This window comes from Dasypus novemcinctus, chromosome 17 (assembly GCF_030445035.2).
Source record: "Dasypus novemcinctus isolate mDasNov1 chromosome 17, mDasNov1.1.hap2, whole genome shotgun sequence".
Classification (NCBI taxonomy): Eukaryota; Metazoa; Chordata; class Mammalia; order Cingulata; family Dasypodidae; genus Dasypus; species Dasypus novemcinctus.
Genome location: NC_080689.1, coordinates 31,143,454 through 31,213,884, shown reverse-complemented (window position 1 = coordinate 31,213,884; position 70,431 = coordinate 31,143,454). Strand labels below are relative to the sequence as shown.

At 54.0% G+C, this 70,431-nt stretch overlaps 1 long non-coding RNA gene across 2 annotated transcripts; it reads left to right on the top strand.

The window, feature by feature from the left end:
• Window positions 1-24,630: 24,630 nt before the first annotated feature.
• Window positions 24,631-48,952, top strand: LOC105746687 (uncharacterized). Of its 2 annotated transcripts, XR_009181125.2 has the most exons (4): window positions 24,631-24,778; window positions 48,015-48,180; window positions 48,302-48,428; window positions 48,576-48,952. It is a non-coding gene; the product is annotated as an uncharacterized lncRNA (long non-coding RNA). The 2 variants fall into 2 exon arrangements; XR_009181124.2 differs by having other exon boundaries at window positions 48,015-48,428.
• Window positions 48,953-70,431: the final 21,479 nt, after the last annotated feature.

Genomic DNA, 70,431 nt, shown 5'->3' with positions numbered 1-70,431 from the left:
GCTCCACCCTCCCAAAGCCACTTCCTCTATCTCTGTCCCGTTTCCTTCTTTCAGGCCCTTGGCCTGCAGACCCGGGGCTCTGGGGTAGGCAGGCTGGGAAGCTCCTTTCCAGCTCAGCATTGGTGAGGAGGGCGGGACCTCACCCTGAGGACGGGATGGTGGAATCTCAGGCACGGAGCAGGCCCCTGTGGAAATACGTTCAGGCAGGGGAGGAGAGTGCTTCTGAAGTCCCTCCAGGTGTTCTGGTGGGGAGAACGAGGCACGGCTGAGCAAGCCTCAGCTCCTCCTGGGGTTTCTCTCGACTGTGTGCTTGGAGGTTTGGGGCTTTTTATTGAATTCTTTGATTCAACTTTTGCTGTCAAGGGATCTCTGGGGAGAAATCTGCTTGCTTTAAACTTTTCCAGGTTTCCACGGTGAGAGGCTGAGCTGGGCAGGGGTGTGGTGTAGGCCACGGGAGTTGTCCTGTGTTTGGGGAGCGAGAGGCCAGAGAGCTTCGGAGTCTGGGCCCTGGAACAGGGGGTCCCACGGTGAGGGGAAAAAATGAAGGGACGGAGGGGTGGGCTGGCGGCCTTTTCTCCGCTGCTCCCTATGGAGAAGATGGAGATCGGGGTGTTCTGGGAAGGAGGGTCTTTTGGGACCACCACAAGTCCTTGAAAAGTTTCCTCTCAGGGCTGCCTCCCAAGATAGACGCTGCCAGGTGGGCCCCTGTGAAGTGGGTCCCCTGCTCGGGCTGGCGGGGACTGGGCCACCACTGCCCCCAGCCACCCCACTGCCCTCTCCCGGGCTGTGGCCCCACAGCCGAGAGCCAAGTATAAAGCAGACAGCCTTTCTCCGCCTCTCTGTTCCCACCCCCACCCTGACTAGAGTCTGGTTTTCATCACCCATTAATCAGTAGGCTTCCCACAGCCTGTCTATCTGTCCATACTCAAGCCTTGCAGCCCCCGGGGGAATGGACAGATAGGCAGGCAGATGGTTTCTGACTTGGGGAAATTTGGGGTCCTATTGGGAGCCACTCCTTGCCCCAAGGCAGGGGAGAGGAGCGCTGCCTGGGCTTGCTAGGCCACCCCCACCCCATCACTGCCCGACGTTTGCCAGCCTGGCCCACCTCCCCCTGGCAGCAGACTGGGGGCCGTTAGCTATCCTGCTCGCCAGGAAGGAAATGGGTTGGAGGGCTGAGGAATTCTAATGAAGCTCGCCCAGCTGGCAGGCTGGCTGGAGGATGAGAGCTGGCACCTCCACCCCGGCCAGAGCTGGTGCCAGCCCCGTCTGGCCCGGCCTGCTTGCAGCCCACCTGCCGCTGGGGAAACGCTAGCTTCAGGCTGCCTGGCAAAGCCCCCCGGTGACCCCAGCCCCTGCCCGCTCAGCCCGATCCCTGCTTGCCACCCCTCTGTGCCCAGCCTCACCCTATCCCTCTCCTTTAGCCGTACCACCCGTGGCTTCCCTGAAGGAGACAGGACCTCCAGGGCTGGGCTGTGTGTGGGACCCATCCCCTCAGGTGGCCGGGAGATCCAAGCACTTGTCTGATTCTGCCCTGACTCGAGGTGTGGCCTGGGGATGTCACAGCTTCTCAGCACCCTTGACTGAGAAATGGGGCATGATCATCCCAGTTCTACCTCCTTCCCTCAGGGTTATCCCACTACCATTACTAACTAGAATAACTAATTAGAGTGGGAAGAACTACTGTTTATCTAGTGTTTGCTGGGTGTAAAATATGATGTGAAATTGCCCGGAAAGAGGAGAAGGTGCCCTGGGGTGGTACGGAGGCTCCTGGTCACCGACGTCACCCTCCAAGGTTCCACCTTTAGCATCACCAAATCCGATTACGGGGCTTGCCTTCTGAGCTCCACTCCCGTGGCCCCCAGGTGCCAGGGCCTCTCTACCGACCTGGATCTCCTCTGCCTTGCAGGACTGGTCTTGTAAAATAGGAGACCGTGGAAAGCAATGCTTGTCCTAAAGGCCTGGTGGCATCACAAACGCCCTTGCAGTCAAGTGGGGGAGATTCTCGGAAGTGGGAGGATATTTCATTGCAGGGGTTGCCAGCTGATTTTGCATGGAGGGGACACTTGATTTTTTTTTTTTTTAAAGATTTATTTATTTATTTCTCTCCCCCTCCCTCTCCCTCCCCCCCCCCCCCCCCCGGGTTGTCTGTTCTCTGTGTCTATTTGCTGCGTCTTCTTTCTTTGTCCACTTTTGTTGTTGTCAGCAGCACGGGAATCTGTCTCTTTTCTTGTTGTGTCATCTTGTTGTGTCAGCTCTCCATGTGGGCGGCGCCATTCCTGGGCAGGCTACACTTCCTTTCGCGCTGGGCGGCTCTCTTTACGGGGCGCACTCCTGGTGCGTGGGGCTCCCCTACGTGGGGACACCCCTGCGTGGCAGGGCACTCCTTGCGCACATCAGCACTGTGCATGGGCCAGCTGCACACAGGTCAGGAGGCCCGGGGTTTGAACTGTGGACCTCCCATGTGGTAGATGGATGCCCTAATCACTGGGCCAAGGGCCAAGTCCACCGCCAGGACACTTGATCTTTACAAAGGAACCTTCCCCCTGCCAGCCCTGGACTTGGCCCATGCCTTGAGTGTCACCCATGGGAGCTGGGCTCACAGTAGGCACTGTGGCATGGGAAAGGAGGGGGACAATTGAGAGGGCCGCTTTTGGCGTTTGACAGACTTGCGGTTGAACCCCAGCTCTGCAGCTTGCAGGTGGGGGATCTTGGCTTTGGCCTCTTCATCTGTAAGAGGGGGATCATGGCAGCGCTTGTCTCCCTGGTAGGGCTGCCACAAGAATTCAGTGATCGACTACGGTGGAAGTGCTTGGCCCAAGTGCCCGGCCCAAAAGGGGTTCCCCTATGTGGTGGCTGAGCACCGGGAAGCACCGAGACCTCTGTGCCCATGGCCACCCACTCCCGGGGGCTGGGGGCTCAGGTCTGGCAGGCAGCACGGCGCGGGGCTGGGTGTGGTAGCGGCAAGGTCCAGGCATGGTCTTTCCTTCCCGGTCCGGAGCGCCGTGCTCCCCCAGGGCTGTGTCTCAGAACCCCTGGGTGGAGGGTGGTCCCCGGCTCCGGCTCCGCTCCCACCCTTTTCCCAGGGCGGGCCTCTGCCTTACAGGCCTCTTTTTATACTGCCTTGGTGGGTGGGAGCAGCTTCACAGAAGATCAGAAGCAGACACTGATCCCCAAATGGTTTCCACCCCGTGCTGGAATGCCTCGCAGGGGTGCTCCCCGCCCCCCCCCCACCCCCACCCTGTACCAGTGCTCCAGCAGGCGTGAGTGCTTGGAGAGCAAAAATCCTGCCTAGAACCAGGACTCTGAGGCCATAGGACTCCTGCCCACAAATCCAGGAAACGTATCTGCATATTGCTGCATAGTGATTTGCATACATTGGCATCCACATCCCTGCTCCCTTCCTTTTTCTACCTCTAACACTAAATATTCAATAAGTAACTCCAAAGCTATAGCATCTACGCTCCAAGCCCAAGTGCATGGGCTCACATGTGTTTTGACGTGTGCACCAGCCTCCATCAGGGGCTGTCAGGGAGCTGGGGATGGGGAAGAGAAGGACCTTGCCCTCGGGGTACTCACTGCCTCTCTGGGCAACTAGAACAGATGGACGAGCTCCGGGGAGACGTATTAGACAGGGTCAGGGGTGGGGGCTCAGGGTGGGCTGGAGGGTGAGCTGGGAGCTGCAGGGTTCTTACACAGGGCTTCGCACAGCCGGACACTGAGGCGTCAGAAAGGTTACGCTTTCTCACTCAGCTGGGGCACTCTTCAGAGCAGGCCCTTGGGAATGCCTGCCTTGCGTTGTACCCCTGACCTGCCCTTGGACGCAGCAGATTGGCCAGAGGCGGTCTTTGGGGAGGCGGCCAGGGCGCGAGCTCTGTGTGGGCAGGAGTCGTTGCCAACCCAACCCAGTCCCCACCAAGATGGCACTACGGGGACTGAGGGAGAGAAGGGTTAGGGAATACACTCAAGTCCACACCAGAAGAGGAGGTGCTAGGACGTGAACCCAGACAGCCCGGCTCCCAGAATGTGCCCTTAACTAACCAGCACCCGCCACAGAGCCCAGGGGAAGGACACGGTCGACTGTGCTTTGGGACAGGAGTTAACTATGGGGGTTGGGAGAGCCAGCTCTGGAGTCAGAACGTCTGGGGTCAAATCCTGGGCTCCAATGACGAACAGGTGTGTGATTTCAGGGAAGCCACTCGATTTCTCAATGGAGATTTCCTCACCTGTGTACCTCACAGGACCATGACTCACTGTGCTCAGTGCCCGTCAGGCACCGCAGTAAATGTGCCATCAAGGCCTGCCATTGGCTCAGGGTGGAGGGAGGAGGAAGGGCCAGGGGGAGCCGTGGGAGGAGGTGAGTCTGGATGGAGCAGGGACTGCCCTGGGAAGGAGACGGAGTGCCAGTGCCAGGGCTGTTGGCCCCTGCTCTCCTCCATCATTCCAGAGAGGACGGGGCTTGTCTAGATGTGTCCAGAGCTGCCCAAGGCTTGGCTTCTCTTCACTGAACTCCTCTGGTCTCTCATCCAGATGCCAGGGCACCAAAGAATCTGTCCCTTGCAGGGGCTTTCAGGGTGGGGGTATACCATGAGCTTCACCTTTTTGGCCCTCAAAATGCCACCGGCGACACAGGGTCAGTCTTCAAAGCCCACAAGATGATGAGATTTTGAGTTGTCTGTCATGACACTTGAAAGGAATGCCTTAAGGTTAAGTTTTGTCTTCTCTGGGTTTCTTAAAAAATACCTGAAAAGGATGGGGACTTAACCTCTTCACATCAGTATGAAAACATAATCAGACCCCTTCATTGAGGCGAGAAGAGTGGGGGTATCCGTGGATGAGAGCAGGGGCTGCTCAAGGGGCAAGAGAGCAGCACGAGGAGGGGCTGAAGGGTGTGAGGCTAAAATCAGAGGCCCCTGTAACAAGGATCCCCAATCTGCACAGGCAGACTCACACCTAGACAAAAGTTCCTGCCCACTCACAGGTCCACAGGACATTATCAAGAGGCCCAGGGGATGCAGGCTGGTATGCAAGTTTCTGGAATGTTCTTTTTTTTATGAGACTCTGTCCGGAAGTCTAGTTTGGGATAAAGCAAGGGAAAATGAATTTGTGGTCTCTCTATACCTTTTATTTAAGCACATTTGGGAAGATTGACAGGCTAGAGAGAGGCTTGCAGGCAGGGAAGAAAGAGGGGAGATAGACTGGGCACATCTGAGAGCTGCCTCCACTTTGGTTCCCCAACATAGCACCCCAATTCACCAATCCTTGCAGGAGACCCCTTAAAGGGTGGCCTGGTCTGGTCTGACACACATGGGGTCAGCCCCCTCAGGGCAACCCTCCTTGGCCAAGTTACTCAGTGTCTCTGGGGAGAATGCTATGGCCCCCCTCTTCTCTTTTCCACTGTTGACTTAACCCTATACCTCTTCCCTGGCCCTCTACCCCAAAACCCTGTGAGTTTCCTTCACAAGTCTCTATTATGGATTGGATCATTTCCTCCATAAAGACATTTTCAAATCTTCAGCCCGGCCCTTTGGGTGTGAACTCATGTGTAAACATGATCTTTGAAAATGGTATTCCTTAAGGTGAGGCCAAACTGAATCAGGGTGGGCCTTAATCCAACATAACTGGAGACCTTACAAGGAGAGGAAATTGGACACAGTAGGAGTAAATGACAAAAGGAGGCAGATACCATGTGACAGAGGCAGAGATTGAGTCATGGATGGCCGGCCAGCCTATCCCCAGAATCCTTTAGGCTTCAGAGAAAGCATGATTGTGCCGACAATTTGACTTTGGACTTCTAGCCTCCAAAACTGGGAGACAATAAGTTCCTGTTAAGTCAATTACTCTGTGGTATTTGTTATAGCAACCCTGGCAAACTAAGACAGTCTCCCGTTCTCCATGGATTAGAACCTTTATGACTAGGAACTCCCCTCTTCTCCAGAATAATTTGCATACAATGTAGTTAGCAGAGATTAAGTTACAGCACAATGAGTTGCTGCACCTGTGTAGATACCCAAGAATGCCCCAGATCAAGATAGCAAACATTTCCAGATCCACAGAAGTTTCTCCAGAGGTTCTGAGTTCTGTCACCCTCAGTTCATTTGGCCTGTTGTTGACCTTCATATAAATTGCATCATATGGTCACTTTGTGCTTGGTTTGTTTTACTCAACATAATGTCTGGGAGATTCCTCAGTGCTATTGCATGTAGCAGAAGTTCTTTTGTTGTTTTAATAGCTGTGTAGTTTTCCATTATACGAATATACCACAATTTGTTAAACCATTCTTCTGTTCATGGATATTTGGGTTTTCACAGTTTAGGGTACAACGAATACAGCTGCTATGATTACTGATGTGCATATCTTTTCATGGATACCTGCATTTATTTCTCTTGGGTATATACCTAGAAGTGGAATTGCTGGGTGACTTGGAGTTTTAAGAATTCAGGCGTTCCCTCACCCTGGCCAAGCTCAGGACATGATGTCGCCTTCTGTCCATGCCTTCCCACCTCCGAGGGGCTTATTTGGGGAAGATCAGAAGCTCTTTCACAACCAGATGACTCATCGTAGAGAGCTCTGTGCCTCAAAGGCCATTTGTTGAGGTCTGAGATGCTGCAGAAGGAGCAGCGGGCCCCCTTCAGGGGCTGGACAGGAGGTCAGGAGAGGGTAGGGCCGAGGGCTGGGGGCAGGTAGGATGTGACTACTGATGGTGTTGGAGGCAGCTGCAGCTCCAGGGTTCACGAGCAGTCCAAAGTCGCCGGGCCACAATGTGGTTGAGGAGGGATGTGAGTCAGGCGCACTTTTCAACCACAAGCAGACTTCCCTCTCTATGGGGGAGGCATTTAGGGACAGTCATGCTCGAGGACCTGCTGGGTGCTCTGCCCTGAGATCAGCCTTCAGGCAGCCCTCTCTTGGACTTCCCACCCCTGCCTGCCCACCAGCCCTGCCCCTGGCCCAGTCCCCTGCCAGGGAGATATTCTTAGGCTTTGGACACCCAGAACCACAGCCATGGGCTGGAGAAGGGAGGCAGGGGCTGGCAGTGCCCAAGACCCCCTGCCAGGACCTGCCAGTGAGCCAGCCATGGATAAGCGGGGTGAGCGCTCAGAGAACATTCCTGGTAAAGAGTTTGCCCTGCATAGCCACCTTGGACTTTCTCAGCCAGAACAGCACCATGATTCTCACTTTGGTGAGGCTGGACTGGCTTTGAGCATCTGGTGGGACCTCAGCAGGTCAGGAGAAGAGCTGCCATGGCCTTCTGGGAACTGGCACCTGGCCACTGGAAGGTTCTGGATGGTGGCTTCCCAACTAATACCAGGTGTAGTTCATGGTGTGAAGACTTCAGACTATGAAATCAGGGATTCTCTGACTTTGCTGTTCTCAGGGAAGGGAGAGGGGCTGGGTGTGCATGCATGCACGTGTGTGTGTGTGTGTGTGTGCAGGGCGTCTGAGTGATGTCTGTGTGTGCATCTATTAGCCATTCATTCTGCAAATATTTACTGGTTGCTTACTATTTGCCACTGGGGATTCCTCAGTGAATGAAACAGACCAGGTTCTGTCCACAGAGGAGCTTATTAGATCTAGAACACATCTCCATGTGCTCGTGTGTGGCTGCGTACCTGAAGGTATGTGCCGCCTCCGCATGCGTGTGCGTGTGTCGGAAGGAGGGGTCTGAATGTCCGAGTCTCCGCATGTGTGTGTGTTTGTGTGTGCCTGAACATGTGTGTCTGAGCATGTGTGTGAAGGGGAGAGAATTACTCATCCACTTGGGACTGCTCAAGACAGGCCTCTCCCAGAGCAGTCACATTTTTTTTTCATAAATAAAAATAATCAGATAATGAGTTCATTTCCGATTTCAAGTTCGATGCCAACATTCCAGTGAAACAAGACCCGCTGTGGGCTGGCGGCTCTCTGTGTGGCTTGGATTGGTTGGGGAAGCTGCAGGGGCGAGACCTGCCGCTGGCTGGCTGCTCGGAGGAGAGGTAGAGTGGGGGGTGGGTGGGAGGGAGGGACCTACAACTGAAGGAGCAGCGGCATGTGCCTGGGACCAAGATGGCCCTCTCCCTCACACAGGCATCAGCAGATGCCCCACAGCCTGCGTAAGGCCCCGGCGTCCTCCCTTCACTCCTTGGGACCGGCGCTGGGCGGGGTGTGCAGCTCTGTAAATGCAGATGGCCCCAGAAGGGGCGACCACTAAGCTGCCAGGAACCGTGCAAGGCCCAGGGAATGAGCCTTCCCTGAATGCCCAGGCCAGGGATCCCCACTGGCTGCCTGCCCCGAAAGCAGACAGCAGGCTGCAGATGGAGCCTCGAGGGGAGAAGGACAGAGGCCACCCCCGGATCACAGCCCCTCCTCCTGCCTGGATGACATCAGGGGGTCAAGTCAACTCCCCAGCTTGAAACCTGTGGCCTCGCCTGATGTCTTCTCCCAACCACTCTCCCCCCTCAGTTCTCCCCTTCCCCCTTGCCCTTGCTAGACAGACTCATTCCCTACTCTGCTCACTCGGTCTTTGCTTAAGCTGTTCCCTCTCCTTGCGATGCTCTCCCTCTCCCTCTCCCTGTAGGAATCCAGCCATCCTTTAAGATCCAGCCTAAATCCCTCCCCCTCCAGGAAGTCTTCTTTAATTCTTTCGGTTAGGAGCACTTTCTTACATTCAGCAATGACCATTTTTAACTGCCTCCTATTTTTCCATCTGGGCTGACCCCAAGTTCCAGGAGGGCAGGGTCTGTACCCCATGCAGTTGATCTCCCTCTACAAGTCCTGACCGGCCTGGGTGTGGGGCTGTTCCCGGAAGCCAGCCAAAAAGTTGCCTGGCACTGGATTGGGGAGCATGCTGGGGACCTGTCCTGGGGCACGGGTACAGCACTGTGCCCTGAGATTTGCCCCTGCTCCGAACTCTAGACCCAACGCCACACAGGAATGCCTTGGCAATAGGATGCGGGCTTGGAGAAGGGCACAGCGGGGAGGATAGGATGAAAAGACAGGGGCTTTTCTTAGGAGTCACGACATGGACTCCACATCCGTGAGAGGTCAGGGACGTGCCACAGTGGGCAATCGATTCAGAGGCAGAGGCTGAGCATCTACAAGTAAGAAAGAACAATTCATGGAGGTCAACTCTCCATCCGTCCATCCATCCGTCCATCCATCTGTCCATGCGTCCATCCATCCATCCATCCATCCATCCATCCATCCATCCATCCATCCATCCATCCACCTATTCATGCATTCAACGAGCAATACTGAGCACCCACTGTGTGCCAAAGCCTGGGTGGTTTTACATGTGTCACTCCATCTACTCCTCACTACAGCTCTTCCGGCGGATTGGTATCTCAGGTGAGGAATCTGAGCCTCAGAGAAGCGAAATTAAATGTTCAGGGTCACACAGCTGGCAGGGGCCAGAACCAGATTTACGCTCAGATGAGGCTTCTTCAGTGTTTGTGCTCTTCCCACGCCAGAGAGAAACAAATGGCTTATTTCTCAGTCTCTCCACGGCTTCAGGCTGAGCTGGATTTGTGACCCGCGGGCAGTATGATTAAGCCTTGTTCTTTGTCTGGGAAGTTCGGCCGGTGGCCCCACCCATGCCCCCACCAAAATTTTGCTACACGCCAGCTGTCTTTATCTTCTAAAATCTTTGCTGACAGCACCATTTGTCGGGGCAGGGTTCTGGAGCAAAACTCCCGTGGTGGAAGTTCTGGCAGTGGAGGAAATTTTCCCAGACAGGAGAACCTCTTCCTTTGGCAGGAGGTAGGACAGTTTAGGCAAGAAGGGTCCAGCATGGACTAAAGAGTTCCCCAAAGTCACCTGGGAGATTTTCAAAATGCATATTCCTGGGCCCATCCCTATTGAGTCTTCCGTACAATCTGGGTGGGCCCAGAAATATGAATTTTTAACAAGCTCCAAAGGATTCTGATGTGGATGGCCTGACGAGAAATTGACTAAAACAAGACTGCCCCAAATGCCCCTACCGGTCACACCACTATTTTGGGCAGATGTGTCACACATTGAGCTGCATACCCCAAAACCCTTATTTTATTATAGTTTTTTTACATGTGCTGAGGCAGTTGATTGCGTGGATTCCAGAAACAGGTTCTTGCATTTAACTCTCTCCAGACTTGCCCTTTAAATATGGTCCATCCTGGGAAGTGGACGTGGCCCAGTGGTTAGGGCGTCCGTCTACCACATGGGAGGTCCACGGTTCAAGCCCCAGGCCTCCTTGACCCGTGTGGAGCTGGCCCATGCGCAGTGCTGATGCGCGCAAGGAGTGCCCTGCCATGCAGGGGTGTCCCCCGCGTAGGGGAGCCCCACATGCAAGGAGTGCGCCCCGTAAGGAGAGCCGCCCAGCGCGAAAGAAAGTGCAGCCTGCCTAAGAACGCGCCGCCCAGACGGAGAGCTGACACAACAAAAAGAAACATAGATTCCCATGCCGCTGACAACAACAAAGGCAGACAAAGAAGACACAGCAAACAGACACAGAGAACAGACAACTGGGGTGGGGGGAAAGGGGTGAGAAATAAATAAATAAATAAATAAATAAATAAATAAATAAATAAATCTTTAAAAAAAAAATATGGTCCATCCATCCAGCCTGACCAACATATTCTTGATCCAAGTTTTATCATTCAGCATATTCGCCACCCTTTTCAGCTTTTATCCTTTGCAGATCTGAGAACTCCACTGCCCATCTCTTTATACAAGTCCCTGATAACCATGTCGAAGGTCCAGGACCAGGGCCTTAGAAGAAGCCCCTGCGTGCTGCCAGCCCCGCTGAGTCACGAGGCTTTCTGCCCCGCCCCCGGGTGCACACGCACGCTCCGGGGGGCTCGCCAAGGCTGGCCTGGGGAGTGTCCCCCCTCCTTCGGTGAGCCGGAAGCAGAGGCTGGCTGCATCGGGCCCTGAACTCACTGCTCACTTAGTTCTGGGTGCCCAGAGCACGCCACCCAGCTCACAGACGGGCAGAGTGGCCCTCCTGAGAATCGGGCCTGCCGGGCGTCCCCGCTGCATCGGGGCCTTCTTGAGGGCTCTGGGCCAGCCGCCACACAGACGTCCTCAAGGCCTGTGACCCAGAAGATGGGGTGGGTGTGGGGAGGAGAGACTCCCCATGTGGAATGTGGTTTTCTGAGAAGGTGGAGGTTTGAAGAGGCGGTCAGTTGAACTCACCCTAAACCTTTGGACGAAATGCCTCCCTTCCCGCTGGGGGGAGGGACTAACCTGCTGCAGATGCTGGGGGGGCACTTGAGCCCTGAGCTGGTTCCACGCAGAGGGGAGGAGAGGCGCCCTGCGACCCCAACGCGCTGGGCCTGGCTGAACAGAGAGCGCGGAAATCCCGTAGGGGACTGTCACAGCTCCAGATGTTCTCCACATTTCTCTGAGGACCTTCTCACCAGAACTTGAGTTTCCTTTGAGTAATCCTTCCCCCCAAACATGTGCCCACCCTAACCGGGGGTGCGGGTTGAGGGTGAGGGGAGAGGCAGGAAGCAAGCCTTTACCGTGTTGTTAAATACCAGGATGGAAAGTGGGGACGCTCAGGAGGGAAGAGCAGAGGGTCCCCGAGAGCCCCCCAGCCCAGCTGACTCCACTGGGCTGGCGAGGTCCAGTGATGGGTGGTTCTTGGAAAGGAGAACATGCTTCCTGCTTCTCTGGGTCTGAAGCTCCTTCACCAGGTGTGAGCTGAGCTGTCCTTCACCCCCGTGGAATTCGCCCGGTGCTCTCAGGTTCTCTGAAGACAGCTGCCCTTGAACTAACCCTTGCCTTTCTCTGGCTGCCCACTCCTTTGGCCTCTGTCTGCCTGGATCCTGCTCTTTTAGGGGCCTGGAGAGGGAGCCGCCTGGCCCTTTACTCCTCTCAGTCATTAGCCGGGGCGTAGGGTCCTTCCCACACCCAGCCTGTGCCCCGGGGCTGGGAGCACTTTGACACACACAGCCCTGCCCCTCTCAGGAGCTGGAGGCAGCAGCTGCTGTGGTGGAAGTCAAAGGAGAGAACGTGGAGGTAGCTGGGGGAGGAGGAAAGAGGAGACTGTCCACGCTCTGCTGGTGTGAGAACTGTGACTGGACAGGCCGCCTGTCAGGTCGGCTCTGAGCCAGAGCGTGGGCTGCCCCCCCACGCAGGAGAGGCCCCTCCCCGTCGTTTTCCCTGAGGTTAACACGGAGCCCGAGGAGAGATTGGAAAGCAGCAGAACCCTCTTCCTGCCAATCATGCCCCCGAGGAGGTCAGGGCCCGCTCCGCAGTGAGCTGACCCCGTGAGCTGACCCGGAACCAGTCCCCCTGCCCGGCTCCTCTCGCAGGGGACGTGCCTGGCCGTGGTTCACGGTGGGGTTAACACGGCTCATCTTCCCGAGCGTCAGGTCTACCGAGTGGTGGGAAGTAACTGCGTATATGTTACAAAACTCACATCACTTTTTAAGAAAGCACAAGTTTGTAAACCAATCGCAAACCTGGAGCACCTCCGAGCTGTGCCCCAGATGTCTACTCGCCATTTCTTTTAGACAATTACCCCGGCCCTCTGTGCCTCAGTTTCTTCATCTGAGAAGTGGGATGACTGTAATCCTATACCTGACAAGGAGGAACTGAGAGGGGCCAGGGGCAGCGTGAAGAAGAGCCCAATGGAAGCAGGCTTTTCTGCCTTTGGTGCTGGCAGCCTTTGCTCTCCATGCTGCTGTCCCAGGAGAAAACCCTCATTTAATGGTTCACCAGGCTTTCCCCGGCAAAGCTGGGTGTAACAAACCCCGGTCTCCTGGCCGGATGCCCGGTGACCCAGATCCAAGTGGCCTGGAGACGTCCTGAGCCCTCTAGCCTGGGAACCCACAGCCCAACTATTAATTAATTAATTCCCTCCTTCCCTCATTCGTTCATTCATTCGCTCAGTGTCTCCATCATGGGGCAGCCTGGTACAGGGCACCCTCAATACCCCCTCCCTAAACTCCTTCTCCCACCCACTGATCTGGAGAAGCCAAGGATGGGGTGCCCCTTCTTTCTGTGACTCAAGGTGTGGGGACAATTTCCAGTGTCACTACCCTTAGGAAGGAGGCTGCAAACTGTCAGCCTGCACGCTTGAACGTGGCCCACATCTGGGTCAATGGGGTCCCTGTCATGATTCAGAACTTGGAAATGCCCCCTGATTTCTTATTTCTCTCAAAAGCTCAGGGCTGACACACGTGACTCAGTGTGAGCAGCGGCTGCCATCTTTACACCTGGCTTTGCCGCCGTCCCCGCCACCCCTCGGGCCTCCCACTGGGCCCACCTGTCCACTTCTCCCATTCCCTTCACCTGCCAGCCACTGTGAGCAGGAGCGTGTGGCCCCGGGTCCACCCTAGCTCCCTGCTGGCCCCCATTTTGAGAAGGGAGGCTTGGTCCACTGGAGGTGGATACCCGTAGCCCCAGGGAACGTTCTTCATTTAAAAGTGGAGCGTTTCGGAGCCTCTGCCGTGGCTGGTGAGAAGTGGGTGTCAGAGAGGGCTTCTGCCCTGTCCCTAAGAGGCACTCAGCCCTCACTGGGCTCACGGGGGGTCTCAGGGGAAGCCCAGTTGTGCTGAGGCTGCTGGAGAAGAAACAAGGTGGTCACGTTTCCCACCCATAGAACCTGTGACCTCAGGGCCCAGACTTCGCCACACTGCAGGCCTAGGGAAATCGCAGAGCAGCTTTCGTGTCAGCTCCCACTTCCCAAACCTCCCCGGGTCACGAGGCACCACGGCGAGTCAGGGGCTCTCTGTGGCTCTGCCTCTCCCAGGCACAGCCAACCTCTTCATTCATCCATTCATTCACTCAGCAGGTGATTGTCCAGTTCCCACTAGCGCCCGTGGATGTGGGAGGCACCACTTCCCACTTGTGGGCAAGTCACCACGTCTGCCCCCACCTCTCTTTTCTGTGAAATGGGGATATGACAGAATGCACCCCAGGGAGTTGTTAGGAAGATTAAATGAGATGGCGCATGTGCCCCGGGCTTGGCACAGAGCGGGTACACAGCAAGTGCTCAATAAATGTTCACCATGCCACCAGCGCTATTTCTAACAAGAGCACTCAGTCCCTGACCTCTGTTGGCCTCCCTGGCTCTGGCCCCCCTCCTTCTGCCTCCGTCCTCTCCTCCTGCCCCCCAAGAGTGGACCCTACAGCCGTGCCGCGACCCTCCCTGGGTCCCTGCCCCGGGGAAGAGCCCTCTGCGGGGCCCCCCGCCAGGTGCACAGAGGCCCCATTCTCCGGGCAGGCGTCCCCTCGCCCGTTCCTGGGGGACCCTACCCGGCGACCCCGCGACCCCGCCGCTTGCGCGGGCAAAGAGAGGCCTTTTGTTCCCGGGCCGGGTCGGGCCGGCCCGCGCGGCTCCCGCCCTAATCCGGCTAATTACCGTCCACACGGCGGTCGGGCCGCGCGCTCGCCCACCACTTTCCCACGGCCGCAAAGAAAGCCCCTCAGTGCCGCGCCGGGAACAGAGCGGCGATTCACCGCGCCCGCGCCGCCCGCCCGCCGCTCCTGCCGGCTCGCGCCCGCGACCCCCTTTCCTGCGGCGCCTCCGGCCTCTCTCCGTCTCTGGGATGCCCCCCTCCACTGTTTCTCTCTGATTCTGCTTTGCCGGGTCTCCCTCTCCGCGCTCTTCGCTCGCTCACCTGCTCCCTCTCTGCCCCTCCGTTCCCTCGCGGTGCATTGGTTGGGGGCCTGGGCCAAGCGGAGCCTCAGCTGCTCCCCCGGCCCCCCTCGGCTCTGCCTCAGCCCCCCCTGAGTCCCTTCCTGGAGAGCCAGGGTCCTGGCGCCCCTGTGTACGGAAACCAAGGAAGCGCGGGAGCCTGGCCGGTTTCAGGACGGGGTGTGGGGGAGCCCCGGGCTCTCTCTAGAGGGGGCAGTTCCAAGGTAGTGAGAAGCCCCTGAGATGTCTAGCGCTGGCCCAGGGAAGGCGTGGGCCAGGGGGCTCAGCTCAGGATGACCTGTGGCCAGGAGAGAAGAGGGGGGCAGCTGAACGTAAATCCCAGGCCTGGGGGCAGCGGCCGGCCTCAGTGGGGTTGGCCAAGGAGAGGGTCTACCCCAGACCCGGTCGAGCCTAGACAGCTGCTCTTCTAGAATCCACTGGAGCGTGTGATCACGGGGGTCTGGGCCAGCCGTGGAAAAAGGTCCTTTGGGCCATTTTAAGGTACAAGAAATTCACTCATTCAATCAACAAATATTTATTGAGTGCTTACTATGTGCCAGAAACCATTGTAGCCACCCGGGGAGAAAGCCGTGCACACAACCAAGATCTCTGTCGTACCTCCTAGTGCGAGGAGGCAGATGAGTAAATGATGAGGAAGCTTAGATGGCCAGATTGTGTGGAAAGGGCTGAAGAGAAAGTAAAGCCAGGAAGGAGTGTTGAGAACTGGGGCTGAAGATGGGCTCAGAAGAGTTCTCGAGAAATTGGCCAACAGACCTGAAGTCACATCAGCTGCTCCCGCTCCAGGGGAGTGGCTGCTCTTGGGAGCAAGCTCCCTCCAGCATCGGGGGGCTCTTCCCAGCGCCCTCAGGCCCTGGGGGATGCCGAGGCCCACCACGGCCTGGTGGAAGTAGCCGCTCACCAAGGGATGGTGGCCAGGGAGGGGCTAGAGGAAGATTTGTGCGGCAGGGCAGCTCCTCTTGTCCCGTTTCCTTATCTTTTCCTCACCACCGTCAGGGATTTTCTAACAATGATGACCTTTGAATGAACAGGCCACAAATAAACCATACAGCCCCCTAAGGGGGGTGGGCATGCGGGGTGATTCTGGCCAGCGCCTGGTGGTGTGTGTCTTGGGGGGCGCGGGGAGTAGGGTCATCCTGACTCTGAGGAGAGACTCAAAGACTTCTTTACACTGAGGTAATCGAGGGAAATGGTTTAGGGAGTTTTGTGAGTTCATGAATCACGAAACAACACGGCGTTGTTGTGGGCACTCAGATCAGGAGGACAAGCAGGGAATAAAGGGACACACATGAGGCTCAGAGGAGCCTCAGGCCAAGCAGGAGAACTCAAGGGACTGCAGGTCAGAAGGGCTCGCCGCAGGACCCACGGTTGCGTGGAGGCTGGGAACTAGGACTTGTGCGAGTGTGCTTGCTGAGTGTGGTATGAGGCGTGTGTGGAGTGTGACGTGTGTGTGGCACCTGGGTGGGCACAGAGGGCCTGTGCAACCTCGCCAGCCAGCTCACCCTCCCGCCCTCCTTGCCCAACCTGGCTGGGCCTGCTCCTGGCTGAGCTCTAGCTGGACCTGCTCCCAGGGAGGTGGTCAGTGGTGGGTGACAGTGGCCCCAAAGTGGGGCCAGCCAGGCTTAGGGTCCAATACCCCCAGACTTGGGGAAACTGGGTATGGGCTATACAGGAAAGCTCTGTACTACCTTCATAATTTTTCTATAATCTAAAACTATCTTCAAACCAAAAATCTATTTTTTAAAACTTGAGGGCTTCTTAAGTTGGTAATTATTCAGACTAGTGCTCCTGGTACAGTAGAGACAGGTGGAATTGGGAAAAGCCCTTTGGGAAGGCTTCGAGGAAGTACGGAGAGAACTTTGGGAACCTCACGGTTGAGAAATACAGCTTGGGAGACGGGGCGGAGGAGGAAGGTCTGTACGTGCCCCAGCCTGGCAGAGCTGCTGAGAGGGAAAGGACACCACGGACAGTGGGTCTTGGAGCCCTTCTTTGATCTGGGAGGGCTTCAGGAGGAGGTGAGTGGGTGGGGGCTGAGAGTCTGGCCCTTTGTCCTCCTAACTGGTTCCAGGGGACCCCACAGTGCCTGGGACCAGCCCTGCTTCTCGTCTGGGGCCAGCCCAGTAAAAGGGTTAAGGGCTCTCTGTTCTGGAGCTGGAAAAGCTCTGCCGCTTACCAGCTGTGTGAGCTTGGGTAAGGCTAACACCCTCTCTGAGCCTCAGGGCATTTATCTATAAAGAGCAGTGAAAAAAATCTATGTCAGAGGGTAGATGGAGATAACACCCCTGAGGCCCAGGGCCAGGTACACACCGGGAACTTGGTCAGAGTACCACGGTCAGTTTGCCTTCCCTCTGATCTGCCCCTGAGCAATCGCAGCAGCTGACTCCTGCTCCCTCACTCCTGGGAGGCAGTCCTTCTCCTGAACCCCAGGCCCAATGCGGTGATTCTAATACATAGCCCCCACATTCTGGCACTCCTCTCGCCTGGAGATGGGGCCTGTGTCCCCTGCGCTTGAACCTGGGCCAAACAGCTGCTTCAACTGATGGAAAGTGGGGCAATGGAGCCTTGGCAGTCCGCAGACTGGGCCTTAAGAAACGGTCTCCTCCCACTTCCTGTCGCTGGGAGCTCTCCCGCCATGCTGGGAGGAAGCTTGAGCAGCCCGTGGAGGGGCCCGTGGGGGGAGGAATGGTGCCCCCGGCCCCAGCCTTGGCCACCAGCCAGCGCTCACTTGCCAGCCACGGGGTGAGTCATCTTGGAGGTGGATCCTGAAGTCTCCAGGTGAACTGCCCAGCTGATGTCTTGTAGAACCCTTCCCCACCAATCTGTAGATTCATGAGCTAAACGGATGACGGATGGTGTTTTAATCTACTGCATTTTGGGGTGGTTTGTTACGCGGCAAGAGTAGCCTGAACATCCACTAATTGTGTTCTCCTACACGTGAATCATGGTCTGGTGGATTCTGGAACCAGGCTACCTGGGTTCCAATCCTGACTGCCACATACCAATTGTATGACTCTAGGCAAGTTGCCTAGACTCTCTTAGTGTCAGTCAGCCCATCTGTAAAGTGGGGTTAATAATAGTAGATATCGTAGAGCTGTGACGATTAAAGGGGCTAATAAGCAGAAAGCACGTAGAAGAAGCACTTCACGTGTGCATGCTTATTCTGCCAAGCCACAGTGTCAGGCTTCCTGGGTGCTGGCCCGGGGCCCCTCCTGCTAAGCCCTCCTTGCAGCCTTGCCTGATCACTTGGGGCTGGGTGATTTCCCAGGTGCCACCAGCCAGCCTCCCCTTGGGGCCAAGCTGTGCCTGTGGGGTGAGCCTTCTGCCCAGGCCCCCTGGTCCCCTGGCCCCTTCCTGCACCTCCCTGTAGGCCGGGGGTGGGGTAGTGGGGGGAAGTAGGAGATGTTGGGAGATGGGGGACCCTTAGGTTCCTACCATTCCCTGGGAAGCAGAAGCACTGTCACCGCACGTCTCGTGGGAAGACACGGGTTCTGCTGCTGAAATGAGAGCCCAGAGAGAAGGGGGCAGGCGGGCGAGTGGGGAAGCAGGAGCGTTCTTGCAAAGTCTTTCTCAGGAGCTGCCTGCTGGCGGGCGCACGCTGCCGTGAAGGCTAGGGTTTCGCCTTAATTGGGTTTAGGCAGAGAAAGTGAACGCGCTCTAGGAGACTTTCCCACATATTTCTTTGTGTAGGTTCAGAGAATGCAGAAATGCTTTGCCTCCAGGCTGCACCCCAGGAGTTGAGTTTCACCAGCTCTAGGGGCTCAGCTTTGCTGGAGGAACAGAGAGGCCTCCCTAAGAAAGCTTTCAAACCCAGGCCAGCCCTTCCCCTAAGGCACCAGAGGCCTGTGAAAGGGGAGGCACCCCCGACCTGAGGAGCGGGGAGCAGCCGCCTGGGAACGGTGGCCGGGTGGTGGGCAGGGTTGATGGCCAGGTGGGGGTCGGTGAGAGCAACCTGAGCTCTGGAGCTTTCTGGAATGGTGCGCTGCTTAGAAACGGTCACCCAGCTTCAGCAATTCTCCCCCGAACCCTCCCTGGTGCCTTCAAGTCCCACAGTGGGAAGAATGACCCACTTCTCAGTGTTGGGAAAACTACACTGATGATGTCGGCATGCGGGAAGAGAGTGAGGACGGGAGACCGCGAGCAGGCAGCGCTGAGAGCTTCTGCAGGGAGGGCCTGGGCGGTGGGGGCAGGGAGGATGGGCCTCCTGCCAGCTCTGCCCGGGCAAGGCCAGATAATGGAGTGGGCCTGGGCAGGAAGCAGGAGGGACGGCTCGGCTGCGGGAGGAGGCAGGGGTCTCCAGCTGGGAGCGTGTGAGGCAGTCTGCCACATCCCAAGTGGGGCCGCCGATCCCCAGGGGAAGTCGCTGTGGGTCACCGTTTCTGTAGGCGTTTGGGGGTGTTGGGCAGGGAGTAGGTGAGGTGGAGAGAGCCTGCGTGTAAATTGCCACCTCTCTGCTGACCTTGGTGACGAGATCGGGAAGTCCCATTTAGAAAATAGGGACAAAATTATGCATTGTGTGCACACCATACACACACAGACACACACACAAACACACACCACCACCGCCACCACCCTCAGGGCTGCTGGGGTGCTGAGTGGGAGAACAGGTGGGAAGAGCTGGCCCAGTGCTGGCGCTTTTCTCTTCACCTGTAGCCAGAACCAGCCTTCGGGGTGGGTTAGGGAAGCTGAGTTGGGCCAAGGGCATGGGCTACAAGACAAGTTAGGGATCCATGGCTGGGGTCCCATAGACCTCCAGCAGGTGCAGAAGCCTGGGCTAGCGCAGTTCAGAGGGGCCTTAAGCAAGCTGGACGGCCAGCAAGGCAAGGGCCAGCGATCCCTTGCCAACTGCACAGAAGCCCTTGAGTAAGAACACAAGAGATGCCTGCTTTGCAGATAAGGAAACCGAGGCTGAGAGGCTGGACTCTCAGTCTGGGCCTGAAGATGACTAACAACCATGAGCCACACAGGCAGTAGGAAAAGAGCTGCTGAGCCGACTCCGGTCTCCCACCCATTACAAGCTGGGTGTTGGGCGAGTCGCTGCTCTTCTCTGGTAAGGGTTACAAGTCCTCACACGTGCCTGCTATGGTGCTGAAGCTTTGTGCCACGTGCTCGGGATAAAGCCGGGGGATTGTCAACAGAGCCCTGTCCTCACAGAGCTCCTGAACTCCTCACAGATCCCAACTGTGAGCAGTTCCAGGACGCAGAGGGATGTGCTGCTCTGAGCCTGTAGAGGGAGATTTGGCCTCCTGGGGAGGTCAGAGAAAGCGTCCCTGGGGTGGAGCCAGTGGGATGGGGTCTGAGGGATGAATTTGACTTATCTGGTGAACGGTGGGAAAGAGAGCATGGCAGGCAGAGGAAGCAGCATGTGCAAAGGCCCTGTGCATGGTGCGTCGAGGCTGAGAGGAGATGAGCACACCTGGAACAGGAACAATGAGCGGGAGTGCCACCCGAAGCAGCAAAAGCAGGGCGAGATCAGACAGGAAGGGCCTAATCAGCCAGGCTAAGGAATTTATCTTTATCCCAAAGGCAGTGGGAAACCATAGGGAGATTTTAAGTAGAGCATCCCTCTAGCAAGACCAGGTTTGATCTTGGAACAAATTTCTTTTTGTGCAGTGTGCAGGATGGATTGGAGGGATCCAGGGCAGGACTAGACAGGTGGGGGAAGCAGCAAGACTGGTTAGGAAGATTGTGCAGGCCAGAGAAGATGGTGGCTGGGCCCAGGCGGTCGTGGTGATGATGGAAAGAAGGAGATGGATTCAGGAGACAAGGCGGAGGTGAAACGGACAGAGCCCGGGGACAGGCTGGATGTGGTGTTGGAGACCCAAGGCAGTCTTGGAGGTGACGTGTCGGTTTTCTGCTCTGAGCCCTTGGATGGATGGTGGCACTGCCTGTTCCCTAGAAGAGGGTTAAAACCGTCGGGTTCTGAGGGGATGTGTTGAGTGTGAAATGTGTCGGGGACACCCCAGAAGACTTGTCAAGGAGGCGGTGGGCTCAGCTGGGGAGGGATGTTCGGGAGGCGGCGTCATGGGTGTAACTCCAGCAGAGGGGCTGGAGGAGCCTGGGGTGATGAGAGAGGCTTGGCTGGGTCCCGAGCTTTCCTGTCTGCTCCATCCCTGCTCTTCTCCAATGGCCTGCCCTGGGCTTGCCCCCAGCCTCCTCGGTGAGCTGCCACCTGACTGAAAACGTGGGTGGGCAGTGGAGGGAAGGGCGTCATGGTAATGTAGACTCCGACCCAGGCTTCCCATCCTGAAATCAGGGAGCCCCAGGTTTAGGCATTGTTTTCCAAAAGGTCTGGGACTGCTGGGCGACACAGTTTCGAGAACAAAAATTTCTTTGCTTGAAAAGGTCTTTGATATGTCAATGTGCATGGTGCATCAACAAGAGGAGATAGAATATGAGGCGGTTTCCCAAACTTACTACATCTCTGAACTCTTTCGTGTGGAGGCAGGAGCCTGTCTTGGGTCTAAGGACCAATTAGGAGGCAGCTCTCCATCCTGGCAGTGGAATTCCCTGGAGCCTAAAGGAAAATTACCAAGAAGCTGAGGAATCAGAACCTCTGGGGTGAGCCTGGAAGCTGCGTTGCTTTGAAAGCCCCTGTGAGCAAGGTGAAGATGGAGCCAGCCTTGGCGGAGGTCTCCTCCCCCGGCATCTCTCCCTGGCCCCACAGGAGGGCCAAGCTGGGCAGCCAGGGCTTGCTGAGCTCAGGGGACAAGGGGTCCAGCGGCCTCGGGGCAGGACAGAGTCTGCCTCTCCGTAGCTGCCACCGCCCCCGAGCAGGGCTGTGTCGCCGTCCCCCCATCGACTGGATGCTCGGGCTCTGTGCCTGCCAGGACCCTTGTGTCCCTCAGCCTCTGTTGGCTCTGGGCATCTCCTCTCACAGGTCTGGCCTGCTCTGGCTCGGGGCCCAGAATCTCTGCAACTTCATTGAGATGCCACACCAGTGCTGCCCCAATTCAGGAATTTCAGGGCCTCCCAGCCCCCGCTCAGCCTTTTCCTGCTCCCTCTCTCACTCTGGAAATACACGACTCAGTTTCTGGGGGCCAAGGAGGGATGGAGGGGTTGCCCCCGCAGGGCAGTGGGGGTGGTGGGGGAGGCAGGAGAGACCTAGCTGAGCCGAGGCGGTGGGTGAGAAGCGTGGGCAGGGGTCAGGGCAGGCCGGCGCTGGGGAAGGGCCCTTTCTGAAGTTCACTGGCTAGCCGGAGACGCCTTTTTGTGGCTTGTCTCCCGTGGTGAGAATGCCTTTTGCTAATTTGCACAGGAGAGTCACGTGTGGGAGTGGTGGTCTGATCTGGATGCTCAGACCAGGGAAGGGAGCTCTGCGCCTTGGCAGCACGTGGGCTTTGGCCCGAGAACACCCCACAGTGGGTGACTCTGCCCAGCCCTAGCCCTGTGACATGGGGAGGCGGCGTCTCCTCCTCCCGTTTGCCGAGCCCTCTGCGCTCCTGCAGACGGTGAGCGCCTGCCTTCCTCACCCAGCCCAGGAGGGAGGGCAGGTGCACGGCCCTGTCGAACCTGCCTCCAGTTCCCCGGGCGTCGCCTGAGCTCAGACGCCTGGCCCACCCTCCCGAGTTATCTGTGGGGATAACGCAGTGAGGACCACGAGGGAGGAGACCCTGACTGTGTTCCTTGCTTTGAGGCCCCATGACAGCTGCGGGCCCTCTGCAGAATCCTGCTTATGCACACCCCATAGCCAGCCTGACATTTCAGGCTTAGGACGCCAAGTTAAAGACCCCTGCTCTAGAAGCAAGGGTGTTTGGCCTGGCTTCTAGCCTTGGCTCAGCTGCTCTTTCGTCACCTGTGCCCAGGCTCTCTGCTCATCTGGAGGTGAGTCTGTGGGCTGGCACCTTGCCGGGCTGAGCTGGGGCTGAATGAACACCTGCTAAGGGTGCTTGCCCAGGTCCCCTTACCAGCCTGCGATCCACATCCTGGCTACTGTGAGAGTCAGCTGCTAAGGCTCGCTCACTGCTGTCCGCTTCTGGAGAGTTGCCCTGGCCTGACAGTCCAGGAGATTATCTCCCTGTGCCACCCCCTGTGGTTCCCACAGCCTGCAGTGAGTGGTGACCCTGGGTGTCACAGGCCAGGCCCTTTGTCTCCAGGTGGGACCAACCCCACAGTGTAAATCATGCTCCAGAGCTCCCCGGGGCTGGGGCTGCAGCTGGAGGCCGCATCCTTGACTCGACTTCTTTCCCCGAATCTGAGCGCATTCCCCCACTGTATCCCCATCCCAGGCTCTGATTCTAGGAATCTTACCCGAGATGGCAAGCATGGCCTGCAGGCCCTCGGAGGGCCCTTTTGACTCTAGAAACATGTGGCCGTGGGCCGGGAAGAGCTACTGGTCAAGGCAGGAGGTGGCTTTGGTGGCAGGAGACAAAGGGAAGCCAGAGCTGGGAGCCCCAGTTTGGGGAGGGGTTGCTCAGCCCTTCTCCTCCCTCCCCCTGCCCCTCTCTGAGCCTGGCTGCTGGGAGCCAGATATTACTGGCCCTGTTTTACAGGCGTGTTGACTGAAGCCAAATCGTCACCTCTGTAAATCTCAGGTCACCCAGTGAATTAAGGGCGTCTGCCAGATTCCCAAGCCTGTGTCCATCTCATTGCCCCTCTCACAGATACCCAGTTCCTATCCTGGGGAGCTGGCAGGAGCCAGACTCTTGGCAGAAAAGACCTTGGGGAAATTGAGGTCTGGGCCTTCTTCTGGCGTGGAGAAAGGGCTTGACCGTGTTGGAAAGGCTGGAGCAGCGGCTGGTCGTGCCAGCTGCCAGCTGTGAGGTTGGGGAAGCAGGCTTCCTGCAGCTTTCCTTCCTCTTTCCTGCAGGAGGAAGGGGTCTCGTAACTTCCCTCTGCAGACTCTGGCGCTGCACTCAGGGCTGGGTGGTGGGCGGGGCAGTGTTGCACACCAGAGCAGGGCTGAGGTGGGGGTGTCCCAGGCCCTGCCGCCAGCTCAGCTGGGGCTCCCTCAGGACAGGAGGCCTTCACAGCACATCACACACCCCCGCCCATATCTTTTTTTTTTTTTTTAAGATTTTAAAATTTTATTTCTTTCCCCTTCCCACCCCCCACCCCAGTTGTCTGCTTTCTGTGTCCATTTGCTGTGTGTTCTTCTGCATCCACTTATATTCTTGTCAGCGGCACCTGGAATCCGTGTCTCTTTTTCTTGTGTCATCTTGCTGCGTCAGCTCTCCGTGTGTGCAGCGCCATTTCTGGTCAGGCTGCACTTTCTTTCGTGCTGGGCGGCTCTCCTTATGGGGCTCACTCCTTGCTCATGGGGCTCCCCTACAAGGGGGACATGCCTGCGTGGCATGGCACTCCTTGCACGCATCAGTACTGTGCGTGGGCCAGTTTGCCACACGGGTCGGAGGGCTCTGGATTTGAACCGGGGACCTCCCATGTGGTAGGCAGATGCCCTATCCAAATCTGCTCCCCCCCCCCACAGATCTTAAACTGGCCTTTGGCGCTGGTCTCCATTCTGATCCCCTCCTAACCCCCTCCCCTCTCCGTTCCCCGCACCCGGGGGCCCCTAGCCCTGCATGCACCACTGGCTGCCTGAACCTTGGGATAGCCTTCTGGACATTTGGGGTAGGGAAATCTGGAAGAGGCTGAGAGAAGAGGTCTGGTGCCCTGGCTGGCCCACTGAGGGCTGAGGCTGAGGAGGAGGAGAGCGTTTTGCCAGCCTGCTGAAGTTCCTGTGTTGGACAGGCCTGCACTGGCACTCCTGAGCCAGTGTAGCTGGTTGCTTAAGTGCTGTAGCCACTGCTTCCTGTGCTCAGCCTGTGGGACCGCGGAGGCCAGGGCCACTGGCTGCTCTGATAAGCCCGGGATCAGCAGGCGGAAGGAGGGTGGTGGCCCCGCGGCCCTGGAGGACTGGCCCTGAGAGCTGTGGCCATTGTGCTGTCCAGCCTGTTTACCCCGAACCTTCCTTCCTCTCCCTGCCAGGAAAGCCGTAGCTCTCTGGGCTCCAGGGAGGGGGTGAGGCATGTTTAAACAGGGAAACAGGGAGGGACTGTTGGGTTTGTGAAAGCTGCGTCGCCACAGGCACACAGGCGCAGTGGGAGGGGGAGCTGGTGCAACCCTCTGGGGGCAGTTTAGCAACGTCGATCCCAAGCCCTCAAAGCGTACAAGCCTTCTGACTCAACAATCAGACTTCTGGGAATTGATCCTCAGGAAATAATAGTAAGTTCACAAAAGGCGTGTGTGTGAGGACGCTTATCTCAGCTTTGCTTAGAACTGATACCAGTCAGTGGGAGATTGGCACATGCACACAATGGAGAGCTTGGCAGCCATCTACACACCGATGGCGTTATCGGAGCAGCTGCCGTGAACGTTCTGGAACATGTCTTGGTGGGGCATAAGCACGCCTGCCTCTTGGGTAGATACCTAAATGGAATTGCTGGGTCAAAGGGTATGTGAACGTTCAACTTGAGTTGACGCTACAAAGCAGTGACTGTTCCATTTTATAAACTCCTACCAGCAGTTTATAAGAACTCTGGTCGCTCCACCATTGTCTCCGACACTTACTATCATCAGCCTGTTTCATTTGGGCTCTTCTGGTGGAGGAGGAAAGGTGTGGCACTGTGGTTTTAATCTGCATTTCTAAATCGATGTCAATAGGAAAATGCATTAACAAACTGTGGTATATTTATATGATAGAAATCTATGCAACCACAATAATAAAAGAACTACTGATACAGGCAGCCATGTGGATGATTCTCGAAATACATTATATTGAAAAAAAGAAGTCAAATACCAAGGAACACATAATATATGCATACATGATCCCATTTATATGGAAATCTAGAACAGGCAAAACTAATCTAATATGATAGAAGTCAAATGGTGGCCTGTAGGGACAGGGAGGTCTTGACTAGGAAGAGGATGCAGTAACCTTCTGGAATCATAAAATGTGTGGTCTTTGTGATTGTCTTCTTTCAGTTGGCATAGTGCTTCCATGTTGTATTGTAGCACGTATCAACACTTCATTCCTTTTTATGGCTGAATAGTATCCCACTGTATGTACATATTACAATTTCTCTGTCAGTTGATGGACATTTGGATTGTTTCCATCTCTTGGCTGTTATGAATAATACTGCTATAAACATTCATGTATAATTTTTTGTGTGGTCATGTTTCATTCTGGAAGGTATATACCTAGGAGTGGAATTGCTGGATCTTATGGTAACTCTATGTCTAACTATTTGAAGAACTGCCAGGCTGTTTTTCAAAGCAGCTGCACCATTTTATATTCCCACTGCAGTGTATGAGGGTCCCAATTTCTCCACATCCTTGCCACCCCTTATCGATATCTGACTTTCTGATTCTAGACATCCTAGTGGGTATAAAGTGGTATCTCCTTGTGGTTTTGAGTTACATTTCCCTACTGACTAGTGATGCTAATCACTTTTTCACATGCCAGTGTATCTCATAATCAGCTGACCTAGTATGTGGAGTTTATACAGAATAATATTCTTTGGAAAGGATTCAAAGAACATAGAATCCATTGTATAGATACAAGAAATAACTCAATTGTACCTTGATTAGGAAACCAAATATCATAGCTCTTGGTACTACATTTTGAATGACTGAAAAAATGTAGTGGGTCCAGAAGAGCGTGATTAGACAAAATAGCCTGTAAGTTATATAAAATGGAAAATTGAAGAAATTTGGGCTATTGATCTGGGAAAAAAAACTTAGAGCCAGCTCTGTTTAAGGATGTGAAGGTGTATCACATGCACGGGGTCTAATATTGATTATCCCAAAGAGAAACAAAAAGAAGCAAGATGGCCCTTGTCAGAGTGTACCGAGGGTCCTCTATGGCATGGCATTTTGAAGAGCTGCCCATTAAGAGTCCTTCCAACTCTGATTCAACAGTCAGTTGACAGGGAAGCAGGTGTGGCTCAGTGGTTGAGCATCTTCTTCCCACGTATGAGGTTGCATGTTCAATCCCTGGTACCTCCTAAAAAAAAGTCAGTTGACAAGGGCAAATGGTGTATCCAGAGTCACATGAGACAGAGCTAAGACTAGAATCTTAGTTCTGCGGTCTAGCAGTAAAATTCTCTAAGACAGCAGGTGGAGAGGAACCAAAAAAAGTTCAGGCGATTGTTAGCAAAATGGCAGCAATCATTCCTCCCATCCCGGCGCGCGCACCCCTTCCCAACATGACGGCTCTTAGGAGGTGGGGTTATCTTCCCACCCCTTCATCTGGGCTTGACTCGTGACTTGCTTTGGCCAATGGGCTGTTAGCAGATGTGAAGAAAGCCGCAGCTTGAAAGAGCTTCCACTCTAGGGAAGCTGCAGTTACCGCCATATGCACAAGCCCAGGCTCGCCTGCCAGAGACCTGTGGCCCATCAGCTCCCTTATCCCAGCAGATGACCAAAGACAGCCAGGTCCAAGCCCAGGCAGTGGGGGCGTCCCGGAGCATGTGCCCAGCTGGCCCACCCGCTGGCTGTAGCTGCACCTGTGAGCCCAGGTGAGACCACCCGAAGACCCACCCAGCGGAGCCCAGCCCACAGAACCAGGGGCCAATAAACACTTATCTCAAATCACTAAGTTTTGGGGTGGGTTGTTAAGCAGTAAAAGTCAGCTTACCCAAGAGGCATCTTTTCCGATAAAAAGGATCACAAAAACTGCATTTCAAAGATCCTGGGGGGTGAGAAGTAAATTCCTAGTCAAGATATAATTTTGAAATCAGGAGGAAATGATAAGGGAAAATGGACATTTCAACTGTGAAAACCTAGACAAGGTACTTACTATTATTTTGAATCAATTTGTCTATCAGGAAATTGGGGATCAGGCTTCATAAGGCTGTTACAAGGGGCAGAAAGGAGAACCCACAAATTGCTTAGCACTGTGACTGAGCACATATTAGGTACCTAATAAAGGTTGGCTCCCCCAAAACAAAACAAAACAAAAACCAACAAAAAACAGAACTCCATAGACATTATAATTTATTTTTATATGGAAAGGAACATAGTTTTTGCGTGTTTTCTGGGGTTTGTTTTGTTTTTGTATTTATTTGCACGTGTACAAGTTGGAAGGTGATACACCAAGACGTGAGGAGTTATTTCTAGGCCATGGAGTTGCCAACAATTCCCGCCCCCCTCCCTTCCTCCTTCCCTCTGCCCTTTCTTTCCCCTACTTCCTCTCTCCCCCCCCCCCCACCCCTACTGGTGTCTAACATTCTCCCTTCCTACATGACTACGACCTCACCTGTCCCAGCAGTTTGGGGAAGGAAAACCTTGGAAAGCCCAGAGGAGAGCTCTGGTGAGCTGTGCCAGCCTGGGCAAGAGGGGCGGAGGAACTGTGGGCAAAAAGAGGGATGGGGGGGAGTGCATTTGCCCTATCTCGAGGGACAGAGTCCTCCCCTCCCAGCTGCAGGGAGCCTGGGCTGAGGTTGTTACACCCAGGCCATAGAGCTTGGCTCTACCTCCCCCCACCGCCCCGCGAGCCGAGCCCTGGCCATCCCTCTCAATGGCCCATCCTGCCTCTTCGGCGAGGACTCCCAAGGGCCCAGCGGGCTGGCCCTGGGCTGCCACGAGCCGGGGTGTGGCAGGGAGGCTGTTTCTTGCCCTCTTTTCCTTGAGTGAGAATCTTGGCAGAGGGCAGAAGCGTGTGATTTGGACTCAGCCTGGGGTTCAAATCCTGATCCTGTCACTTCCTGGAAGGGTGACCTTGGGAAAATCAGTCGTCCTCTCCAAGTCTTAGTTTCATCGACTGTAAGGTGGGGATGTTAAAGTCTGCCATGCTGGCAGAACCAAGGCAGCAGGTTATTTGAAACATGTTGATAAATTGCTCGAGAGCCTCCAACCCTCTCAGGCATGCTTGCCGTTGCCGTTGTGGACACACAGTATAGACTTTGTTGTCAGGTGATCCTGGGTTCGAGTCTTGAGCTTATCACTTACTGAGTGGCCTTGGGCAGGGCAGTTAACCTTTCTGAGCCTTGGTGTGTTGTCTTTAAAACAGTGATAAAAATGGTTCCTAACAGGGTGGCTGCAAAGATAAAAGGAGGGCATGCCTGCCATGCCAGTAGCAGGGCCCTGGCACAGAGGAAACACTTAAAAACAATGCGACAGCGAACAGGCCGGTGAGCCGCGCCTTGGGGCGACTCTGTGTTATCGTTGCCCACATGACGTTGTCCAGTCCATCCGGGTGGGGATGGCGGCACCCACCCTGCCACTCTGCCTGCCCCCACGGTGGTCCTGGCTCTGCAATGAGCCCAGCTGAGTCACCAGGCAGCATCCTGAGGGGTCTATAAGTCCAGGGAAGGGGCCAGGGGTGCCGGGAGGGTCTCTGGAATCCAAGCACAGGAAAGGGACTTAGGGCTCTAGAGGTCTCAAGCCAGAGGACCCACGGGACTGGCCCAGGAGAGGGATCTGCTGTGGCCCCGCCCTCCCTGCCTTGGGTGCAGCCGGGGAGTCCTGGGGGGGGGGGGGCGGCGCCTGCAGAGTAGGGGCTAGGAAAGGCTGAGGCCAGCAGCTTGAGGCCCCCTCTGCCCCCTCCCAAAACGCACTCCTCAGACAGCCTCCAACGGGTAGATTGGTTCTGCCACCTGCTGCATGCCCGGCACCGTGGCATTTCGGGTAGAGCAATGAACACAGCAGATGGAGTCCTCACCTCAGGAAGTCCTCAGCCTCGGATGGGGGCGGACAGGTACTTGGAAATACAGAGCAGAGAGGTGGAACAATAGGCGCAACGATCACGGCGATTGCTGACATCGCCGCATCGGCGCCCACCTCCGCCCCTCCCACGGAGATTTCCTTGCATCATCGTGCCCAGCCTCAGCGCCCGCTTCTCAGACAGGGACGAGCCACTGGAGGCGCTGCTGGAGCGGCTCACCCAAGCTGGGGCCTGAGGGGGTGCGAGCTTCCCCTAGGAAGCAGCCTCTTAGCCTAGGTGTGGTGGGAGGGAGGGGCCGGGACCCCTGCCCAGCGGTGCTCCAGCTGTGCCCCCCATCCTCTCTCGCACTGCAGCCTCCGTCTCCCTCCCACCTGTCTTCTCTCTTGGAAATCTTCACGGGGCTAAGATGTACCCTGTAATTCCGAAACCCGACACTCAGAGGACCCTCCTTTCTAGCTAGGTTCCCATCTCATCCACCCCCAGCCCTGCTCCTTCTTCTGGCCCTGAGCCCCAGCCTCTGCCCGCACTTCATAATTTCAAAGAGGAAAGGACGTAGGAGCTGCCCTTTGCAGAGAGACCTGGAAGCTGAAAAGTCAAGGGACTTGTCCAAGGTCACACAGCTGGTCCTGGCTGAGCCTGGAGAGCCCAGGCTTCCCACATCCCGGGCAACGTTTTCGCCATCGTGTGCGCATGTGTCGGTTTGTGAGGCTGACTGGGTTGAGCTCTGGGCTTTGGGCTCCAGGGTCCAGAGAAGATAAAAACAGTCCTTCAAGTCCCCGGCTCTGAGCCGGGATGGAAACAACAGGCTGCGTAATCGAAGAAAATGTGGCATTGGTGTGGAGGAAGTGGCCATGGTGGCTGCTGGGGGTAGGGAGTGGGAGGAAGAGATGTATGTGGGGGCATCTTCGGGACTTGGAGTTGTCCTGGGTGGTGCTGCGGGGACAGTTACCGGACATTGTATGTTCTCCCATGGCCCACTGGGTGGAACGTGGGAGAGTGTGGGCTATGGTGTGGACCACTGACCATGAGGTGCAGCGGTGCTCAGAGATGTATTCACCAAGCGCAACGAATGTCTCATGATGAAGGAGGAGGTTGTTGTTATGGGGGGAGGAGTGGGGTGAGGGGGGGGGCGGGGGTATATGGGGACCTCATAGTTTTTGAATGTAACATTAAAAAAATAAATAAAGACAAAACCAAACCAAACAAACAAAAAAACACAATAGGCTGCGAGCTTTTTCCCACTGGTAAAGGCGCAGTTTCTCCAGTTCTGCCTCCAATTGCTGTCTGTTCTCCCTTCGCCATCTGAAGCGACTTCGGCGTCTTCCACCACGGATTGGCCCTGGTGGAGGCGGCGGTGTGGGGCGCCATGGTGTGGTGTGGAATTGGGTGGGGGTATCTGCATGAGTGTGTGATGAGCAGGCATGCTGGCACGTCTGTCTGTCTGTGTAAGCATCTGTCTGTCTGGGTGTGATGTGACTCAAAAGCGGAGGTTCCCATTACCCCACCTCCTTGCCTTGCAGCTCTCACGGCAGATGTCCCTCCCCCTTGCCAGAAAGAATGTCCCTGGCAGCGGCAGTGCCCACCCCAGGCTGAAGCAGCGGCACAGGTGGGGGTGCTGTGTCCAGCTGGCTCCGCGACAGGGCTGGGGGTATAGTGCTGTCTGCAGCAGCTGTTGCCCTGAGGGGCAGGTTGCCCCGTGAGGGAGTGCCCAGAGGCCAGGCAGCGAGCCCGTGGGAGCGGGATCAGCTAAGAAGCCCAGAGGATGGGGCACAGATGTGTCCTCAGCACCGATAACGTGCCAGAAGCAGGGGCACAGAGGAGGATCCGCAAGGCCTGGCAGCGGAGCTGCCGGTGGGGGTGAGCAACCCCCAAGCTGCCGGGGTTGCTGGGAAATTGGGGGCTTGGTGGGAGGGCATCTGTTAGAGAAGGGTGCTGTGGTTGTTAGAAGTTCGAAACCATGACGCTAAGGACACCAGTACCCCTGATGACAACACCAAGTGGGACTTGATCAGGGCTGTGGGAAAATGCCAGAAGCGTAGTTCTGGTGGATTAGAGCGAGGCACATCTGTGCCCCGGGGGAGAGGCAGGGTGACATCTGAGATGGGCCTTGGAGGATGGTTGGGAGGCGCATGGAGAAGGTGAAGAGGCCCAGCTTGAGCAGAGGCCTGGCTGGCACGAGGGCACTCCTGCTCTGGTGGTGGGACCCAGCCTGGCGCTGGGTGCCAGCTCTGACAGATATCTGCGTGCCAGGTGAAGCAATTACAGGGAGGGGCACTTGGCGAGCCCTGGTGCAGCTGGGGAGGCTGTTGGGAAGAGGGGGGGTCTGCCACAGAGGGGAGAGAAGGGGGGAGCACGCCAGAGGGATGACCCCCACACGCCTTGATTCTGGAGGCCAGAGGCTGCGTCTGAGACAGCAGGGGCCCTCGGCTTCTGCCAACGAGGGTGGGCAGGGCTTAGACTGGGACACGGGGGCTCAGTGCACCTTGGGAGACTCAGGCCTGGCCACTCTTCCCTGGGACCCTTCTTCTTCAGCTCCCAGCCAGGCCACACTTGCGGGGACACAAAGCCGAGCAGAGGGCTCTGTGACAGTCATCTTGTTTTGGCTGAGTAGCTTGGATGGTGCTGTGTGACCTCCCACAAGTCACTCCTTTCTGGGCCTCAGTTTCCTCATCCTCGCCATATAATAAAGAGCTGCCGACTCACTTGCAAGCCCCGATTAACCAGTAAGGGTAGAGGGCCATGTGGAGGATTGTGAAGCCAAGTGCAGGCTTGAAGGGACAGATTTCTGCGATCGATTAATGTCTGCTGTGGCCAGAGAGGGAGGTTGGTGGCTCATGTGCCTCCTATAGCCCATCTTCCTAACATCCTCAGGACATCCTGTGTTCTACCAATGGGCAAGGGGTGAGGGGAGGACCAACCCTCTCTAAAAGGGCCTCCTCCCCACCTTTGTGATGACGCTTAGGTGCACCCTCGCAGGGCTGTGCATTTCCACGGGAGGCAGATGTCTCCAAGCATGCGATGCCCGGCCTTGCAGAGACGAAGGCACAGCCAAAGGTTGCGTGAGGAAGAAGGCAGAAGGCAAACATCCCCAAATTTGAGTTCTTGATCCATTTATTTTCTAGCATTTTAAGAAATTTCTGCCCAGCTGCATTTATTTATAGCTAATATGAAGATTTTTAGCTAATAAAATCAGAAAGTTATTATAGCTATTAAAAAGGGTTTTTTTTGGCTGTTGTTTATTTTCTGAAACCGAAAAATATCCGTAAGTCTTGTCAAGAAAGAAAAGAACAGACCAAGAGAAGTTGATTTGTTATATAATTGAATTTAGAGACTAAAGCCTTGCTAACTTTCGTCAGAAAATGGAGTATGGGGAAACGGACTTTGGCCCAGTGGTTAGGGCGTCCGTCTACCACATGGGAGGCCCGCGGTTCAAGCCCCGGGCCTCCTTGACCCGCGTGGAGCTGGCCCATGCGCAGTGCTGATGCGCGCAAGGAGTGCTGTGCTACACAGGGGTGTCCCCCGCGTAGGGGAGCCCCCACGCGCAAGGAGTGCACCCATAAGGAGAGCCGCCCAGCGCGAAGGAGGGAGCAGCCTGCCCAGGAATGGTGCCGCCCACACTTCCCGTGCCGCTGACGACAACAGAAGTGGACAAAGAAACAAGATGCAGCAAAAAGACACAGAAAACAGACAACCGGGAGAGGGGAGGGGAATTAAATAAATAAAAATAAAATCTTTAAAAAAAAAGAAAAGAAAATGGAGTATGTTTGCAATGTATGTGTATTTGTGTGTGTGTGTTTGTCAATGCAGTATATGCGCCTAACTCACGTCGATGCCAAGGTGTATGTTCGTGTAGTGTAATTGCGGTATGAATGTGTGTGTGTCTAGTGTGTGAGGGTGAAGCAGTAGGTGTGTCTGTGGAACATGGAGGTGTATGTCTGTGCTCAGGTGTCAGGACTGTGGGCTATCTGCAGTGTGCATATTGTAATAGTAAACACACAGCACAGAATAGGGGTGGGGCGGATGTGGGACACGTGTGCATCATGTGTGTGTCCCAGGTAAACCGGTGTTGTCCTTGCTCCGTGACGCACTGGCCTTAGTCACGGACTGGCGATGGTGTGAGGCGACAGCAGGGTTTCAGGTGGTTTGCTGTGGAGCTACACCAAAAAATGAGAGCCAAGGGGCTGGTATATTTTCTGCGGCTTGCTCTTGCAGGAGGAAATCAGGAATTTCTGTGGTCTGCTTTACACACCCTGTTCCATCCAGACAAGCAGAAAAGGGCCTGGAAGCCGGCGGAAACCCAGCTGCCAACTCACGGGGTCTGATTGAAGAGCTTGCGGCTTGCAGTCTCCAGGCAAAATTGCTTGTCAAATTTTCGGACCTTTTCCCCACTTCAGCAGAGTAGGAAAAAATTCCTGAGGGCTTTTCACTGGAAAGTCGAGGACTTTCCATGATGGGTTTGGGGCTTTTTACCCCCCTTTAGAAAAAGTTCATCTGTGGCAGCCAAGGAAAAGGTTTAAGAAAAATGATAATTAACTGACAGACCAGCCTGTTCACAGTCAGGAGAACCCCCAAAAACTCTGGAGCCAACCAAATGAATCCTGAAGGAAAATGTGTGGGAAAGGGAACCAGGTCCTTTGCTTCCGTCTCCTCCAGGCGAGAGGGTCAGAGGGGAGAGTGAGGACCCGCTTCCGCTGGTGCAGGAGTCCTCACCTTCCGAGCCTGAGTTTCTGACTTGTCCAGGAGGGACAAGCCCGTCCTGCCACCCATGGCTGCTGGGAGCCGGGAGGCCACCGCCGTGAATGTGTTTTTGCAGAGTGGAAGGGACAGTCCCGAGGGGCAGGGCTGTTCCTGGCCCAGGGCCGGGAACCTAGTAGGTGTCCAGTAAATAGCTGTTGGATGGATGGTGCCCAGGAGGCACCATCCAAGAGAAACAGGCTGATTTCCACCAACCGCCAAGCTGCTTCCAGGGCAGGGCCGGGAGCGGATGTGTCTGCCGTCCAGCTGCCGTGCTTCCTGCTCCCCTTTTCCGGTCTCTCTGCCCATAATGTCGTGCGCTTCCCGTGCCCTCGCCGGGGCCCTCTGCTGTCATCGTGCTGCTGCTATCCTGGCCCAGCCCATGCCAACTTGGATCTGCCCCAGAGAAAAGGGAAGGAGAAGGTGGATTGTGGGGAGGGGAAGCTGCGGGGACTGAGGAGGAAAAACATCAAACTTCAAAGGCAACTGATGAGGGCAGCCTGGGGGGAGAAAGCCAGGGTTTAGAGAGGGCTGGGGCATTCCCGAGCTGATGTGAAAGGTGGTGGAATAATAATGATGACCATGATTATGGTACTGGTGGTATCTACTATCCATGGTGGGATGGCAGGATAGCATTTCAAAAACAGTAGCTCGTGTTTTCCCCTAGCGTTTCCTTGTACCCCTTAGTTCTGCACCCCCCACACCCTGTTCTTTTAGCTAATTTGCCTTGAAGCACAGAGAGAGCATGGGAATATTTGTGCGGGCCCAGAGTTACTGGAGGGGACCAGCAGCGCTGGCCGAGGCTGCTAGGTGCTGGAAGCTTCCACACAGGACTCAGGCTGGGAAGACCGAGCCTGACCACTGAGCATTTGTCGACTCAGGCTATAGGCTAGAATTCTTGGATTTTGACTTCAAGAAGTCAGACTGTGGAACTTCAAAATTTAAAAAACAATAGAGGTTAAGAATAAAAACCTCAGTGGGTTACACAAAGCTGGAAAATGAGAACAGAAAAGTCATCTAAAATGCAGCACCAAGAGGTAAATTGGTGGAAAATAGGAACAAGGGTTTGAGAAATACGGAGAATAAAATGAGAAGGTCCAACATGTGTCACATAGAATTCCAGAAGAGTGGAAAGAATGAGAAGCAATGCTCAGAGAGACCAGGGCTGGGAATTCTCATGAATTGAAGAAGGATGTGAGTTTTCATAGGGAAGTATCCTGGCAGGCGTTGGGACAGATCGTGGTGCAATTCCAGATCTCAAGAAGAAGCCTTCCTGGTCCCCCTTGTTCCCCCAAATCCTTCTCTTCTGACCCCTACAGCCCTGACCGCAGGTGCCTGCACTCCCACACTGCGTCTTGGGGTGATCTCATGAGGGATTCTTAGGAGGGTAAGATTTGCCTTCCTGAGGACAGGAGCCTTCTCCTAATAGAGATGCTAGGGAAAGATGACAAGACACCCAGTGAGAAGCTCTAGTTAGAGCCCTGGGCGGGTAGCTCAACTCCCAACTGTAAAATGGGGATATAAACACCTGGTCCAATTGTTCTGGGATATACGCACTGGGTGATTTCCTGGGACCCTATTCCACTGAATCCATTGCATTTTTTATTTCACCTACCCTTTTTCATTTCTAGATTCTTTTTAAAATTTACTTTTTCTTCCCTGTCCCCACCCCCACACTGCTGTTTTTGCTGTCTGTGTCCGTTTGCTGTATGACCTTCTGTATCTATTTCTCGTTTTGTTTTCTCTTCTTGTCTTTCTCCTCTGTGGTTCACTGGGATTCAATCCAGGGGACTTCTGATGTGGAGAGAGGTTCCCTGTCAATTGTGCCACCTCCGTTCCTGGTCTCTGCTGCGCTTCACCTTGATCCTCCCCTTCATGTCTCTTTCGCTGTGTCATCATCTTGCTGTGTGGCTCACTTGCACCAGGACTGGCTTTCCGCGTGGGCACTTGGCTTGTTGCGTGGGCACTAGGTTCGCCACATAGGTGCTGACTTGCTGCATGGGCACTGGCTCACCACACGGGCACCCACGTGGGCACTCGGCTCGCCACACGGGCACCCACGTGGGCACTCGGCTCGCCACGTGGGCACTGGCTTGCCGTGCAGGCACACTTTCTCTTCTCCTTTTTCACCAGGAGGCCCCAGGGACTGGGCCTGGGTCCTTCCCTGTGGTAGGCGGAGGCCCTATCACTTGAGCCCCATCTGCTTCCCCCTAGATTTTTTCTAATTCTGCCTATTCTTTTCTTTTCCTTCATGTCGGAACCATAAAGTAATGGCTCTCAAGCTTAGTTTTAGCCGCAGAGTCCTTTCATAAAATAAAAATTTATTGATGGAAGCCCATTTAAAGCAGAATAAAAGAGGACCTGCCTGTTGAATTGGGGTGGGCGGGGGTGGAATGGGGACATGGAGCTCAGCTGACTCAATTTCCCCTTTTTCCTTATTCCAACCCTGGGGCACTTTGGCCAGAACAAAGCTAGAAAAGCACACAACCAGAACTTTAACACAGCTCTTCCCAAAAATGTGTTTCTGGGAACTCTCCTTCATGATTAGGTGTCTCAAGAAAAAAAGGTTGGTGGTCAAATAAGTTGGAGGAACAGTGGATTAACCAAAGTGAATTGAGTCTTTTCCAATTCTGTTGAGGCTGTAATATTTACACTGTGTCCTGGGAGTCTCTCAGAGGGTGGCTGCTGTGCTGAGTTCCGCAGATCCACCTGTCGTATGGAGGAGAATCCTTCTAGACTGGAGCTGCACTGCATGCACTGGCCAAGTGCACTTTAGTAAGAGCAATGATATTTTGCTGTCTCCCCTTCAAGGCCTAGACATAAAAAATGGGGGGCAGGCAATAAAGCCTCTGGGTGCGTATGAGCTTTAGCCTTCTCTCATGCAGGGGAGCCCAGCAGTTTCCAGGCCATTCCTTTCTGTTTCCAACTGCAGAGACAAATGTGGCCTGGCCCAGCCTGGACGCGGGGATCCCCAGGACCATTGGTGGGTCCTTCCTGACTCCTCTGGCTGGACCAGGCTCGAGGCCCCAGAGCTCCTCCTGCCTGTGAGAGCTTTAGAAACCCTGGTTCCCACTTGGAGACCCCCTTCCTGACAACTGGCGAGGCTGCCCGGACCTCTCTTTCCTCTTCTTACTTCTGGAAACGGCTGGACCGGTGGCAGTGAGGCCAGATGTGGGCTTCCCCCTCACCAGATGCGCCCACTGGTGGACCCACCACCTCTCGGGGCAGAGGCCGGCTAAGTCTCTCCCCCGTCCGGGCCTCCACAGAGGGCAGGGGGTCAGCTCTGACAGGCCAGCCCTGCCCTAGTCTAAAGCAGGACCCCTTCCCCACCTCGACAGGACAGAGCCCCTCCAGTGGGCCGGAAAGGAGGGGTGAGCTCCCCCCCAGAGCCCAAATCCCATGGGGGGCCCGTCTAGTCTCCTCGAGCCCCAGGTCCCTGCCTCTTTCTCTTGAATTTTAACAGCCCGGCACTGGGTGCTGGGAGAGAAGGGTGGACAGGGTAGATCCGTGTCTGGGATGGCGTGGGGGGGGGGGCAACATGCAGCCTGAGGACTATGCCATCTTAAGGAGGTGCTTAGTCCAGATTGGGGCTAAGGACCACCTGCCTGGGGAAAACCCATCTACTAAGCAGCTTTGCCAGCTCCAGAGCTGAGGAGACGCTCAGGAACCTCAGCCCAGCTCTTGCTTTCAAGGAATTTCCTGTTTTCTCTGCTCCTCCACCTCCTTTCCTGTTTCGTTGTAGGAGCCGCTCCGTCCCTGCCTTCCTCTCTGTCTCCATGCCCACCTCTCCCTCACTCTCCACCATGGAATTGCTTCTCTTGGGAAAGGGGGACACATGCTGGACCCTCAGCAGACCCTGGCTGGGTGCCCGTCGCTGAGGCTGGGGGAGGGAAAGACAGGCCCCCCCCCCGGGGGGTGCTGAGGGACAGAGGAGCCAGGGGTCAGCTCGCGGACTTTGTTTCGCTTCTCGGTGACTCTGTTGCTATAGCAACAGCCACATCACCACACCATCCTTCCTGGGGGGAAAGCCTGGCAGGAGTTTTTGTACTTGAAAAAGTTTTTTTTGTCTGAAGGGAAGCAGCCAAAAAAAGAGGCGTTTTCTCTGAGAACTGAACTGGCCTTTTCCTCACAAACTAACGGGACTTCCGAAGAAAGGGTCCAAGGGCACGCCGGGACCTGGAGGAGAGAGGACGGGCTTGGGGAGTCTCTCTCCTTAGACTGGGGTTTCCATCTGATTGCGGCTTCCCCGGGGCCATGGCCGTGTCTCTTCCCTCAGACCAGGTTCCTTGAGGGCAGGAGCCTCTGCCATCTGTGGAGCGCAGGCCCCTGGAGCCCAGGAGAGTTCAAGGAGGCCGCAGTGACCAGAGCTCCTTGGGGTGCGCTGGCCCTCTCTGCCCAGACTCAGCCCTGTCAGCCACCCCTGTGTCACCTCCCACAGCCGCCCCTACGCTCTCAAGCCCCCAGGAGTCTCACAGGTCTTTGGTTTGGGGATCCACGGCCGGGCTCTCTGGCCTCACCAGTCCAGGCTCCCTTCCTGGCCCTCTCCAGGCTGGTTACTCTTCACCCCCCGGCCCCCATGCTGTCCCTCCTCCCCGCCTTTGCGCAGGGCACCCCCTCCCTCTGTTCTAGACTGGCCCTGACAGCCCCACCCCACGCTGGCTCTCGACGGCTACGTGCCTGTCACTTTATGGGGACTGACACCTCCTTGCTCAGCCCCCCACACACACCCAGGCTGGGGGAGGAGGGGCGGGCGGCAGGATGATGGATGAGGCTGCCGGTTCCCCTCCCTGCTGGGGCGGCGGTTAGAAGATCTCCCCTTTAAGAAGCCTGATATTTTCCAGGAATTTCCTGAGGGGAGGGGGGCCGAGGCACGCTGGAATGAGAGCCAGCTGTGGGGCTGAGGCCCGGGCGGGGACGGGGGCTCCGGGCTTCCTGCCTTAGTCAGCGACCATCTCCAGGTAATTTATGGGCTGAGTCAGGGGTGAGAGAGGTATGGGGAGGGGGGAGGGCCCTGTTTTGGGGTGGGGGCTTTCTAGGCAGGCTGGTGATGGGAGGGGCACCTGACTGGCAGGAAGTGAGTCCGGCTGAGTCTGGCAGGAACCCTGTCCTCCCCATTGGCCTCACTGCCTTGCCTGGAGCCGGCAAAAGCAGCGACCAAGAGAAGGAGAGAAGTACAGGGGGATGGACACTAGATGACAAAAGGGAAACACCTCTGGCAGCCCTGGGGGGTCCACGGCTGGCAGGGAGCAGGCTAGGGCCAGGCTCTGGGTTAGGTGAGGGGTGGTGAGAGCTGCCGGGTCCTGCCCTCCAGCCTGACCAGCTGTCTGCTCCTCCTCCTTTCCCTGGTCCCCTCCTCTTCCTCAGCAGGCCTGGCCATGGCTGAAAGGCAGCTCTGGATTCCCATCCGCCTCCTGCCGTGTACCTGCTGTGTGGCATGGGCTTGGTGCCTTCTCCTGTCTGAGCTTCAAGTACTCACTCAGACAAGGTGGCCTGATTCCTCCTGGCCCTGGTTTGGAGGCTGCTCAGCTACAGCAGAGAATCCAGCCCGGTGGAGGAGGCCGGGAAACCAAGGCTCGGCAAAAGCACGTCTGGAGAAGGGCGTGAGAGCTGCCCTCTGAGGCCCACTGTAGGTCTTGGCCTTGAATGAGGTGGGGCCGGGGTAGGAGGGCGGGCAGGGCAAGGCTGAGCCTGGTTACTGATGCCTGCAGGTTGGAGGGGCTGGGGGAGCAGGGTGTGTAACCACACACAAATACACACCTCAGCCCAAGGGAAAACTTTCTGCCCATGTCCTCCGGCTCTGAGCCTGGGATCCCGTAGAAGGATGGGTCCTGCCGCAAGCTTCTGGAACAGTCCCTCTCCTGCTGACAGCATGGCGGAGGGGGACAGTGTCCCCACAGGCCTGGGGCCCCGCTCTCCCATGCCATTCACCATGTGGCTCTGCTGCAGGGCCAAGCCCCAGCTGATTCCAAGCAGGGCCTTGCCGTGTCGGGGCTCTGCTGGCCCTAGTCTCAGCAACTTCGGGGCTCCCAGATGGCTGAGGAGGGTGTAGAGAGTCTCACTTTGGGTCACCCCAAAGTACCATCGCCAGAGATGAGTCCTTATGAGGATGGTAAATTTTTTTTAAAGATTTATTTATTTCTCTCCCCCCACCCCCTGTTGTCTGCTCTCTTGTGTCCATTTGCTGTGTGTTCCTCTGTGTCCACTTGCATTCTTGCTGGCACCAGGAATCTGTGTCTCTTTTTGTTGTGTCATCTTGCTGTGTCAGCTCTCCATGTGTGCGGCGCCACTCCTGGGCAGGCTCTGCTTTTCTCGCGCTGGGCGGCTTTCCTTACGGGGTGCACTCTTTGTGCGTGGGGCTCCCTTACGTGGAGGCCGCCCCTGCGTGGCACGGCACTCCTTGCGAACATCAGCACTGTGTATGGGCCAGCTTATCACATGGATCAGGAGGCCCTGGGTTTGAACCCTGGACCTCCCATGTGGTAGGCGGACACTCTATCAGTTGAGCCACGTCCGCTTCCCAGATGGTAGATTTTGCAAACCCCTCACTGGGGTGTGAGATCTGACAAAGAATTTGGGGCCTTTGAGATACCTCCTAAAGATAGACTAAAGAAATCTCATTCTGTCCTATGACTAATGAGCTGTTTTTACTGATAAGAAGAACCAACATGAAATCTAATCTGGGCGGAAGGATCCTGAACACATATGGGCCCACTAGGTTTGCTTTAGCTGGGGTAGGCCCTGCCCCTCTCAACAGCCAACTCAGTGGGGCCCTGTCAGCTCCCCCGTGGAGCAGGGACCCTGGGTAGAAGATTCTTGCAATGATCTTGGTGAGAGGCGGCCGGGTCTGCGAGTAGAGCTGACAGCATGCGCTGAGAGAAAGGACATGGGGTCCAAGGCAAGGAGAGGCGAGGGGACTCCAAGGCTCTGGCCCGAGCCCCTGAAGGATGGAGCTGCCATTCCCTGAGATGGGGAATACATTTTGCTGTACCTTTAATAAATTGCTTTTATTGTCAAAAGTCCAGAAGTCAGGCATGGCTGGAACTGAGCAGGGCGTCGGCGGGCTCTCTGCCCACAGGGACCCCCGGCTCTTTGCACCACCTACCCCCGGCCTCAGAGGCCCCGGATGGAGCCATGTGGGGAGGAGGGCAGCGCGACAGGGTTTGGCCCACCTGAGTCTCTTTCGCTGGCTCGGGCGTCCTGAGGCCCGGGCAGGGGGCCGTGTCAGAACAGAAGTGGGTGTGTGGGCCTCTGCCTGCGCAGGCCCACCTCTGGCCCACAGAAGCCCTTTCTCCTTGGACCTGGGTGTGCTGTTACCGGAGCCGTCCAGAGGAAGTGTCTGCGGGAGCTGAGGACGGCCTCTTTGATTCTCCCGGCCACAAACCCCTCCAGGCCCGGCCCGGCCAGAGGCGTGCCTGTGCATGCCCCCGCAAGCCAGCCAGCTCTGGGGGCTGGCGGCCAGAGAGGCTGTGAGGACCGCTTTGTGCGGCCGCTCAGGTTGCTCTGGCCAAGTCTGACTGCCGGGAGAAGCCAGCTGCGCTGCCAAGCCTCCTGAACTCAGGTTACCTGGGGAAGCAGCCCCGTCCCCCTGTCCTGCTCCCCATCCCTGGGCCTGCTTCAGGCCTGCTCTGCCCTCAGGGACACGTGCCCCCTCCCCCACATCAGTGGAGATGAGGGATAGGAAGACAAGACCCCGGCAAGAGCCGGGAGGATCATTCTTGGTGAAAATACAGGTTCCTGGGCCTCCCGCCAGACCTACAGAATCTGTCTCTGGGCGAGAGGCATGACCACAAAGCTCCCCTGGTGACTGGTGGGGTTTGGGAACCTCTGACCTATAGCACACGCCCAAAAACACCATCCTGAAGAGCTTAGATGAGAACACATGTAGGATGGGCAGCAGGTGGGGTTAGGAGGTGTGCGGACAAGAGAACACCGGGGGAAACGGATGTGGCTCAACCAGTTGGGCTCCCATCTGCCATATAGGAGGCCCAGGGTTCGATGACCAGGGCCTCCTGGGGAGGGTAAGCTGGCCCACGTGGCGTGCCGGCCCCCACAGAGTGCCGGTCTACATGGGAATGCGGCCCTGTGCGGGAGTGCCGCCCTGCGTGGGAATGCCGCCCAGCGTGGGAAAGCTGCCCAGTGCAGGAGTGCCGGCTGAAGCAGAGAGCTGGTGCAGCACGATGATGCAGCAAGAGACAAAGAAGAGAGAAAATAAGAAGACAGAGCAGAACAGGGAGATGAGGTGGCGCAAGAGAGTAATCACCTCTCTCCCACACTGGAAGTTCCCAGGATCGGTTCCCAGAACCGCCTAATGAGAATCCAGGCAGACACAGAAGAACCCACAGCAAATGGACACAGAGAGCAGATAACGGGGGAATGGGGGAGAATGGGGTGGGGGGGGAGAAATAAATAAAAATAAATCTTTAAAAAAAAGAGAACACTGGAACTTCAAGGGGTCTGCAGGAGCCATTTGCAGAGCTTAAGCCTCAAAACAAAGGATAAAGCCCCAGAGATGGGGACTCCAGGGCCCTGCACCAGAGAGGTGTCCAGAGCCCAAGAATGGGGGTCAGAGAGGTTCTCCTCTCACGGGAGGTGAGATTTGGGCCAGTGTTGGATGCCTCAGTTCCTTCCCTGGGGGGCAGAATCCTTGCTGCCAGGCTCAGCTGTATGATGCCAAGGGGATGCCTAAAGTCTCCCGGGCCGGAGGGTGTGAGGCAGGGTTTGGGAGGCTGTTGAGAAGTTGGGGCCCCACTCTGACCTGCGAGGGGTGAACCCTCAGGACTGGTTGCTCCTCCTCCCTCAAACTCTGGAAAAGGTGAACCCCAATGGCCAGGGCTCGCCCAGAAATACCTTAAATAAATCAGTGTTCTCTGCCCCAATTTTATCTAATCAGGATTCCAGAGCCCAAGACAAATGGCCTCTGTTCAACCAACCAGGAGCTGTAATTCATTCTCCTGGGTGCGCCAGCCTGGGGGCCTGCTGGGAAGGGGAGAGCAGGACGGTTTGGGCTGCGGGGAAGGTGCAGCCTTGGGGACCGGGGAGCCTCTGGCGCGGGGCGTGCGGGCTCAGCGCTAGGACCTCCAGAGTATCTCAGAGGCCCAGGTTGCTGCTAAGCTGCCATTGCCTCACTCTGCCTGCTGTCCTCTCTCCCCTGCAAAAAACATTCAGAGAAAGAGGTGGAAGGGGATGTCACGTGCCCAGGTAAAACAAAACCTAGTGTTCCTTAATTCAGGGAGTCCTCTGCTAGAACTTATTCTATGGGAATACGCATGGCATTGTAAAGATTTAGCTACAAGGTTGTTCTTTGCTGTATTATTAAGAAGCTTGAAAAACAAAGCAACCTAAAGGTCCACCAAGAGACAATTGGTTAAATTATGAAAAATCCAGAAAATAAAATAAAATGAAGCCTTTGAAAGATGATGTTGTAAAAGGACATTTAATGCCACAGAAATAAGTTTATAGTATAGTAAATAAAAATAAAAAGTTGATCAGTATATAAAATAATACAATGAAAAAGTACATCAATTCATTAAAGGTGTTGGAAGGATATACCCCCTAAACACTGACTAGTTGTAAGGTAATTGGTAATTATAGATTTTTTCTTTTTTCTATGCTTCTACATTGATTTTGTTTATTTGGATTTTTAACTCTTATTCTAGAATAACCATGTACTTATTTTATACATGAGGGAAAAATAATAAAAGTGACGGAAAAGCCAAGGAGCCCCAAAGGTTGCCAGCCAGTCAGACGGTAGTGACGCTGAGAGAAAGTAAGCCTCCCAGCCACTGAAATGGTGAGCTGATAAATTCCTATTGTTAAGCCAACACATTGTATGGTATTTGTTATAGCAGCTGGAGAAACTAATACATAAATCCTAAGGGAAGACAACATTAGTATAAACATAGTGACCAAGAGAACTATAAACCAGTCAGGCTTCCTAAGGCAGAGGCTGTCTAGTTCTACTTCACAGCCTCCCTTCTAAAGCTCCCCGTCCCCTCACATCCTCCATGGAAGTCCGTGAGGGGACAGACACCTCACACAGAGTCTTCTTTCCCATCTTAATCCTGCGCTCCTTCTCCCCAGGACCACTTTCCACTTGGGAAGACCCATTTCTTCCCCAGGTACCTGGTCTTGAGAATGGCCTCTCCTTTCAGGTGGGACTCACTCATGATGTACGGGGAGAGTGCTCTTACCTTCAACTCAAACCTCAAAGCACCACCACGCCAAAGCACTCACTTCAAAGGAATTGCTCTTATAAAAGGGCCCTCAGGACCCAGGAAGCATCCACACTTGGAGAGTGAATGTATTTGCTTGATTTTCCAAAGCTTTTCTTAACACCACTCCCTCCAAATTTCTGCCCCAATGGAGGCATGATATGTAATCAATGAATTACTCCCTCAAAAAAACTAAAAGCAACTAAAAATTTTAATGTAAATATAGACTCACTGTAAAAAAAAAAAAAAAGAAAACTCTAGAAAAGCATAGAGAATAAAATAAAAATACCCCATAATCAGGAAGCGGACTTGGCCCAATGGATAGGGCGTCCGCCTACCACATGGGAGGTCTGCGGTTCAAACCCTGGGCCTCCTTGACCCGTGTGGAGCTGGCCCATGTGCAGTGCTGATGTGCGCAAGGAGTGCCCTGCCATGCAGGGGTGTCCCCTGCATAGGGGAGCTCCACGCACAAGGAGTGAGCCCCGTAAGGAAAGCCGCCCAGCACGAAAGAAAGTGCAGCCTGCCCAGGAATAGCGCTGCGCACACGGAAAGCTGACACACAAGATGACACAACAAAAAGAAACACAGATTCCCGTGCTGCTGATAAGGATAGAAGTGGTCACAGAAGAACACATAGTGAATGGACACAGAGAGCAGACAACTCGGGTGGGGAGAGAGGAGAGAAATAAATAAATAAATACATACACAAATAAATCTTAAAAAAAATACCCCATAATCATTCCAATTGAGATAACTGCATTTGGCACACAACACACACACACGTATGTGCGCACACATTTAAATAATATCGGGTTAATGTGTGTGTATATGTGTCTATAGTCCTAATTTGTTTTCCACATAAATTGCCTATCATAATTTTCCCCGGGCACTAAAATAACCTTTGAAAATATCATTTAAAATGGCAGCATAGTATCCCATTGTATGGCACACCCATCTCCTATTTTGGGACATTTAGACTGTTTCCACATTGCTTGCTATTATAAATACTAATTTAGTAAGCATTCTTGCACATACCTCTCTGCATACATCTCTGATTATTTCTTTAGGATGAATTTCTAGACATAGAATTCACGGCAAAGGCCACGAGGGCCTGCAAAGTCCTTGGTACCTGGGATCAATGCATTCTTGTTCAATTGTATTCGTATCAAAAACAGCAATGGGGCAGTGCTTTACCACATTTGCGCATGTCTGGGGCCCACAGAAGGTTCTGGGGGCGCGGCCCACCTTCCTGCCTGACTTTGGCGTCCTGGCAGAGGCCGAGGCGGCAGCCCCGATGGTGCCGAGCCGGGCCTGGCTGCTTCCCTCAGCGCCCCAGAAACGCCCCCGGTGTCCTGGAGGAGCCGGCGGTGAGCCAAGCAGAGGGACCTCAGGGAGGGCCCAGGCGCTGTCCTGGGCCTGGTGGTCAGTGCGAAGCCCAGGCAGAACCCACTGGGGGCCCCCGGTGCTTCGGGGGTCCGAGCCCCAAGCCTGCTCCAGAGCTTCTCTGATGAGCATTTTCCCTTCAGCCCCGTCCTCATGGCCTTCCTGGGGCCGTACGGGCAGGGACCACCTCTTCCCTCCTCGGAAGGGTAACCAAGGCCCAGAGAGGCCAGGAGTTCTGCCAAGTCCAGCAGCGCGGGGGAGGCCGCACAGGACACAAGCCCCACGCAGGCCCCTTGACAGCTGTTGCGTTGGACCTGTAAGGCAAGGGGACCGCACCCGTGGCAGCCTGGTGTGGGCCAAGAGACGAGAGCATGGCAGAGGCCGGGGACAGCCTCCAGTCCTCTCATCTCGGCCAGGTGAGGAGGGCACGGTCCAGAGCTGCACTTCCACCACGCTCAGGGCTGTGGCGTTGACTAGGTGATGAGTGCCGCTGCCACGGGGCTTACAATCCAGTGGGGCTGGCCCATGGGTACAGTTAACAAACATGTGGTGTGGCAGACAGGGCGGACTTCCTGGAGGAGGTGATGTCTAGCTGGGTCCGGAGGGATGAACAGGAGAGCAAGATTTCAGCTGGCGGGGAAGGCAGGAAACACACTGAGACAGAAGTACCCACTGGCTGAGAAAGGAGTGTGGGGGCCCTCCTGGCAGTTGGGCATTGGGGTGTGGAGCACCAGGGCTTGATTTGGGATCATCCCTGGGAAGTGAGGTGACCAGCCAAAGGGGTGCTGATGCAAAATACCAGAAATTGGCTGGTTTTTATAAAGGGTATTTATTTGGGGTAGGAACTTACAGATACCAGGCCATAAAGCATAAGTTCCTTCCCTCACCAAAGTCTATTTTCACGTGTTGGAGAAGATGGCTGCCAATGTCTGTGAGGGTTCAGGCTTCCTGGGTTCCTCCCTTCCAGGGTCTTGCTTCTTCCTGGGCTCAGCGTTTCTCTCTTCCTGGGGCTTGCTTCTGTTTCCTCTGTGAGCTTACTTCCCAGGGCTCCAGCTTAAGGCTTCAGCATCGAACTCCAGCATCAAAACTCCAACATCAAAAACCCCCAACTCTGCCCTTGGCCATGCCCTTAATGATGTGGCCCAATCAAAGCCCTAATCATAACTTAATCATGCCCAGGTGCAGACTAGATTACAAACATAACCCAATATCTATTTTTGGAATTCATAACCATATCAGACTGCTACACCAGAGAGTAGAGAGTGAGAGAAGAGGGCTCAGAGGCAACCCAAGACACAGGGCTATGTTGGAGGCAGGGGAGGGAAAGAGCTGGAAGGAGGCGGACAGGGAGAGCCCAGGAGGCGGCAAGAACACCAGTGTGGAGGATTTAAGGGAGAGAGATGGGGAAAATAGCAAATATTGGCAAGAGGTCAAGACAAGGAAGGTTTGGTCCCTGGAGACCTTGCTGAGGGCAGGTGGGTGGGGTGGGCAGGATAGACCTCCGAGCTGGTGCGTGAGTTGCCTGCAGCTGCTGTAACAAGTGACCGCCAAAGAAATGTATTTTTTTACAGTCCTGGAGTTCAGAATCCAAAAGCATTTTCCCTGGGCTAAAGTCAAGGTGTCCACAGGGCTGGTTCCCTCTGGTGGCTCCAGGGCACAATCCCTTTCCTTTCCTTGCTCAGCTTCTCGTGGCCTCCTGCCTCCCTTGGCTTGTGGCCCCGTCCCCTCCATCCTCAGAGCAGCGCTCCAGCGTCTGTCATCACATCACCGCCTTCTCTTTGGGCTCCTGCCCCCTCTTAGCAGAGACCCTGTGAGTAGGTCCCGCCCACCTGGCTAATCCAGAATCATCTCCCCATCTCAAGATCTTTAATTTGCACATAGAAAGTAACAGCTCACAGCTTCTGCGGATAAGGATGTGGAAATCTGGGGGCCATTCTGCAGTCTATCACAGATGGCAAGGGGCTGAGGGTGGGAGGGGAGGAGAGGAGGACACGGAGGGCGCGAGTGGAGACAATTCGCTCAGGAAACGTGAATGAGAAAGGGGTAGGTTTGGCTAGAGGAAGACCCAGGCTGGTGGGAAACAAGTGGCTTTTAAGGACGTTTCCCCCCCTTGAGCCCCATATGTCTCCTTCTCTCCCTCCTTCCCCATGCGCAATGGAAAAATTAGAGACGTAATCCATTCTATTCCTTCCATAAGGTGCTGCTTCCCCTCACCTCCAGCACACACCCATCCGGGGGTCTTCCAAGCATTGTTAGTTGGCATCTACATTTTTCAGCCATAGGGAAAAGAAACCCAGAACCACCAAGAATAATATTTTATTGACTTGGAACAAGTTTTGGAGTCTGTATGTTTAACCAGTTTCCCAGGTGATTTTGATGATCAGACAGTTTGAGGTTTTGTGTGTTTTTTTTCCTCTTTCCTCTTTCTCTTCCCTTTAGTAAACTGTTTTTCAACTTTGTTTTTCAGTGAAAACCATTTCCTCCTGACCATGGACCAGATCCAGAGACTGGGCCCCTCCCTCCCACGCCGACAGCCCCGTGTCCTTGGCCATGGACCCGCGGGCTCATCCGGGGCCTTCCCCCTTCCTCAGGCCAAACCCGGGTTTCTGCATGTCCTTGTAACTAGTAGAAAGGTTGGGACCTGAGGCAGGGAAAGCACCTCCCCCACCACTGTCTTTGCAGGGACGCGTGAGAGTTGCAGAGGCTGTGCTAGTCCTCATCTACAGCTTTACTCTTCTCCTCCTCCACTCATAGTTTTCCAAGCAGCTGTCGGGTGTCGCCAGGCTGATGTGGGACCAGCCCCCAGCGCCTCCCAAAGCCCAACGGCCCCGTGTGTACACGCAGAAAGGCAAGCGTTGGGTGCTTCCTGGTGCCAAACAGGGTAAGTCTCCCAGTTGGGGGCAGGGGGGAATGAATTGATTTAGGACAAAAGGCACTTGTTGGCCCAGGAAGGCAGGATTTGGGGAAGCCTTGTGCTGAGTGGAATTGGGTGGGCATGTTTCCTTGGCTCACGGAGGCCTCTTGCCAGGTGGGGTCTGCTCCTCCAGCCAGTAGCCACCTGGCTCAGCTCTGGAGCTGTGGAGAATGAACTTCACAGTGATTTCCACTAGGCCATGGGACCAGAACAGCTGCAGGAGAGGACACAGCTGGCACTTCCCCCACCCCCTCCCACTAGAGCTGCACTGGAGGAACGCCACCCTTCCCGTGGGAAGGAAGAGGGCCCCACCGTGTTTCCAGGGGCCATGGGAAGGTACCCCTTGCGAAATCTCTCCCCATTGGCCTTACTAAAATAAAATCCCTTGATCACTTATTCTAGTGGCTGCCAAACCTGGCTAAACCTCAGGATTACCCAGAATGTTTATTGAAAATAAAGATTGGTAAAAATAAAAGAGTTTTGGAATCCATCCCACACCTAATGGATCAGAATCTCTTTGGGTAGGTCTAGGGTTGAAATAGTGGGGCCAGTTTAATCGGATTGCTCTTCTGATACCAAAAAACTGTGACCATAGAATGAGAGTGTAAAGAGAAAATGGGGGGAAACGGACTTTGGCCCAGTGGTTAGGGCATCCGTCTACCATATGGGAGGTCCGCGGTTCAAACCCCGGGCCTCCTTGACCCGTGTGGAGCTGGCCATGCGCAGTGCTGATGCGCGCAAGGAGTGCCCTGCCACGCAGGGGTGTCCCCCGCGTGGGGGAGCCCCACGCGCAAGGAGTGCGCCCGTGAGGAAAGCCGCCCAGCGTGAAAAGAAAGAGCAGCCTGCCCAGGAATGGCGCCGCCCACACTTCCCGTGCCGCTGACTGACAACAGAAGCGGACAAAGAAACAAGACGCAGCAAATAGACACCAAGAACAGACAACCAGGGGAGGGGGGGAAATTAAATATATAAATAAATCTAAAAAAAAAAAGAGAAAATGGGGGAGGTGGGGAGGGCGGATGATGGAGAACAATACTCACAGCCACATGTGTTAGGAGCCTCTGAGTGCCAGGCAGAGAACTGAGGACTTTTCATGCATTATCTTATTTAGTCTTCACAACCAGTCACGGTATGCCAGTTATTGTCCCCACTTTGCTGATGAAAAATGGAAGCTCAAGAAATTCACAGTTAGTAAGGACACAAATCTAGATTTCTCCAAACTCCCCGCCATGGAAGGAATAATCTGAAAGCTGGTGCCACCTTGGGAGTTAGGCCAGTACAGGACCAAATGGTGACATCAAGAGAATTTGCTTTCGGGGCACTGGTGTCTGGTGGGCTCTCGGCGTCTAATTTCCCTGAGGCTGGTTCACCAAGCATTTGGGGACATGAAGATAGTTGGTGCACGGCCACCTCAAGGCAGGGCTGTTCATGGCAAGGGCACTGGGCTGGAACCAGGAGAGGCAGTTCTGGTCCCAGCATCACCACGCAGAGCTGTGAGAGCCGTCAGCTTCCTTACTGGGCGAAAGGTCACAAGACAGGGCGAGGGCTAGAGGCCCATCAGCTCTTAAAAAGCAGAACCTGACCCTCCAGTTGCCCCGGCACCTGCCTTCGAGCACATGTAGCCTTGTGGACTTACCGATATGTCCTGTGAGGTTGATGGGTTGTGGCTTATTGCTTCTGTATTTCCTCCTAGCATCTAGCACAATTTCTAGCCCAGAGTTATGCTCAGTGGGGCAACCATTCAGTGATAACCATCAGTTAGTGGTGAGCACATATTTATAGCCCCAGGCACTGAGCTAAGATGCTGAAGCTAGAGAGGGCCCCCCTTACAGAGCTGATAGTCTAATGGGAGGAAGACAGAAGACCAACCAATCAATCAGTCAAGCGATTAATTACAATTGTGCTGTGTGCTCTGAAGGCAAATAATGGGGTGGTTTGAAATTGTAGTTAGAGGGGCTCTAATTTAGACTGAGTGATCAATGAAGACCCCTCTTCAGAAGAAACATTTCACCTAAAACCTAAAGACTAAATAAGAGCCAAATGGAAACTGGAGGTGGGGGTAGAGTGAAGGGAGTACTCCAGGCAGAGGGAATGGCAGGTGCAAAGGCCCTGAGGCAGAGAGATGCTTACCTGCTGGTACCTGGTACTGGGGGTCAGGTAGCCACCCAGCTAGGCCTAGGCCCTGTAGCAGCTTGAGAGCCACATCTGTCTGAGAGACAAGAGAAGGCAAACCAACCACTTCTGGCTCCAGTAAACTCTGAATTTTCAAGTTCATAGAGTCTGGGTCCTCCCTTTCTAGACCTCGGAGGAGCAGAGGGGTATCTTCTGCCAATGGTGAGTTGAGGTGGGGGAACAGGCTCAACAGAGCCTGGTGTTTTCTCACCGGATACTGTCCCTTCCCTGCTTTAAGCCCCTCCAAGGTAGCAGTTTTCCCTTATCTGAAGGATGAAGTCTGGCCTCTCAGCTAGACATAATAAGTTTCTCCATGGGATTCTGGGAGCATTAAGGAGAGGTGTTAGCCTCCTGAGGCTTCAGGGAAGACTTCCTGGAGGAGGAGTCACCTGAGTCAAAGTTAGCTAAGAGAGGAGCATGGAAAAATATCAAGTAGTGGGACCAGCAATGAGCCAAGCCATGGCCGTATCTCCCCACATGGTACTTGCAGGTAGACTTAGGTGTGTGTGTAAAGTGCACCACCAGCTGTCCCAGGACACCTGCCGTGGCTACCACAGGGCTCCTGGAAACTCCATGGGCCCGTGCCCATGAGGACTCTGCTGCAGGAGAAGATAGTTGTCCGGTTAACTGCCCCCGGGCAGTGGGCTTCCCACGGGCTGGGAGACTGACCCTCTACACTCTCTATTCCCAGGGTCTGACATAGGACCAGCCATGGGTAGGTACAGCAAGAAAGGAAGGATGGGAAGGGAAGGGAAAGAAAGGGGGAAAGAAGAAACAGGTGGGAAGGAAGGGGAAGGAGGGGAAGGGAGTGGAAGGAAAGGGGAAGAAGGAAGGTCTGACCCAAAGAGGTACTTCCCTCAGGAGGCCTCTGAGGGCAGCAGCCTGACCCACGGGCTTGTGCAGTCTGGTCAGTATTGTCCCTCGCTCACTGTCCCCTGTGAAGGACTTTCGAGGCCAGGCTGTGAGTGGGGTGGCTGGAGCTCTGGGACGTTGAGCCAATGGGGGATACGATCAGGAGCAAGTTCCCACATCCTTGCGTCCTCCCCCGCAGACATCTTATGTACCCACCCAGCATCCTCGGACAGGGCCCAGGATTCTTCTTCCCTCATCACAGGGGGGTATTTAAGGACCCTGCCTTGGAAAAATTTATAATGAAAACCCTAAACCAAGTTGGGGCTGGAGTGAATTCCTCATGGGTCAAGGAAGACTAAGAGATGAGGGCCCCAGATTGGGACATCGGACTCCTGGTGCTGGAGGCAGGGTGGTGAGGGCTCCCCTTCCAGCAGAGGAGAGGGGGTGACACGAGGCCCAGAGGCAGAGCCGTGAGCCAGGAAGGGAGGGGCCGGGCCCATTTCACCAGAGCTCCAGAAAGACGGAGACTCGGCGAGTTGGCATCCGAGCTCGAAGGGGCCTGTGGGACTGACCCTGGGAAGTGACAAGTGAAGAAACAGGCCCAGAGAAGAACATCTGCTGTGGTAGGCCGAGTAAGGGCCCTCAAACACATCCACGTTCTAATCCTCAGAACCTGTGACTGCTACATTATATGGCAAAAGGTGGGGAGGTGCTTACGTTAAGGACCTTGGGATGGGGAGATTATCCTGGTTAACCAGGTGGGCCCGATGTCCCAACAGTCCTAAGAGGAGGTTGAGTCCGAGGAGAAGGTGATGGGCTGGTAGAGGAAGAGCTGGGAAGGATGCTCTTTAAAGATGGAGGAAGGGGCCACAAGCCAAGGAATGCAGACAGCCACAGAAGCCGAGCAAGGCGAGGAAAGGGACTCACCCTAGAGCCTCCAGAAGGGCCCAGTCCTGTGGACCCTTGGGTTTAGCCCAGGAAAACCTATTTTAGGACTTCTGACTTCCAGAACTGTAAGATAATAAATTAGTGTTGTTTACGCCACTAAGTTGGAGGTCCTTTTTTACAGCAGCCACAGGAAACTCATACTCTTGCCTAGAGATGCAGGACTAGCAAGTGGCCAAGGCTGCTGTCAGGGGCCAGGTCTATGGAATTCCCGCCCCGCACTCCTACTGCTTCTCCAGACCCCACACTGCAGGGCGCTGGGGCAGAGGAGGCAGCGAGGCCCTGCCGGGGGCCATACGGTGTATTTGGTGAGATCTCGTCTGTCCAGGAGAGGCGTGTGTGTATGTGTGTTCGCGTGTGTGCTGAGAGAAGAACACGTCTTCTCCACACACCGGGGGTTTCTGCGCAGATGATCCTCCAAAGGCATGTCAACATTTTTCTCTCCAGGAAAAAATAACTCATCCCTAGCAAAAAAAAAAAAAGTCACAGTTTCACACATGTACACAAAACAGCCTTGCGGGTCCTAGCAAGAAATTAACAAACGCGCCTGCTCCAGGCGTCTTTACAAGGACTGCGGGTCTCCTGGGACATCTGGATTTTCCCAAAGCTCTCTGGGTTCTGTGGAGTTATTCCCCCCCCCCCCCCCCGACAGACTCGATACACACACAGCTTCCCACTTCCACGAAATTTCTGGGAAGAGTTGACACATTTCTTAGCAGCAGAAAGCAATCGGAATTTCCAGCCTAATTCCAGATGTGGGGCTGATTCTGCAGAGGGGAGTTTGTCCTTGCCAGGCCAGCCATGCCGTCGGAACCCCCGGCGCTGGCCCACACCCTGGCGCGGGCCCCTCTCCGCGGCTCTGGGTCCTGCGGGTGGGCTTTCTGTGGGGGAGCCCAGGTGTGCTGTTTCCACAGGTGTGGAGAAGGCCCAAAGCCGGCAGTCTGGGACCCCACCGGCAAGGGGTGGCTGGCTGCCCTGGGGACAGGGAGTGGGTGCGCCAGCAGGAAAGGACTTAAGAGGGCAAGGGGGACCCAAGGGAGAGCGGGAGATCCGTGCTCTGGGAGAGTGGGTACAGGCCAGAGGCCTGGGCAGGTGCCGGATCCAGGGGAATGCTGGGAAGCTAAGAGGGAGGCTCAGAGAACTGAGGGCCAGGGTGGAACCTGGCTCGAGCAGGAGCCTGGCCAGGGCTGCTGGGGTGGCAGTGAGTGGGCGCTCCCTGCTTCCTGATGGCGAGGACGGCCTGGGGCTGGACAATTCCTCGGCAGGGGTGTGGGTCCCACTGGGTGCCTCGGCAAGGATTGAGAATGTCACCCCTGGCCTGTGGCCTGTGATTGCCCTCTGTGGTCAGCAAGGAGGTCCGAGGTCCCAGGAGGCCCACCGGCTAACCCCCAGGACCTGTGAACATGTTACCTTGTAGGCCAAAGGGGCTTGGCAGGTGTGATAAGGTGAAGAGGTTGAGATGGCTTTTCCTGGATGGGCTGGGTGGGCCCGATGTACTCGGAAGCTCTTTTCATAAGAGAAAGGCAAGAAGGTCAGAGCGTGGAAAGGTGACGGGATGACCAGAGTGGAGGCAAGAGGGAGATCTGGAGACGTTACAGATCTGGCTTTGCAGATGGAGGAAGGGACCATGGCCGGAGAACGCAGGTGGCCTCTAGCAGCTAGGAAACACCAGGGCGTGGATTGTCCCCTAGAACATCTGGAAGGAACCAGCCCTGTAGACTTTCGCCCAGTGAGGCTGATCTTGGACCTCTGACCTCCAGCCCTGTTAAGAGAACAAATGTGCATTGTTTTAAGCCCCCAAGCTTGTGGCAATTTGTTACAGCAGCCAAAGGAAACTAATACACAGGACTCTGCCCCACTTCCTGCTGCCAGGGTCTTTTCAGTAGGACACCGGAAGCTCCTGCAGGGCGAGTGCAACTTCCTGCCTGGCCTGCCTCACCCTAACCCTGGGCCGAACCCCGGGCAGACCGCCTTGGGGAGGCTAGGAGGAGCAGACCCTCCAGCTGGTGGCCGAGCTAGGCCCCACCCAGGCCCCGGACTCCTGGCTGGCCCTTCCCCCACGGCCACTGCCCTCCCTGCCAGGGTTGAAGCAGCTCTTCCTCCCCTGCAGCCCTCCACTCTTCCCACCCTGCTCTGGGGCTCCATTTACCACTACCCAAGAAGGAGACCAATGTTTACAAGCAGCAAATGAGGGATCAAAGAGGGGGAGAGAGAGAGAGAGATGCACACACAGCCCTGGAAGGCCCTGCTTCCTGGGAACTGGCCGCCGGCAACGCCTGCTCTAAGTGGGGGTTCAACAAACAAACTCAGGGGCTGTGCTGAGTGAGGGGCAGGAGGTGGCCCGGCTGAGTGTGTGTGCGGGGAGGTGGGCGGTCTAGAAGGATCCACACCCCTGTCCCTGCAAGGCCTGAGATTTTCCTCCCCCTGGCATTACAAGCCCGAGCACAGACACCCACACGCACGCACAGACACACAAACGCCGCTGACCATGCAAAGAGGAAATGGACAAACACATATGCGCAGCCACCGCCCAACACACTTACAAACACGCCCTTGTGCACGTGCACCCACAGACATCTACAGGAGGACACAGATACCCCCACCTTCCACGATTCCACACCCCAGACAAGCCCACGGGTGCACACGAATACAAACACACACACAGGCGCACCCATCAGTAAAGACCATGAGTAAAGTCCACCCACGCGAATGGACGCATGGACACGGGCGAGCGGCGCATCGCCCCACGCTGTCTGTGCTTTCCCCCTCCCCACCCCAGCCCTTCTGAGCTCTGCTCTGGAGACCTCTGCTGGTGAAGCCGGGAAGGGGCTGCCAGGCCCTGCTCAGGCCCCGGAGCCTAGCAGGGCTCAGGGTTTGGGGGAACGAGAAGAGAAGGGGGAGCCAGGGCCAGCTCCCGGGCACTCGGCATTCCTGCCTCCCCTGGGTCCCAATGATTCTGCAGTCTCTAATCTAGGGCTAAAGGTGAGATTTCTCTGCAAAATTCTCCCTGCAGCTCCAGCTTTTTCCCACCAGACCCCGGCCCACGCAGCACGTCTGCACGCTGGGCAGGGGTGCTGGTCCTGGCCGCAGCATACCTGCCCCCTCTCTGCAGCAAGGCTTCTGCACTCTCTCATGCTCCAGGAGCCCCTGCTTCTCCACCCCTGCTTCCCTCATCCCTCTGGGACTGTCTTGCAGCACTGCTGGGCACCCAGCCTCCTTGCCACCCACTGGGTCTCTGACTCGGCTTGTTGCAGCTCCCAGTTCAAATGCCACCTCCTCTAGTCCCTCAGGGCTCCCACCCTTGTGCTCTCAATGCCTTTATCTTTTCTCCTTTCTCCTGGGAATGGGAAAGAGTGAAGAAGAGCTGAGCTCTGGAATAAGACGATGAACTTGGACTGAGATCTCAGCTCAAAGGTGGGATTGACTCACCAGCCATGGACCTTGGGCAGCTACCCTAACTCCCCACAGCCTCCGTTCCACCAGGTGGAATGGAGACAATGACATTTAGATGGCAGGGTGCTGGGAGGATCAGATGACATAACACACATAGCGTCTGGCACCAGGGCTGGCTTGAGGGCCGAGCCGGCTAGGAAGCTGTCCAGAACACTCACTCCAAGAGGCTCTAAAACATCAGCAGGAATATAATGAGAGGAGGAAAACTGTGTCCAGAACTCCTCTAAAGGACAGTTGGATGTTCTGCTTTAATGCACTACTTGCAAAGGAGTGATGAGAGGGGAATCCCCAAAGAGCAGGCTAGAATAACAACAGTTGGTTTCTAAGTTGTTTTCTAAGGAGAGCGAAGCAGGCTTCTTACAGAGCTTTTGTTTGGCTAATTGGAGGATGCAAGTTTGGGGTTGGAGCAGAATTGCTCAAAAGGAGATGGGTGTCTTCGACGGGGATCCTCTTCTCTGTCCACTCCCCTCTTCCTCCAAGCAGAGATCAGGTTCCACTGAATTAAAGTTAAACTGATATTAAAAGAATATTGGGGTAAGCGGATTTGGCTCAACAGATAGAGTGTCCACCTACCATATGGGAGGTCCATGGTTCAAACCCAGGGCCTCCTGACCCGTGTGGTGAGCTGACCTACGTGCAGTGCTTTTGTGCACAAGGAATGCCCTGCCATGCAGGGGTGTCCCCCACATAGCGGAGCCCCATGCACAAGGAGTGCACCATGCAAGGACAGTCGCCCTGCACAAAGAAAGTGCAGCTTGCCCAGGAGTGGCACCACACATACGTAGAGCTGATGCAGCAAGATGACGCAACAAGAAGAGACACAGATTCCTGGTGCCGCTTTCAAGAATGCAAGTGGACACAGAGGAACACACAGGGAAGGGGAGAGGAAAAAGAAAAGTTTTTTTTTTTAAAAAAGAATATTGCTTTGATGGGACACACAATTATTAGCCTGCCTGGGGTACCCACAAGTTTCCTTTGGACCCTTCCCAGCACATGGAAAGTGGTCAAAAATGTTAAAGGGGTCTGTCTCTCCAGTACTTGGCCTTAAGACTTCTTTCCAGTCCCTCTACTCAGCCTGACCCTTCTCACATTCTCTCCACCTGGACTTTGGTGTCTACAGCAACACTTTATTTTTTACTCCGACCCCCACACCCCTCCCTGTCCCACCTTAGTTAGCCCACAGGCCCAGCCCATTCTGGGAGCCTCAAGACTCGTAGCTGAGGTCAGAATTTCCACTTCTTGAAAAAGCAGGCAATTCTCATGTATTAGCTTGTTTTGAAACAACAGTAACAACAAAAACTACAACAAGCAGCCATGTAGCTATCATCTTGTCTGGGAAATTAACCTAATTATTTTTCCTTCAAATTCTACAATGAGGCAGCCCCAACTTACCAGTGGGTTGTACTTCAAAGCTCTAATTTGTGTCAAGCACTTTGGCATTCCAGGCAATGGGCCAATAGAAAACTGAGGATGCCGTGTTATCAAGAGGGCCCAGTTTCCCGGGTTCAGCCATAAATACCATTTAACCCACCACAAGCCAGGAGTGCCACATACCTGTGTGGGGAAAGAAAGAAAGCCTCACTGTTGCAAGACCTGTAGGTAGGACTGGAAAAAGAATAATGCTGATCTAGAAAAGTCTCTTTGTTTTCTCTTGAAAGCTGGTACTTGAGGGACAGCAGATTTCTTAAGAGGAGTGTGAGGAGACGGGTAGGAGATACTGAAGAAACTTCAAGGTACTTTTCAAGAGTTTCTGAAGAGGAAAGGCTTTGCTCTTCATTATTCAAATTTATTTTTCTGACTTTCAGCCTGCCTTTTCCTTGACACAGGGGCATCTTTGGTTCCATTCTAAACCAAAGGCCAGGGTCATTTGGGCAGAGACAGAGAATAAACCCTGGGAAAGGTTCTCCCAAGGGAATTGGGGTAGAGTTGGAAGAACAGGAGATAAAGGAAGTAGGTTCAAGGATGTATAATTTGGATTTTAAAGACAGCCTGCAGAAGGCTGAACTGAACTGCTGAACTGAATTGGTAAAAACAACAACAACGACAACAATCAAAACCAAAATAGAGAGAACAGGGAGATTACAGTACATGTTTGAGCCCACCCCCCAAAGCCCCAGGATTAGAAAATGAAGGTGATGAAGATTGGTTGGGGCCGGACATTCCCAAGGCTAGCCACTAGGTGACACCACGGGCCAGGACAGCTTGGTTGCTGGCTGCATCAGGTCAAGGGGACTCCGACGCTCCAGGGAAGTGGGGGAGTTAGTAATTTGGAAATCCAGGACATTTTCAGATTTGGCCTTTGTTCTCATGGCGTTGGACAGAGTATGTCCATGCGCATCCCATTCCTTCCTCGCCACCACCTCTGTCTCCCCTGACGGGTTTATGCAGACATACAAGTGGGTGGGGTGGGACGGTGGCCAGAGGGATAGGAGCCAGGGAGAGGAAGAGGGGCTCAGGAAGGTCTGGGACAGAACCTTGATAGTGTGGGGGGGGGGGACAGAAAACAATGAACCTCTGTTGGGAGTCCGCCCCCACCTACAGGTCTTGACAAGGGAGGCCCAGAGGGGATTCAAACAGCCCCACCCACAGGGCTGCCCACTTACGCAGGTGACTCAGAGTTTAGGTTTGGCTGATAGCAGTGCCCATCAGCCAAGAATGGGCTCTTTGTGAGGGGTGCCCCTTTTGAGGCCCCTTTCTCACAAGTGGGCAGGCTAAGGCAGACCTAAGCACTGCTTGTAGGAGATGGGACTGACAGGAAAAATGCAAAGAAACCTAGCAAGCCGGCTCCCACTCGACTAGGAGATGCTTGGTTGGAACTTTAAGATTCTTCAGGGCAAATGCTGAGGAGAAAGACACTCCTTGGCTGGAGCTCAAATTCTTTTCTCCCAAGTCCCCTGTCTGAGCTGTCTTCCTCAACTCACCCATTCCTCCCCAGAAGAAAGGCCATTATTTTCAGTATGGTATAAGTCAGGACTTTGGGTGGCTAATGACCAAAACCCAACTTGAATCAGCTTGGCAAAAACAGGGTATTGGTTAATTGGTTCCATCAGGGCAAGGATGGAGCACGCTCCCAGGAGGCCTGGAACAGGGCCTACACACCCCACCAGGCTCTCTTCCTCTGTCCTTTCTTCATCTCACAGAGGCTGGTGTCGCCCTTTTCTGCAGATAGGCTTCACTCCCTTCTGGCAGGGAAAATGACCACAAACTGTTCAGAATTACACACTCATAGTCTCATGACCAGAAAGGAAATTGGACCATCCTCCACCAGATTTGGTCAGAAAAATTCTGAGGAAGAAATCTGGTGGGCTCTATCTCTGAGTCATGTGCTCAGTTCTGTTCCAATTGCTGTGGCCAGGAGAATGTGTGACTATATTGTCCCTGGTGGAATGGCTTGCCCAACCTACAGGGCAAGTAGAAACTGGCCTAACCCACATGCAAAACAAGAACCTCCTTGCTGGGCATTTGGGATCTCCTTGTGTGGCAGAACTGCTATTTGGCCCAGAATAATCATTTCCTCCTTTCTGTCGTAGAAAAAGCAGAGCATGGTTACCCAGACTCCCTTGCGGTGAAGTATAGCCACATGTTTAAGAGTTCTGCCAATGGGATGTGAACTAAAGTAATGTATTCAATTCCCAGATGGTGTCTGTAAAAGAAGGGAACTGGCTCCTGTAAACCCCCTTTCTTACGTCATGCAGGCTGCAGGCCTAAGTGATGGTGAACCATCTTGGATCACATGGCTGAGAGCAGGACCCTATGGACGGCACAGCAGCAAATTAGTTAGAAGAAGCCTGAGTCCCTGATGCCATTTTGGCCCTGAACTCTTTAGGCCTGGAATGTTATGCAAGAGGAAATCAAGGTCTATCTTGTTCGAGTCACTCTTACTTTGGTTCTCTGTTACATCAGCCGGTCTATATCCTAATTTACCTTGGGACCATCTCTTAGTACCAAATGATGTGAGCTGATAACTGTATGTCTTGTATCAAGGATCAAATTTGTTCTCTCTCCAAAAGAAGAGGGACCACTTCCTAACCCATTCTGTTGAGGTAGCATAACCCAAACCAAAGACATTACACGAAAATAAAAGTACAGACCAATATTTCTTATGACTATGAATGAAAAAGTCCTTAATAAAATACTAGCAAATTGAATCCATTAGTGTATTAAAAAGATTGTACACTATTACCAAATGGGAATTATCCCAGGAATGCAAGGGTGGTTCAACATCTGAAAATGAATCATTGTAATAACCACATTAATAGAACAAAGGGGGAAAAACATATGATCATCTCAAGTGATGCAGGAAAAGTATTTGACAAATTGTTTCCTGCCTTGTATCCCTCCTTCCAGACCCAGAAAAATCTTGCCTGTGTCCAACCCACACAAGGCCAGATATGTCTCCTTACCTTAGGAAGTTATTTTAATTTCTTCCCCTCACATTCTGACTCTCCCTTTCTGGACATGTTCCAAAGTGTTTTGCACATGGATTTGGTCAGTCTCTGCTTCAGCTAAGGAGCTCCTATAGGGTGGGGGTCATGACACTCTCATCAGACTGGGGGCTCCAGAGCATTAGAGGCACAGAGAAATATAAAGCCATTGCCCCTCCATCTCCTAAGGGTGAACTGCCCCCATCTTATCAGTCTAAAACTAGTACAGCAGATGGCCTGCCAACCCATGAGGCAGGAGCTGGGGGCACATAATTACTGGGAGTTGAGCAATGGAAGGCTCAGGAGAAACTGCTGATAAACTGCCTCTCCTCCTGCCACCTGGGAATGTTTCAGGCCCTGGGCTCTCACCCTGGAAGAAAAGCAAAGGTCAGAGGTCATGAAGATAGAGGCCAGTAGCCTTCAGTTTTGGAGATGAGAATTAGGTAGTACCTGCGCTATGTTTTAGGTCAGTGTAGGAAATGAGGTACAGAAAATAATTGTGTGACTTTGTGTCTAATGATCCCTCATCCTCATACCAAACTTTCATAATGGAAGTATAATTTAGAATATTTTCCAATTGGGAAAATCCAGAAGGAAATGTGGTCTCAAATCACAGAAACATAGTCTGTGCCCTGCTGGGCTGGGTTCTTCCTCTCTTTCTGCACTGATTGTGTTTAAGAACAATGGTGGGCAGGCCTACATCCTTCTTAGAGCCGTCATTGGCTCCCAAGTGGCCAGCTTCTTCCCTTCTTCTCTCTCCAAAACTCCTTCCTTAAATAGGACTCTGAAGGAGCCAAGATGGTGTCTCTGTCCTCAGACTAGAGTTGGAAGACTGTTCAGAGGGCAAATTGGGGATATCCCAGGGCTATGGGAGCTGTAGGGCATCGACTGAACCTGCAGGATGACAGTGTTGGGTCTCCAGTGTGCATCCTTGGATCCTCTCAGAGGTGAAGACAACACCTCTGTCCTCACCTCTAACCAGGACAGTTCCCCACACTGGTCTTCCCTGATACCAGCACTGCACCCAGGGGAGGAGCATCGACTCTCTGGTTCTTCCTCTCATGAGGTACACCAGATCTCAAGGATAAGTGGGACTGGTGTCCCAGTGACACTGGGAAAGTTGCTGAGCATCGTCCCTTCCACCCCCATGCCATGGCCATGTGGCCACTCCCAGCTGATGACACATGGCCAACACTGAGCATGCACAAGACCCAAGGATCACCATTCCTCCCACCAAAAAGCCCCAGCGGATGCCTGCTTCCTTCATGCTATATCTCCCTCCCCTCTCCCCTTGCATAGTGCCCTTTGCAGCTCTTCCATCATGGCCAGCACACTCCTCTGTATCGTCAACCTCTTATTTGAATGTCCTTCCTTCTCCTAGCCCTGAGCCATCACTGTTTATTCTCACACTCCCTGTAACTCTGGGCTAAAAGGTGGGGTTCTGTCCTTCTTGCTCCTCATTGTCAGTTGCAGCCCATTCTTCCCCAGCCTTTTGTGACACTTTGGACCACTGACACTCCTGTTTCCAGCTAAGTCACTCTCCCTCCTAGTCCTTTTCATCTACCAACCTCCCAGGAATGTTCCCTTGCCCACTGAAGACTCCAGCTCCAGCCTCATCTTTTCCTCTATTCCAAACTCTTGCCAATATCCTTGACGTAAGAGGACTTATGTTCACACTCTGACCTCTTGCTTCCTTCACCATCATTGCAAATAATTCCCACCTTAGATATCTATTGCCCAATTTGTCCCTGAGAATTTTGTGATCACCACATACCTTGCCACTTCTGAAATCAGAAATTCCACCTCTCACTGTTCATCCATAACCTCTAGGTATCTCTATTCCTGGCCCAAGTGCTCCTGCAATGGTTTTCTGGCCTCACAGAATCCTACAGTCCACTGATTCTTTCACTTTCTCTCCATCCATCAGTCCCATCTGCCTTCACTTCTTTTCTAGCTTAGATTCTATGGCTCATGGATCAATAAATTGTGTTACCTATATACAATGGGACATCACACAGCAGGTAAAAGAAAGGAACTGCAACACCATAAAACAATATGGGTGAAATCTTAGCAATATACAATTAAAATAAAATTGTAAGTCCTCAAAGGTTACATAGAACACGACGCTCTTTTAATGAGATTAAAAACAACTAATATAAAAATATAAATATTATTTTAAAAAACACATATATATGCAATAAGACTATATAAAAAGGAAAGCAAGGCAATGCTGTACACACGACCCAAGACAATGGCCTTCTTGGGTGGAGGGAGTCCAGGGAATGGGAAAGGGCAGGTGAGTCATATGGTGAGACGTAGATCATTGTCAAGTCTTCTGCTTTGGATGGTGGTTTTGCTGGTTCCTGTTACATCATTAAAAAAATAACTAATTAAATAAAAGTAAACCATGTTTGGACCAATGATGAGTGTGTCAGGGTACCAATGCTGTGTGGAAGAGTCCAATAAAATAAAATTCCATGGGTTGTCATTACATTACTCTCTGGCAAATATTCTGAACCTCTTTCATCTTCCCCCCACTGAATCCACAAATCTCCCTGCATTTGCACCAATCTTTTCCTTTTTTCTTCTCATCAGTCAAAGGATAATCTAGTGACTTGCTCCCTGGATCCCATCCCTTCTCATCTTCTCAAGGACTTTGTTCCTTTGCTCTCTTTCCTCATCAATTTCTCCTTCTATGATGGGTCACTTCCACTAGCATACAAACATGCTCTAGTCTCTCTCCTCTTAAAAACAAGTTTCTCATATTAGTTAGGATAAAAGTTAGGTTGCTATAACAAAGAGCCCCCCAAAGATAGTGTATCAAACAGGGAGAAGTTTATCTATTAAATGAACAGTCTGGGAGGACAAAACAGGGGTAGTCCATTGGGTTCTTCTGTTTGTTGCCCTGCCATCTTTACTCTCAGTTTCCCTCTAAGACGAATGCTCCTGCCCCTGACAATGCTTCTACCTTCCAGCCAGCAGAACAGGGAAAAGAGGAAGGAGAAGGTATGTCTACTTTCTTTGAAGGGCACAATCTGGAAGTTGCATACAACATGTCCACGCACATCCCATTGCCTCAGACTTGGTCACAAGACACACCTTGTTGCAAGGGAAGTTGGGAAATATAGTCTTTGGCTGAGCAGCAGTGTGCAGAGTTAACATTTTCACCACTCTGGAAAAAGAAAAGAATGTATATTAAAGAAAAGCTAGCAATTCCCTGCCACAATTTGAGACTTTGGCCACCCAGATAAATATGTGCACACCCTCTTTCCAAACACGGAGCATGCTACTATTCTTCTCAAGCCAGATACTCACAAAATTCCCTCCTTTACTGCAACCTGCTCAAAGTTCAGGTCCTTTCGGTCATCTTCAGTCCTTTATATGAAGTCCAGATATTGGTCCAGTGCCCTATAAACTAAAAAAGCCATTCCCCAGCCAATAGGGGCTAGGAACAGGATAACCACAATTGAAACTGCCATTTGGAAAGGAAAGAATGGAAAACACACAACAGGCACATAACAATGAACAGATCCCATTGGGCGAGAATTCCAAAAGCTCCATGTCTCTCAGGGGAGTGAGTTCCTTGGTACCGATTCCCTGGGAACCTCTCCTTTATCCATCTCTGTTTCATAGGTCCCTGGTTCTGCCTTCTGGGTGGTCTTTCCTGTCTGCTGTCCTCCAGGGCCACATGTGAAGGAGGCACTAGAGCATGTACTTTCTACAGTGGTGAGAGTACAGCTATCACAGCCTTTTTCCTGCTGTGAGAACACAGGGCTTGCAGGCCAGGCTTGCAGATATCTGTCAATTAATTTCCCTCAAAAATTTAGTATAACAATCCAAAAAGGCAATTAAGAAAACAATTCCATCTACAGTAGTATCTTTGGGGCATTGAATCATACTCGCACAAAAAGACCTGTGGATGTAAATCTATTTGTAAATAGGCACTCTGAAGATGTTATTGGTTAAGGTGTGCCCAAACTGAATGAGGATCAGCCCTACTCCAATGTGGCTGAAGTCCTCATAAGCAAAGGAAATTGAGCACAGAAGGAGAAGCCCTGGGGAGCAGCCAGGAGATGGAATTCAATGGAATCTAGAAGGAAAAGGAGGAGCCACCATCAAGTGCATTGCAACATGACAGAGAAGGCAAGGAATCCCTCAAATTACTGGCATGCCCGAAGATACCAACCTGGGAGGAAGCAATTCTTCTAGCCTCTGAAATGATGAACCAATAATTTGCTATTGTTTTGCCAATCCATTGCATAGTATTTGCTTTAGCAGCTAGGAAACTAAAACAGTATAAAAAAAATGCAGAACTCATACACTGAAAACTACAAAACAGCTTTCAAAGAAATTAAAGAAAACCTAAGTAAATGGAAAGTCCCATTTGTTCATGGAGTGCAAGATTTAATATAAGACAGTAATACTCCACAAATTCATCTACAGGGTCAGTGCAATCCCTATCAAAGTCTCAGCTGTGCTTTTTTTTGCAGAAATTGGGAGCTGATCCTAAAATTTGTATGACATTGTAAGGGAGCCAGAACAGCCAAAACAATCTTCTTTTTTCCCCTCCCCCTCGTCCCCCACCCTGTTGTTTTTTTGCCGTCAGTGTCCATTTGCTAAGCGATCTTCTGTATCTATTCCTCTTTTTGTCTTCTCTTCTCATTTTTCTCCTCTAGGATTCACCAGGATTTGGTCCTGGGGACCTCTGATGTGGAGAGAGTTTCCCTGTTACTTGCACCATCTCAGAGTTTCTGGTTTCTGTTGCTCCTGACCTTGACTCTCCCCTTTGTGTCTTTCGTTGCATCATCATCTTGCTACGTGACTCACTTGCATGGGCACTAGCTCGCCACGCAGGTGTGCTTTCTTTCTTTTATTTTTTACCAGGAGGCCCCAGGGATTGAATCTGGGTCTTCCCATATGGTAGGCGGAAGCCCAGTCACTTGAGCTACATCCACGTCCCCCAAAACAATCTTGAAACAGAACAAAATGGAAGGACTCACACCTCCATATTTCAAAACCCACTGCCAAGCTATAGTAATCAGGACAAATGGTACTGGCATAAGGATAGACGTACAGGTATAGATCAGTGGAATAGAATCACGAGTCTAGAAATAAACCCCTACATTTATGATCGATTGATTTTCCTAAGAGTGCCAAGACCGTTTGAATGGTGTTCAGACAACTAGATCTCCACATTTAAAAGAATGTTCTTTGCGTTGCCATATAAATTTTAGGAATGTAGTTGCAACAAGGGCTTCAGTCAATCCTACAGGGAGCTCTGGAGTTGGGGCACCCTTCCAAGTTGTCTCAATTAAGACCAGGAGCTGGGCCATGGTACCTTACCAGTCACTGGACACAGGCCACCCAGGAAAGGATATGTAAGTTTGGGCAGAACAACTTCTAGGGAAAGACTCTTGGTGACTGAGCACCTCAGATTTGAATGGGGGGCCTGGGCAGCACACCACTGTGCCCACCAGTGTGCCTCTGGCTCCTGCCACCAGGTTTATCCAGCAGAAGGAAATGGAAAGCCCCTCCACCACTTCCACTCCCAGCTCATTGGCCGATCAGTCCCATGGCCACACCTACCCGGAAAGAAGGGGGGATGATGCAGTCTTTAGCCGAGGGGCCCAGAGAAAGAAGGCAAAATGAACCCTGGCGCCACTGAGGAGTTTCTGCGGCATCTGCCTTGATTCCATGTCTGTCCCCAGCCATTGTCCCATCTGTCTGCTCCTCCTCAGAACCTGACTTCTTCCAGTACTGCCACTGCCTTTGCTCCAGCCTGCCCACCTGGCATCTCCCCCTGGGCACTGTGCTAGGGGTATGGGATTGTTTCTTTCAGTTGCATGTGAAAAACCATATTCAAGATGACTCACAGGAAATAAAGATTTTATTGGTTCTCAAATTTGATCAAAGAGTGGGTCTAGTCTTAGGCACGGAAGGATCCAGAGGTTCAAAGGATGTCATCAGAACTCAGTCTCTCTCCTTCTCCTAACTCTGCTTTTCTCTGTGTTGATTTCATTTTCTGCAACGTCATGCCTTGAGGTAACGGAGATGCCACTGACAGCTATAGGTTTACATTTCTGTATAGCTCACAACCTCAGAGAAAAGGGTGCAGCTCTCTCTTCTTCAGCATCCCCCACTCCAGGTCCAATCTCTGTGGCCAGGGCCAGGCTCTCCGTCTGTCCGGCCGGCTTCATGCTCTGCCGTGTGCTGGGGGTGGTGAGGCCATGGAATTGTCAGCCCACGGAGAATCACCACAGTGGGGAATGGGCCACACCCTGAGGGACACTTGGGTTTCTGCTAATAAAAAGGAGGGGGAGGAAGGTTGGATTGTCTCCTGGGCATCTCAAACTCACCGTGTCCTCAGCTGAACTCTTGGTTTCCCACCCAGCCCTGATTATGCACTGCTTCCACTCTTTACAAGTGACAAATGACACTCCATCTACCCAGCCGCTCAGCCAGAAACCCGGGAGCCACCCTTACACCTCTGTGCCTCTACCCCCAGCGTCCCAGCCCTCGCCTACTGCTTCTACCACCCAGGTAGTTCTTGCATCAGCCCCTTTCTCCCCTGTCTCCCCTGCCAACACCCAGCCAAGCTCTGCACCTTTCCAATGGTCTCCTCCTGACTCCTCTTTCTCTCTCACCCTGTGGCTGCTTTGAACAACAGTGCCCAGAGGCATCATCTTTGAAACATATATGTGACCTCCCAGCTTTCCCAAAAGCCTTGAGGTAGGTTCCCATTGTACTGAAATCCAAACACCCCACCTTGGTGACAGGGTTCTGCCCCCCTCTCCAATCTTCCTCTGCCCCTGGTCACTGCTCCCCAGATACCCCAGGCTTCTCTCCCTTCCTCACAGACTCCCTCCTGCCCCAGGACCTTGGTGCATGCTCTCCCCTCTGCTCGCTATGTGCTCCCTTGCTCACCCCCACAATCGCCAACTCCAGCTCATCTTTAGGCCTCGGCTTAAATGTCAGATACTGAGAAAGGCCTTTCCTGTCTCCACAGTCAGAATAAGGTCTCCCAAGGTTCTCCGGACCTTTCCTGGACAATAGAGGTCCATGTGGCCAGGAACGGATGCCTCCTGCCCCCACCAACACCAACCTGCCAACCGTGAGAGGGAGCCATTTTGGAAGCAGACCTTCCAGCCTCGGCAAGCCTGCAGGTGCCGGAGCCCTGGCGGGCGTTCTGACTGCAACTCAGCTGCTCCCAAATTTCTGACCTGCAGAAACGGTGTGAGATAATACATGTTTCTTATGGTTTTTGTTTGTTTGTTTTTGTTTTTTTTAAAGATTTATTTTTATTTATTTCTCTCCCCTTCCCCGGTTGTGTGCTCTCTGGGTTGACTCGTTGTGTGTTCTGTGTCCGCTTGAACCCTCACGACACCGGGAAACTGTGTCTATTTTTTTTTTCTTCTTTATTTTCTTTTAAATGTTATATTAAAAAAATGTGAGGTCCCCATATAACCCCCACCCCACCCACGCTACCCCTCCCACATCAACAAACTCTTCCATCATTGTGGCACATCCACTGCACCCAGCGAATACATTCTGGAGAACCACTGCAGCACATGGACAGTGGTCCACATTGTAGTCCACACTCTCTCCCAGTCCAGCCAGTGGGCCACGACAGGACACACAACGTCCAGCATCCATCTCTGCAGCACCACCTAGGACAACTCCAAATCCTGAAAATGCCCCCACACCATGTCTCTTCTTCCCTCTCCCGACCATCAGCAGCCACCGTGGCCACCCTCTCCACATCACTACTACAATTTCTTCTCTTACTAATCACAAACTTCCCCAGCAGAACACAAGTAAGCCTACTCTAATCCATACTCTATTCCTCCATGTTGTGGACCTGGGATGGCAAGGTCCAGTCCCCCTTTACATGGGACTCCCCTACGCGGGGGACACCCCTGAGTGGCAGGGCACTCCTTGCGCGCATCAGCACTGTGCATGGGCCAGCTCCACACGGGTCAAGGAGGCCCGGGGTTTGAACCATGGACCTCCCATGTGGTAGGCGGACGCCCTATCCATTGGGCCGAGTCCGCTTCCCTGCGTCTCTCTTTTGTTGTGTCATCTTGCTGCGTCAGCTCTCCGTGTGTGTGGCACCATTACTAGGTGAGTTGCACTTTTTTCGTGCAGGGCGGCTCTCTCGCAGGGCACACTCCCTGTGTGTGGGGCAATCCCATATGGGGGCACCCCTGAGTGGCACAGCACTCCTTGAGCATGGAAGCACTGCACATGGGCCAGCTCACCACATGGGTCAGGAGGCCCTGGGTATTGAACCCTGGACCTTCTCATATGGTAGGTGGACACTCTACCAGTTGAGCCACGTCCACTTCCCTTATTGTTTTAAGCTACTAATTTTTGAGGTAATTTGTTACACGGAGCTAGATACCAAATACACTGAGTCTCTCACTTACCCCATGGCACAGCCTGAGTCCTTGGACCAATGCTAGAGGCACAGAAGAGGGAGAAGCTCTTTCCATGGGGCTAACTGTACATTTGGGGGAAGATTCATGACGAGTCCATCCAGGAACCATGAAAGCTGGAGCAGGGCCTGGTCAGGCAGCCCTGGGCTGAGGATGGGGGGTGGGTAGGGGGGCTGAAGGCTGGTGGAGCTTGAGCTCCGGGAGGGCTTGGACTGGCCCTGATGACAAAATGCAGAGACACCGGCCTCAGAGCCGGCTGCTTTCTGCAGTGCATCTTAGATTTCACAGAGAGGTCAGGGTCACGGTGCACGAGGGGAAGTCACTGCAGAGCATCCCTTCTGGGATGAAAAGAGCTAGGGAGAAAGGAGGAGATGGGAAGAAAGGGGAGGGAGAGAGCCTGAGAATGAAGGCAAGAGGAAGACAGAAAGGGCAAACAAAGACCAGGAGGGGCAGAGAAATCCAGAGCGGCAGCTCGGGGGAGGCGGCAGGCTGAGGGGAGAGGAGGAGACGCGCTCTTACTGTAGGCTCAGAGTGTGGGGAGCTGGGGCCGCCCGCCGCGTGCCCTGGTGTGCCCAGTGTCGGTCCACCACCACTGTCAGCAGAGTGGGGACCCCCAGACAGATTCCCGCCCCCCCCCCCCATCAGGAGCACCCACAGCCTGTGGTGACTGCCTCCCAGCACCCTGAGTCAATGTTTAACCCTGGCCCGAGCCCAGGAATGCTCTATCTGGGACATGCAATTACAGGGGGTTGGGTTACAGCCCAATGCCAGCAGTGGCTTAGCGGCAGGAGATAAGAAGGCAGCACCAGGAAGGACTGTGTGTGTGCTAAACTGTGGCTCCCAGCACACCCCCGGGGCCGGCTCACAAGGCTCCCATTGTTGGGGTCTGGCTCGAGGCCCATTGCTGGCCCGATAGGAACTGCCTATTTGACAAGGCAAGAAAAGCACACCCCAACTTCGTACAGAGGCTGTTACCCCACACTTATCAGGTAGAGGGAGGGGAGTAGCAAAGCTAATGTTGACTCAGATTTTCAAAAGGGAAAGAAATATTAATAGTCATGGCAAAAGCCAGTTCCAGCGGCGGGGCTGGGGTCAAGGGCGCTGGTTTGTCCCAGTTGGGCTTCGAATAACCAGCAGCTGGAGGCAGCGCTAGAAAGGGGTGGAGGGCCTGGGGCGGGGGTGGAGGGGGGAGGTCTTGGGGTGTGTCTGGCTGGGGTGCAGGGGCAGAAGCCAGGCACCCATGTTCTCTGGTTAGCGAAAAATGAGTCATATCCCCACCAAATATAATCGGGAGCCCACCACCCTGAAGGCTCTGCTGAAGGTGCTGGAGATGCAAAGAATGTACCGGAACATTGCACCTGGGTGAGGGGGTGGGTAGCAGACGGATGAAGGGGGAAGTCGCTCAGGGGAAAGGCACTGCTCAGGGCACCATCCTGAGGGCTGGGCCTGGGTTGGGGCCAGAGGAGCAGTGAGGGTGAACCCTAAGAGGCCCACTGTGACCCCCAACTCCTTCTCCTGCTCTCAGGGAGCCACAAGTTTTCTCAGTTATGAAAATGGGGGTGATGAAAGCAAGCCCCAGGGAGTTAATGTAGAGGCCTGCAAGAGAGGCCGTATGCACATACGCATGCACAGAGCGCAATGTCCATCCTTTGGGCACACAGTAGGTCCTTGGGAAATCATATTCATGAG